Source organism: Pimephales promelas, chromosome 21, assembly GCF_988280905.1.
Source record: "Pimephales promelas chromosome 21, fPimPro1.hap1.1, whole genome shotgun sequence".
Lineage (NCBI taxonomy): Eukaryota > Metazoa > Chordata > Actinopteri > Cypriniformes > Leuciscidae > Pimephales > Pimephales promelas.
In genome coordinates this window covers 11,323,772-11,394,350 of record NC_142789.1, presented here as the reverse complement: position 1 = coordinate 11,394,350, position 70,579 = coordinate 11,323,772, and the positions used below count along the sequence as shown (strand labels likewise).

The 70,579-nt window shown below is 36.9% G+C and overlaps 6 protein-coding genes across 9 annotated transcripts in view; all 6 read left to right on the top strand.

The window, feature by feature from the left end:
• Positions 1-8,089, top strand: part of misp (mitotic spindle positioning) — a 13,655-nt gene extending 5,566 nt beyond the window's left edge. For both annotated transcript variants that reach the window (XM_039655694.2, XM_039655693.2), the window contains exons 4-5: positions 6,250-6,288; positions 6,366-8,089. In XM_039655694.2, coding sequence (XP_039511628.2) covers positions 6,250-6,288; positions 6,366-6,452 — 126 coding nt within the window. In that variant the 3' untranslated portion in view covers positions 6,453-8,089. The remainder of the gene's footprint in view (positions 1-6,249; positions 6,289-6,365) is intronic.
• A 3,702-nt stretch (positions 8,090-11,791) lies between these two features.
• LOC120467205 (solute carrier family 46 member 2) lies at positions 11,792-13,006 on the top strand. The gene has a single exon (XM_039656015.2). It carries the CDS (start codon positions 11,879-11,881, stop codon positions 13,004-13,006), a length of 1,128 nt encoding a protein of 375 aa, XP_039511949.2. The 5' UTR covers positions 11,792-11,878.
• A 2,604-nt stretch (positions 13,007-15,610) lies between these two features.
• On the top strand, positions 15,611-17,052 carry LOC120466718 (solute carrier family 46 member 2-like). The gene is made up of 3 exons (XM_039655302.2): positions 15,611-15,694; positions 15,867-16,023; positions 16,130-17,052. Exons 1-3 carry the CDS (start codon positions 15,622-15,624, stop codon positions 16,158-16,160), a joined length of 261 nt encoding a protein of 86 aa, XP_039511236.2. The 5' UTR covers positions 15,611-15,621; the 3' UTR covers positions 16,161-17,052.
• A 7,216-nt stretch (positions 17,053-24,268) lies between these two features.
• Positions 24,269-28,086, top strand: LOC120466716 (uncharacterized). The gene is made up of 3 exons (XM_039655300.2): positions 24,269-25,003; positions 26,437-26,545; positions 26,669-28,086. Exons 1-3 carry the CDS (start codon positions 24,450-24,452, stop codon positions 27,410-27,412), a joined length of 1,407 nt encoding a protein of 468 aa, XP_039511234.2. The 5' UTR covers positions 24,269-24,449; the 3' UTR covers positions 27,413-28,086.
• A 1,737-nt stretch (positions 28,087-29,823) lies between these two features.
• ptbp1b (polypyrimidine tract binding protein 1b) lies at positions 29,824-46,362 on the top strand. 2 transcript variants are annotated; one of them, XM_039655579.2, is made up of 16 exons: positions 29,968-30,084; positions 30,602-30,652; positions 31,910-31,940; positions 36,355-36,415; positions 36,504-36,676; positions 37,266-37,412; positions 37,889-38,044; positions 38,219-38,329; positions 38,478-38,652; positions 38,738-38,818; positions 38,921-39,066; positions 43,455-43,488; positions 44,269-44,361; positions 45,215-45,431; positions 45,509-45,586; positions 46,089-46,362. In XM_039655579.2, exons 1-16 carry the CDS (start codon positions 30,077-30,079, stop codon positions 46,219-46,221), a joined length of 1,695 nt encoding a protein of 564 aa, XP_039511513.1. In that variant the 5' UTR covers positions 29,968-30,076; the 3' UTR covers positions 46,222-46,362. The 2 variants fall into 2 exon arrangements, with proteins under 2 accessions (XP_039511512.1, XP_039511513.1); XM_039655578.2 differs by lacking the exon at positions 30,602-30,652 and having other exon boundaries at positions 29,824-30,084.
• Positions 46,363-48,785: 2,423 nt separating this feature from the next.
• Positions 48,786-54,140, top strand: fam174c (family with sequence similarity 174 member C). 2 transcript variants are annotated; one of them, XM_039655959.2, is made up of 3 exons: positions 48,788-49,188; positions 53,646-53,774; positions 53,944-54,140. In XM_039655959.2, exons 1-3 carry the CDS (start codon positions 48,911-48,913, stop codon positions 53,945-53,947), a joined length of 411 nt encoding a protein of 136 aa, XP_039511893.1. In that variant the 5' UTR covers positions 48,788-48,910; the 3' UTR covers positions 53,948-54,140. The 2 variants fall into 2 exon arrangements, with proteins under 2 accessions (XP_088981198.1, XP_039511893.1); XM_089125072.1 differs by lacking the exon at positions 53,944-54,140 and having other exon boundaries at positions 48,786-49,188; positions 53,646-53,778.
• The last annotated feature ends 16,439 nt before the right edge of the window (positions 54,141-70,579 follow it).

Below are 70,579 nucleotides of genomic sequence, written 5' to 3'. Positions count from 1 at the left end.
ATTTCTCATTTACCATGTTTCTTTCAGGAAACAGTTTGATGTCACAAAGCAAATTAAATAGCCCTTAAAGGGATAGTTCATCCAAAAAAAAAAAAAGTGCCATCATTTAATCATCTAATGTGGATAGTTCACCCAAAAATGAAATTCATGAAAATTATGTCATTAATGACTTACCCTCATGTCGTTCCAAGCCCGCAGACCTCCGTTCATCTTCGGAACACAGTTTAAGATATTTTGGATTTAGCTATTTTAGATATTTTGGCGAGCTTTCTGTTCCTCCATTGAAAATGTATGTACCTTATACTGTCTTTGTCCATAAAGGCAATACAGACATCATCAAAGTAGTCCGTGTGACATGAGTAGGTTAGTTCGAATTTTTTGAAGCATCGGAAATACTTTTTGGTCCAAACATAGCAAAAACAACGACTTTATTTAGCATTGTATTCTCTTCCGGTTCTGTTGTCATTGCTCATTCACGATTCCAATGACGCTTCTGACATGTTATCTTGTGCGCCCGAGCTTCGTTTACAGTCTCATACAGTCTCACGCGCGCTGTATTCAAGCTTTTCTACATTGTTTGTATTTTGGTATTGCAATATTTTTTAAAAATGGTTCGTAAGTGTGCATGTCGCGGATGTCCTAATCGTCCTAATTGGGCGCGCAAGATAATACGTCAGCAGCGTCATTGGAATCATGAACGAGCAATGATAACAGAACCGGAAGAGAATACAATGCTGAATAAAGTCGTTGTTTTTGCGATGTTTGGACCAAACATTATTTTCGATGCTTTAAAAAATTCGAACTAACCCACTCATGTCACATGGACTACTTTGATGATGTCTGTATTGCCTTTATGGACAAGGACAGTATAAGGTACATACATTTTCAATGGAGGAACAGAAAGCTCTCCGACTAAATCTAAAATACCTTAAAGAGCCCCTATCATGGATTTTTGAAAATGACTGTTCATATGATGTGGAATATAGCTCTAAGGGAATGAAAACATCCTGCAAAGATTTATATCTGAAAGTGCACCGTATATAAAGTTATTGTCTTTCAAAAGTGAGAGTCGACTCTGAGTCTATGAAATGAATTGTTTTTGAAACGAGTCATTAGCTGTTACATCGTGACGTAGAGAGGTCATTGGCCGCGCCCAGTTACTGCGCGCGCAGACGGAAGTGTAAACTTAAAGTCTACACATTCAAATACTTCATCATAGCATCATGTCGAGAAGACGCTGTGTTCTACAATGCAAAGATAGTTCAGCCACTTTGTTTTCATTTACCAGGGACGAGCATGTGAAGAATCTGTGGTTAGAGTTCATATTTGCAATGATACCACAACAGTATAGCCTGATTGTGTTCTCATTGTAATGACGAATCGTTCAAAAACATAAATGAATTCAAATGTGGATTCGCAAGCGGTTATTCCTGAAGGAGGGCTAATTTACTTACCCAGTGTATATGGATCAGCTTCCTCCTCCGAATCAAAACCTGTAAGTATTATTAATAATTGTTGCTTTTAGGGGTTTTGAACGGTTTTGTAGCGTCGGGTGCGAGGAGGGAAGGCGCAATAAGTATGTGTGTTTGTGTGCGCAAGTTACACTCAGCGCAGCTTCTAGGTCTCCAATGTGAAATGTTTGTCGCTGTTATTGGAGTTGTCATAATGAATAGAGCGTCTTGTAGTACTGCAGTGCTTTATCAATATGTTTATGCATTATGCTAACAAACAATAACTGACAGGGTCTGTCATCTGACCAATCACCGCCGATTAGCGTCACGCAAAGGAGTGGTTTGGAAAAATGAGTCGTTGTACGAATCATTTGGGAGTCGGTGAGCAAATTAGTTAAAAATAAATGCATATTATAAGACAAATAAAGTGTTTTTTTATCCTTGCCCGCATGTTAAACTGTTTTTGGGAACTCCTAAAACAAAAATAGGAACATTTCAAATGCTATGATAGGGGGTCTTTAAACTGTGTTCCGAAAATGAACTGAGGTCTCACAGGCTTGGAACGACATGAGGGTGAGTCATTAATGACATCATTTTCATTTTTGGGTGAACTAACCCAAGGTTTTTGATGAAAACATTCCAGGACATTTCTCCATAAAATGGACTTCACTGGGCACCAAACTGTTCAAGGTACAAATGAGAGTTTCAGTGCAGCTTCAAATGGCTTTGAACAATATCAGACGATGAATAAGGGTTTTATCTAGCGACACGATCGGTCATTTAAAAAAACAATAAAAAGCTTTAAATTTTATAAGCACAAATGCTCGCCTTGCTCTGTTCTGTGATGTGCATTCATGACTCTCCTGTTCAAAGTCCTCTTCAAACTCATTCAAAGTTCATCGAAATGAAAGAATCTTTTTTCAAGTCATTTCGTTCATTTCGTACGTTGAATGAACCAAATGATTTGAAAAAAGATTCGTTCATTTTGATGAACAAGTTCGAACAGGAGAGCCACAGACATCACAGAACAGAGCAAGGCAAGCATTTGTGTTTATAAAACAATGTTTTTTATTTATTTTTTTAAATGACCGATTGTTTCGCTAGATAAGACCCTTATTCATTGTCTGGTGTTGTTTAAAGCCCTTTGAAGCTGCACTGAAACTCTCATTTGGACTTTAAAGGAGTAGTTCACTTAAAAAAAAACTTTTGCTGATAATTTACTCACCCCCATGTCATCCAATTGTCATTCTTTCTTCAGTCGAAAAGAAATGAAGGTTTTTGATGAAAACATTCCAAGATTTTTCTCCATATAATGGACTTCAATGGGAACCAAACGGTTCAAAGTACAAAAGACAGTTTCAGTGCAACCTGTTCAAAGGTTCAAAATGAACCTTCGGTCTAATTACACATTGTTACCTACTCAACCGTTATCTGAGATTTGTTTTCATGATTGCCGAATGTAAATAGTTTTATCTCTAAAAACAGTTTAGCCTATAATGCTAGTATAACGCTAGTAGATAGGGCATAGAGTAATGACAAATAAAAATTGCTTGTAATTACCACTAACAAGGCTCAAAATAGCCCCACAGTAACACGGTAGCATAATAAGGGTCCCTACATTCAAACCGAAGCATTGAGAACTTTGTCAGTGTCCATACAGTTTAATAAGAAGATATTTTATACATACAGGGCCGGATTAACCATTGGGCCAACTGGGCACTTGCCCAGGGGCCCACGACATCTAAGGGGCCCTGGGCACCAGTGGCGGAGTGGAAATCGGGAGAGTCGGGAGTTTCCCCGGTGGGCCGGTAGTGTTTCGAGGCTGCGAGGAACGGTTTGATAAAACGGAGCGTATGTTTTTATGAAAAAAGACGACGATCACGTCACAGCTAAAGTGGCGTAGGTCGTAACGCGCTGAGCGCATGAATGAGCTTTTGATCCGCAGCGCTCGGACCCGAATTCAAATCCGCCTTTTGCCGAAGTCTCTTCTCCCTTTTCCCAACACATATGAGATGTAAAATGTTTAACCTAACATATGTCTCTAGCGTGTTATTTTCCCAACTAACTAAAATCGGAACCATGGCATGGCTTTTTGCGTTTATAAAACAGCACATGACTTTAAGAATAGGCATCAGTGCTGGGTGATTTAAAGAAAAGTATGCACTTTGCTCACACGATCAGGATGGTCTTTTCTCCTAAATACAAGCTCAAGGGTTTATTTCTTGCAAGTGAAGAAATAAGGACAAAAGTATTTAAATTTTCCTATATTATAGTGTAATGTAGACTAAAATATACTTTTGAAATATTTTATATATTTTAAATTTTTATTTATATAGTACATTTATAGGCTATATGGATTTTACGACATTATAATAATTATATAAATCATTATTACATTATTATACTAATTGTTTGGGATCCTAAAACTCCATTGATAATGTAATTTAGACTGAGACTCAACTAAAAAGATGTTTGAGCCCTGTTTATTGTCCTGGTACAAATCAATGCATTTTCTTTGTTCAACGAGCAGTTCATGGGTTGAAGCTCTTCATTTTGATCTCTCAAAGAGCACAAGATTGATGCATTTAACCTTAAAATTGACAACATTTTCTTGCGGGGGACCATGCCCCCAAACCCCCCTAGAGGAACAGTAAATCAGTAAAACTATAAATGCTAGCCTATATTAAGGGTCCACCCAACGTAGTTTTACAAATTCCAATAGGAAAGAACAAACATTTATGAACTTTACTCCAGCATAGTTCAACAAAGTTAAAGGATTAGTTCACTTTTGAAAAAACTTTTGCTGATAATTTACTCACCCCCATGTCATCCAAGATGTCCATGTCTTTCTTTCCTCAGTCGAAAAGAAATTTAGGTTTTTGATGAAAACATTCCAGGATTTTTCTCCATATAATGGACTTCAATGGGAACCGGATGGTTCAAGGTCCAAAAGACAGTTAATAACAGTTTCAGATGCAGCTTCAAATGTCTTTAAACGACACCAGACAATGAATAAGGGTCTTATCATGCGAAACGATCGGTTATTTCAAAGCTTATTCCAAAAATGTAACTTTTCTAAGGACAAATGCTAGCCTTACTCTATTCTGTGAGGCGCGTTTGCAACGTCACGTAATACGTAATTACGTTCAAAAGGTCACGGGCGACGTAGCCGGAAGTACAGAGTCAGAGTGTTTACAAGTTGAACGCATAGGTTGAACGTGCAAACTAACTCAAACGCCGTTTACAAAAAAGGAAAGGTAAACAACGATGTCGGACGATTTTGATTCTGTACTTCCGGCTACGTCGCCCGTGACCTTTTGAACGTAATTACGTATTACGTGACGTTGCAAACGCGCCTCACAGAATAGAGTAAGGCTAGCATTTGTCCTTAGAAAAGTTACATTTTTGGAATAAGCTTTGAAATAACCGATCGTTTCGCATGATAAGACCCTTATTCATCGTCTGGTGTCGTTTAAAGACATTTGAAGCTGCATCTGAAACAGTTATTAACTGTCTTTTGGACCTTGAACCATCCGGTTCCCATTGAAGTCCATTATATGGAGAAAAATCCTGGAATGTTTTCATCAAAAACCTAAATTTCTTTTCGACTGAGGAAAGAAAGACATGGACATCTTGGATGACATGGGGGTGAGTAAATTATCAGCAAAAGTTTTTTCAAAAGTGAACTAATCCTTTAATTAGTAAAACTGTAAATGCCATATTAAAATGTCCTTGGACAAAATATACATTTGGCCTGCTTAAGAGGGGGCCTACAAGACATTGTGCCCAGGGGCCTCTGAACTCTTAATCCGGCCCTGTATACAGTCAACTTCGCAAAAACAGGAAAATGCCATCTTTGCAAAATGTGATGTGAATGTGAGATGTGAATAAGGTGATAAGGTGAGCGCGAACAGTAGTCTACATGTACATATTGAAGAGAAGAAAATGGTTCGTGTTTGTGTTTCTTCCGGAAACAACGGACCATATGAGATTCTGCACAGTTCAGCGCACTTGGATCGGCGTTCGCAGATCGACTGGTAGAGACTATTTTTCAAAGATGTCTTCTTCCTGTATTCGCGAAGTTGACTGTATGTATAAAATATCTTCTTATTAAACTGTATGGACACTGACAAAGTTCTCAATGCTTCGGTTTGAATGTAGGGACCCTTATTATGCTACCGTGTTACTGTGGGGCTATTTTGAGCCTTGTTAGTGGTAATAACAAGCGATTTTTATTTGTCATTACTCTATGCCCTATCTACTAGCGTTTTACTACTAGCATTATAGGCTAAACTGTTTTTAGAGATAAAACTATTTACATTCGGCAATCATGAAAACAAATCTCAGATAACGGTTGACTAGGTAACAATGTGTAATTAGACCAAAGGTTCATTTTGCACCGGAGTTCTCCTTTAAACGATTTCAGATGATGAATAAGGGTCTTATCAAGCAAAACTATTGCTCGTTTTTTTAAAATGAACTACTCCTTTAAGGCCTTCAGAAGTGAAGCGATGTGTTTGTGTCAGAAAAATACCCATATTTAAACCTTCATCGACTAAAATAACTAGCTTTTGTCATGTACCCCTAGGATGGCTTGAGAGTAAATAATGGGGTAATTTTCATTTTTGGGTGAACTATCCCTTTAATGTCATTTCAAATCCCAAATAATGTAAAAGTAATGAATCATTGAATAATATAATACATTTATTAAAAATACATATATACAATAGATACAGTTTTAACAATGAGACATTTAATGTTTCTCTTTATAAATGTTTCTCTCCTCGTTCTTTCTCAGTACGCTGGGATCCAACCTGTTGATGCCGTAAACAACGAGGTGAGATGAGCTTTTCTATGTCAAGTGCCCTCTGATAAAGAGTTTGATCATGTTGTGTAACAGTGGTTTCTCCGCAGGTTGTAGAGGCCACCCGTGTAACAAGACATAAAAACCAACGAGCCCTGCAGTGGGAGGCGGGCATGTACGCCAACCAGGAGAGCTAATGAATCATCATCGACACACCTGAAATCATCTTCAGACAAAGATGACTTAATAATGGACTAGTATGCACTTCCAGACACACTACTTGCGCCACCTCACAATATAAAGTCAGTGAACGTGAAACACGGATGGGCACCTCATTCACAGTTTTGCTGGCTGTTTAGAATCAACTGGCATGGTGGAAATAGAGTTGGTGTGGAGAGCATCTTGCCTGCTTGGGGTGAATTGTATGCATTCACTTCTACAGAGAAGCTCACGCAAATTCAACAATGAAAACTGTCTTTATCTCTTTCTCCGCCCAGTAGATTAACAGTAACATTTAACTATCATCCTTTATTCTTATAAAAATACACATTTATAAAAATGAAAATAAAACATCAAACTAGTGCAGATTATTCAATGACCTTCATCAGTGCTTAAATTGACAGGTCAGCTTGCTTTTTATATGAGGAATAAAACAAATGCAGAAAAGTATAATTACAGAGCCAGGTTCTTAAGTAATGAAGTGGTCTCCGTTTTGAAATAATGTTGAATCTTGCTTTTTACTGAAAAATGTAAATTATTAATAGAATATTCATTTTGTATTGAATTTTGAGGATTCAAAAAGTTGCTCTGGAGTTTATTGCAGTATTGTATATGTGATATTGAGAATTGTCTATCTACTTAAAGATTATACATTGTAAGTTATGTCGTCATCACTAGTATTGAAACAAAGAGTTTTGTTTCAATAATAGTCTGGATTATCAAAATTAACTTAATAGGTGTATTCTGTAATCTAATAATAAAAATAATGATAATACACTAATATTCAAAATATTTAATACAATGCTTGATTTTAGTAGAGATGTTTCATATAGTCAAAAATATGTATTACATTTTTGTAGAATATAAGATTTGCTACAAGATTCAAGAGCCTGGAGAGTGATTCCCAAACAATGGTGCTGAAAAAAATAAAAATAAAAAACAAAAAAAAATCTAATTGATATTAATTTCATGATTTTTTTATCACCTCTCACTTTTAAGAAAATCAAACATTATGGAAAAGGATAGGAAATAGCGCTTTGTACATCTGCTGAGTCAGTTTTACAATCACAGTATTATTTTTTTATTATTTCCTTTTTTTTCAACATAAATAATGACTGACTTTATAAGTATATGCTGAATGTTTGGTGTTTATGAAGGTGTACTTGAGCCTTATTAATTTGTTGGGACACTTAAGACAAAAAAAGGTTGGAAAACACTAGTCTAGTAATTGTGGGGGAAAAAAGTTAGATTAAAAAAAAAAACAATCAAATTATACATCTATAATCAGCCAAGAGTAAGAGCAAAACAACTGATTGCCTCGACTTGTTTGCCAACTACTCCTATGTAAACAAGTTCCACCAACATTCTCCGACTAATTTTGCAGTCAAAATCTGAAAAAAAAAAAAATGTTATATATATTTTCTTCACATGGTTTTAGGCTCCAGTCCATCTAATGAATACATGTGCAATATTTCTGTTAAATTCATTCAAGTTAAATGTGGTGGTTCTGTTGTTGTTGTTGTTTTTGCTTCTTTGAATGCCAGCACATGTATGACTATGGCACTACAGCGCCCCCTAGTGAATAAACTCTATTAACATGATTTTTCTAAATGCTTGCAACGCAATTTGCTTAATTGTTTGGTAATTCAATGGCAATGCCATAAATATGTCTACACAACAGCAGAACAGATTAAATAAAGCCACAGACGCTAGACAAGACTCAAAACCACCTCTGAACGAACCCTGATATCACACTTTGTGTTTTTATGCTCTCTGAGGTGAAATTGAGGGAATCTCGTGGTAACAGTAGATGCATTTACAAGCAGCAACAAGTTTCCTTTTAAAATCACTTTCACTTTAATTACACAGCTTCTATCCTGATTTAAACTAAGTTCAATGCCAAGCGGGGCTTTCCACGCTTTCACATCTATTAAAATCCATTTCCAGTGGATAAAATCCTGTGAGTACATTGTGAGATTGTTTTTATGTATATTAACATCAATTTTCATATTAGCCTGTGCTAGCTAGTATTGTGTAATCAGTGAGATGACATATTTTATTTAGCATTTATCATTTTGATTTAGAAGATGATCAATCTTAATCTTTGGGTCTTGTAAAGACAACATAGGCCAACTTCATCTTGTGCTGTTGTTCTCTTTCACTATATATTTCCATAGAACATTAATGTCAATAATATGGAAAGACTGGGGCTAGTTGTCACAATTTTTTATTACAGTGAATATTTTTCAAGGTGGCTTTATTTTTGGAAGTTTATCTTTTACTTTATGCCATATGGAATATTAGAATATATTCCAATATTTGGAATATGCCAAAATACTTTGGCTTTATTCTGTAGACACCTTAAAGTTGCTTCCTAAAAATATAAAAGTTATTATGTTTATAATAATAATATAAAAAATCGTGAAAGATTGTACAGCAAAAAGACACATGCACTACAACCTGAAGTTGGACATTTTACAATACAAAAGGGGCCTTTTTACTTGTGCCCATTTTTGATGAGCATCCTCATAAGTCAGATCCATAGACGTCAAATCTGTGTCATGTCATGTTGCATTAGGTCTTAAAGTGACAGCATCTTAATATACCGGCTGCAGTAAGTGTCATTAATGTTAATCAATATTAGTGAAAGTTCTATTAAATTGAGACGCTTACAAGGATGTCATATTTTTTACTTCAAAAAAAAAAAAAAAAAAAATTACCAGCGTACATGACAAGGCCCATAACAAAAATATAAGCGCTTGCACTTAGCATCGCTGTCAGATGGCACGTGCCATTTTTCTGAGTGGAGGCATTTAGCAACCATCCAGAACACCCTAGCAACCACATAACAATCATTCAGAATACCCTAGCAACTTGAAAACGGCGTCAAGCAACGTCAAAGTTTGTTCACAAACTATACTCCACTAATTTGTGCTATTGCTTGTAATTTGTTATTGCATTCATATTTTATTACTGACTATTTTTTTGTCTTAAAAAAAATGAGAAATTTCACTGGTGTAAAATGTTGATGTCATAACATATTTATTAAGTTTAATTAAGGTTACATGGATCAAAAACAACAAAAGCAATACAAATGTGACATTTATTATAATGGTTTTATGTGACGATTGTTTTAATTTAATTTAAATTGAAAGTTGTTATATTCTTAAAGCCTATTTTAATGTTAAAAACGATGGCTTTCAATCATACTGTAATGCTGAATTGCTATGATTGCTCATTTCATTTGCAGAATTTTGAGACCCAAAAAGAAACACTGAACAAATGTGTGATTAATTAGTTAAATGAGCTGTATGTAAGATTGTGGCCAAAACTGGTACTTCAATCAGTTTCAAATTACTGTAGAGCGGTGTATCCCCTCCCCCTCCCCCTTGACTCGAGGTTGCCAGATAGGCTGCAGGATCCAACTTTTTTTACCCCACACGTTTGTAGCTGCAGCTGTGGTAACTAGAGCAGAGCTGGCAACCGCAACACTACTAACTTCGTGATTGGTAGATCGGTGGAGGGTGGAGCATCAGACCAAAACACAACATGACAGTTGAGGGCTGCAACAACACTTTTTAAATGACAATGGGCTCTATGCACGGCGTTATTTCCGGTGAAGCATTAGGGATGCTCGATAACTTCCGCCGATCATAGAGTCCAATGCAATACCGAGAATTTATATTGAATTTTATACTCCATGGTTATACTAATGAAACGTTAGTCACAAAAACAGATAAAACAGACACCCCTCGTTGTGTTTATCCTTCTTTTTAAAATTATATTAAATAAACATAACTATATATAAAATTACATCTAAACGTATGTACGTTTCGTTTCAAAGACGGGAGGACAGTAAATATTGAAGACTCTGCCATAATCCCGTTTTCTCCGGTTTTCCTCCGCTTTAATCTACACAACCGGAAATGGACGAGCATCCTTACGTCAAATGCGGAACTAATGCGTGCATATAGCCCATACCCTGGCCGGACTGCTGTTGTCAGTGATATAGACGAATCCGGCGAAACTACCGGAAGTAAGCGGGGCGCCATTACTGAGCTGTTGCTGGGTAGCGTTGCGCCATTGCCTCCTATTGTTTTAGTTGCAACTTGCGTCCACTGGAATAAACAGCCCGCGATTTACGACTGTCACTAACGTTACAACGTTACCCCTTGTATAATGTCGAGTGGGTAAACAGTTTCCGTTATAAATTGTTTCAATGGTGGCAGTAAAATTTCAATTTTGAAGAGAAAACACTGTGAATACCCCGGGTCGAGTGCCCCTGTCTGGTGCTGTACGGTTTACAGATTTCCTGGGCGAGTACAAGACGTGGACATTCGCGTATAATAACAATTATTTAATGACATGAGTAAAAAAAATATAATAAATGTGATAGTGATCAGCAAAATCTCCTCTCTTGCTGTTTTTTCTATTCAATTAACATGCTATGGTCATTAAATGGCTTTCCTGAGCTAAATGTAACGTTATGTGACATAATTGTTTTCCTGCTGTTATATTGACCTCTTTCCATGGTTTAAAAACACTAATTGGTCGATATTATGTGAAGAGTTCAGATGCAAAAGCCTCTAAATGCCATTTGAAATTTTCTTCTTTAATGATGATTTTTATCAAGCTTGTATATTTAAGTTCAGTTATTTCACTTAAATGGCAATGATAATTACCTATTAATTGTTATTTAGGTGAAATTACTGAACTTAAATATACAAGTTTGATCAAAATCATCATTAAAGAAGAAAATTTCAAATGGCATTTAGAGGCTTTTGCATCTGAACTCTTCATGTATACTTTCTAGCTGTAACGTTACCTTACCCTTGCCTGTTGCAATGTGAAAATGAGATAAATAATGGACACAAATGAAAAACATGAATTTGTTTATTTGATTTCATTCATTTATTTATTTATTGTTGCCAAATGGACAGATCTTTTTATAGTTTCCTCGTTAGCAAACGTTAGCCTAGCTAGCTTGCCAAGCTATTTTCATAAATAACGTTTCTGTAAGATCGTTTGTACCTTCATCTGTGACTGGAGGCCACTGCAGTCACAGATCAAACCAACAAGTCATTCTGCCTGGCTGTAGCTGTCATCGAGGGTGAGTTCGCGTTATCACCGAGGTTTGTTTACATACCGGTGCATATGTCTATATGCCTTTGTAACAGCTCAGTAATGGCGTCGCCACAAGATGGCAGCCTACACAGAACGCTCGTCGGATTCGTCTATAAGTATTTGAAATGAACATGATTTCTTACTGTCTAGTGACACATCAGGGCCATTTTATGATTATTTGAAATAAATTTATTACATACAGCTCCCTTAATTTTTATAATCGATTGACAGCACTATTATATATAATGCTTATCTTTTGTCTTCAAGGTCTGCCAATCAAATGGGGGTCATTCTAACTTTAGTGGAGCCAGTGGTTGTCATCAATAAACTGGGGACGTCCTTCTTTGAGATGGCCCTCACACAGACTGTTTACAACCAGTCGCTGAGGGCAACACGAGGAGACAGTGATCAAGCACAGGCGTTATCCTCGCGCTTTCTTCTAATTCAGAGTGTGTTATCCTCAGTGGCGGCCATGTTGTCCATTATACCACTGAGCCGCATGGCAGACCGTCATGGACCTAAAGTCTTCCTGGTGACCTCTCAAATGGGTTCAGTTTTGGGCATGTTTATGCTTGTAATCTTCATGTACTGTGATGTTCCTCTGGAGTTTCTGTACTTGGGCTCTTTGCTGCATGGTTTGAGTGGAGGCGGGCCAATGTTCTGGGCCGGGGTGGCTGCCCTGGCGTCTCTGAGTTCGGAGCAGTGCAAACGCACTCTTAAACTCAACATCGTGGACTTCTGTTTTGGGGTCGCAGGGGTTGTGGGAGGTCTCCTGTCTGGATATCTGTACCAGATGGGACCATCAATTCTCCTCTTGACAGCAATTCTTGTCAGCGTTGTAGCACTACTGTACACTGTGTTTGCCTTCTCTGACTTGAGATGTTCTCAATCCGAGGGAGAGCCGTTGCTGAGGGAATCCGTAAGTGGGAACACGATGGATCGAGTCTCCGTGGGGATGCTGATGACAGCCATGGTGCTGTTCATGTTAGGCGTGATCGGGGCAGAAAATGTGCTCCAGCTGTATGTACTGAAGCCCCCTCTGAGCTGGGACTCGGTGTGGGCAGGATATGGCAGGGCCGCCACCAGTGCCATGTACCTCAGTAGCTTCTTAGGGGTTGTGATTCTGTTCAATGTGTTGGGAGACACAGCCCTCACTCTTTTGGGTATTGTGTCTAACTGCACAGGGATGGCAATCATGACATTTGCATTAGAAAGCTGGGTCTACTTCCTGGGTAAGTTGGTATTAAAAGGGGTAGTTCACCCAAAAATTGAAATTTCAAATGAAAATAATTTACTCACCCTTAACGGAGTAGTTTACTTAAAAAAAACAACTTTTGCTGATAATTTACTCACCCCCATGTCATCCAAGATATCCATGTCATTCTTTCTTCAGTTGAAAAGAAATTAAGGTTTTTGATGAAAAGATTACAGGATTTTTCTCCATATAATGGACTTCAATGGGAACCAAATGGTTCAAGGTCCAAAACACAGTTTCAGTGCAAACTGCCAACTGTTCAAAGGGCTTTAAATGATTCAAGACGATGAATAAGGGTCTTATCAAGCGAAACGATCGCTCATTTAAAAAACAAAAAACAAAGTTTAAGTTTTATAAGCTCAAATGGTCACCGTGATCTGTTCTGTGATGCACATTCGTGACTGTCCTGTTCAAACTTGTTCATCAAAATGAACAAATCTTTTTTCGTGTCATTTGGTTGATTCAACGAACGAAATGAACGAATTGACTTGGAAAAAGATTCATTCATTTTGATGAACGAGTTCGAACAGGAGAGTCACGAATGCGCATCACAGAACAGAGCAAGGTGACCATTTGAGCTTATAAAACCCCTTACCTGTCACCCCCCTTTTTGAGAATGGGGGTTAAAATGCACTATTCACACGTAAATGGTTGTAATTCAAGAATGGTTTGGAATATATACCCAAGTTTGGTCTTGTTTTAACGAAAAACACTCAGCACTTCAAAAAATAAAGTATGAAAAAGTTATGGAAGTTTAAATTCACAGTAAATCAAATATACTGTACTATATATATTTTTTTATTTTATATAAAATGTATATGTTACAAAATATTTTTTACTCTAAAATCACTATAAAATCAAAACCATAAATCTAACCAAGTTATGTTCCAAATTTGAAGTTGATATCACAAAAATTGAAGTTCCCATGAGATTTTGTTTAGGCGTAGTACCAAAAATAGCCACTGGGTGCCATTGAATTCCGTTGAATATAGTTGTATACAATGCCTTAACAAATTAATACATTTCTGTCCAAATATCAATTTTGTCACAAAATTTGGAACCTTGAGACTCAGACCTTTCTGACAATATGTGTTTTGTCAAGATAGAAAAGGTTTTGATCATAAATTATTAAATATAATGATGGGGAGGAGCCTGATAAAATAAGTACCATTTCTATGGTAACGCAACATTCAATTATAAAATGGTTTTCACAGGATGAATTCTGAGTTTATACGCTTTCAAATGATACCTAATTTATGATAACTACTAAAATATGTGATATAATGAAAAAGGCGATAAAAAATTATATTATATTTTAGATGATAATATGTGTGTGTGTATATATATATATATATATATATAAAACGGATATTTTATTATATATATTTCTTTTTAATATTATGAACTTTTAGCATAAAAACAGAAGTTTCAATGATTAAAAGTGGGTGCATCGACTTTTTGTGACAAAGGTCAGAACTCCTGTTATGATGCAGATTTTTTGAGGCGCACTCTTGTCATAAATTCATCAATTACTCTTCCTACATAATTTGTAACACAAAACAGGGGTAGAATATTTATTTAGAAGTCTTGCACCTTTCCAACAATATATAATTTGTCATAATTAGATTTAATAGAAATATAGTGAAGTAAATTTAGGTGTCCCGGTACCGGGACGGTGACAGTTAAGGGATTAAACTTAGTTTTTTTTTTTTTTTTTTTTTTTAAATGATCGATCGTTTCGCTTGATAAGACCTTATTCATCGTCCGGAATCGTTTAAAGCCCTTTTAACAGTTTGCAGTTTGCACTGAAACTGTCTTTTGGACCTTGAACCATTTGGTTCCCATTGAATTCCTGTTATGAAGATAGCAGATGAACCCAAACGCAGACAGTATGCTAACACACAAGGTTTATTATAACAGAATACAGGAGAAAACAAAACCCACGAGGGGCTAAAACAGAGACAATACAAACGAGGGATAACTAAACTAGATACCACTTGACAAAAACTACTAGTCTATTAACAAACAGCAAATACAAGACATACAAGACAAGGATAACAAGGGGGCGGGGTAACATAACGAGACAACACAAGCACATGGCCCAAACAGGCCATGCACTTGTACACAAAACATGATTCTGACATGATCCTGCCTCACGACTAGAGAAAATCAAGGACAAGAGGGCAGAATCATGACAATTCCATTGTATGGAAAAAAAATCCTGGAAGGTTTTCGTCAAAAACCTTAATTTCTTTTCGACTGAAGAAAGAATGACATGGACATCTTGGATGACATGGGGGTGAGTAAATTATCAGCAAACGTTTTTTTTAAAGTGAACTACTCCTTTAAGTGGTTCCAAACCTTCATTTATTTATTTCACAAAAGAAGATATTTAGAAGAATCTCAGTAACCAAACAGTTGATTGGCCCCATTTACTCCCATACTATGAAGGGGGGAAAATATTATGGAAGTCAATGGTGTTCTTCTACATTTTCATGTTGTCATGTAAATTATCGAAATCTTATAACTCCACGAGCATTTTTATACTGAATATACATTTTTAGTTATGCCAAGCTCTAAAATATTTTATCCAGTTAACAAAAATAATACAGTTAACTAGGAGTTTAAAGATCTGTTTATACTAATAGGGGTCATAAGTCCAACATGACTGATATACTGTGCAATTTAAAAAATCATCATTGTTAAGCTGTTTTGGTTTTTGTGAGTTTCTGCATTGAGCTATGTTGTATTATACAGCTAGAGGAATCATGATGTTCGCCTGTGTTCCCATGCCAACTCTGCGAGCAATGCTGTCCAAGAGTCTGCCTCCTCAGCAATATGGTAAATTCCCAACTGCACAGAAACAAAAACTAGACAGAGAAGAAACTATTATAGCAGGCCATATATGGAAGTCTCTTAGAATGTGCTTCATCTAAGTACAAGTCATATATTTGAGGTCATGATGCATGCTATTTGATACTTCATAAGAGTCCTCTGCTGTTTCTCTTGGCAGGGCGAGTATTTGGGCTGCTCCAGCTGGTTCTGGCTGTGACTGACCTCTTGTCTAATGTCTTTTTCACCTCCATTTATCCACTAACTCTCGGCTGGTTCAGTGGCTTCTGCTTCCTCCTCTCCTGTGCCATTAGTTACATTAGTGTCGTCCCGATCATGTAAGTAAATCAACCGTAAAAACAAAAACAACAACAACAACAGTAAACGTTTTTTTGGTTTCTTCTCAGATCATGCGTAGTAACAGCTACTTATTTTGTTTTTCAGTTATCTAAGTGGCAGAGAACATGGAACCTGAGAACATGAAAATGTGTCTGTTGCAATTCTTTTTGAGCTGCTAATGAGATATGGTGATTGAAAATATATGATCAAATTATATTTCAATGCGTTTGCATTTCATGAGACACTTTGCATTCATTCACAAAATTTTGTGTTCTCTTTCAAAAGTATTACATTCCCCAAGAAACGTTGTTTTTTTCACAGACCCTTTGCGTTCTCTCACCAAAGTTTTGCATCCCCATTAAACTTAGGGTTCACTTGCAAAAGCACTGAAATATTCACAAACGTTTTGGAAGTGAGGGCAAGAGCATTGAAAATACAATTTCTCTTCATATGTCATTTTTCCCCATCACCATGTGCCTTAAAGGGATTGTGCCTAAAACGAAAATTAAAGGAATATTTCACTTGACAATAAAAATGATCATTTACTCACCCTCAAGTTGGTTCAATCCTATATGAATTTCTTTCTTCTGCTGAAGAACGGAAGGAATATAGGAAAATAATTTGAAGAATGTCGTTAACCAGACAATTGATGGGGCTCATTAACTTCCATCGGAAAAAAATAAATACTATGGAAGTCAATGGGCTTCGTTAACTGTCACACAAACTGTTCACTTTTAAGAGAACAATTCCTTTAAGTCATAATTTACTCAACCTGGTGTTGTTCTTATTCTGTATGCTGTTCATACTTTTTAAGACCACAAAATGAGATATTTAAAAAATGAAAATGTCCCACTCGTGCTCTTCCATATGTGAGGGATCAGCATCAACCTTTAATAAAATATGCAAAAGAATGATACCATGCAACATGTTGTAAATCTAACACGGTTTTGGGGGTATACAATATGGTTTGGTAAAAAAAATAATAATAATAAAATAAATAAAGGTATTATTTAACAAAAATCCTGACCTTGGCCTTTGCTCTTCTGTGCAAAGCTACAGTATAATGTGACGTGTGCGTTCATGAGACACTATTAGTGCCACAGTTCAATCTGACTCGCCCAGAAAAAGCACAAAGGTTAAATTAAAACCACGACTGAAATACAATGCCTAGAAATCCCAACAAATTATCTGTGTGCTTTCTTAACTGTGAGTTGAATATCTCCAGACCGGAACTCCAGTTGTCAGATGTGAATGACAGTTGCCAGATGTGAACGCAATAACTTCTTTTCCTGGTCACTATTCACTGTCATTATATGCCACGAGCACAAGCCTTTTGCGGTCCGGCAAAGAAATAAGGGTATTCGGTATTAGAACGTAACTAGGATCAAAAAATGATGACTTAATTTTCATTTTAGGGTGAACCAACACTTTATATTATAACCCTCCATATATTTCTATTGAATATCTATATTGTTAATTAAATTATTTTATTGATAGAGAACAACATTACAGATGGAGTATATTGTAAATATACCATAAATAGTCTGTGCTTCCTGTATAGGTTATTCTCAATAAACCTCATTTAAAGAGCTTGATGCTCGTTGGTTGGCTGCTCAGTCATGCTGTTTCCAAGTTGGCTATTTTGTAACAGCATGATTATGGTGTTCTGCAGTTCACAAATAAAGGTTCTCTTTCATAGGTTCACTCAACGCTGCGTAGCTTATGACGCAGTGGGAACGCCCTCTGGGTGTGCCCCTAGGAAGACTGCGCTTGGATTCGGTTCTGATGCAGGCCCGGTTGGCTCCTGCCCGAATTTCCAGCCTTCTGACATGTTTGGCCCGTTTTTCACTCGGTCATCATGTTTCTGTGGGCCCCATGGCCGCAGCATCCCTGGTGCTTCCCCTTGGGTTACTCCACATGAGGCTGTTCCTCTGGTGGATGAAACTCTCAGGTGCCCGGTCCACAGGACCGGCTTTTCGCCTATTGAAGGTGTCGCGCAGCTGCCTCCGCGCTCTCAATTTGGCGGGACCCTCTTTTCCTTCAGAAAGGGGTCAGCATAGGTGCAGTTTTCCGTCGCCAAATTATCACGACGGATGCTTCTCTAACCGGATGGGGTGCGGTTTTCGAGGGCAGACCAGCAAGCGGTGTTTGGACTGGAGAGACTCTCGATTGGCACATAAACAGCTTGGAGCTGAGAGCTGTTTCCCTGGCCCTTCTTCACTTTATCCCCTTTCTCAGAGGGCATCACGTCATTGTCAGAACAGACAATATGGCGGTGGTGTCTCATATAAATCGGCAAAGGGGCTCGCGGTCGCACACCCTGGACAGGCATGCACACTGCCTTCTCCTTTGGTCTCAGGATAGATTCCTGTCACTGAGGGGAGTCCATGTTCCGGGAGCCCTGAACCTCGCAGCAGATTTTCTGTCGAGGCAGAATCTCAGGTCGGGGGAATGGGCGTTTAACCGTCAGACAGTAGCTTTAATTTGGAAGGTGTTCGGAGAGGCGGAGGTGGACCTCTTTGCATCCCAGGAGTCGACCCAGTGTCCTCTTTGGTTCTCCTTGATCCCCCCAGCATCTCTGGGGATAGATGCATTCGCCCACCCTTGGCCGAGTCGGAGACTTTATGCTTTCCCGCCGGTCAAGCTTATCCAGGCAGTTCTTTCTAGGGTGAGAGAGAGCGGAATTCGTCTCCTCCTGATAGCCCCATTCTGGCCCTCCCAGCCGTGGTTTTCAGAGCTGATTGCCCTCTTGGAACTCCCCCCTTGGGAGATTCCGGTCAGGGAGGATCTGTTGTTCCAACTTTAGGGCAGGATATGGCCTCTTCGTCCCGAGATTTGGAAGCTGTACATGTGGCCCATCAGAGGCCGTTAGCTTTGGACTTTGGTCTTCCCGCTGATGTCCAGGAGACCATTGCAAATGCTAGGGCCCCCTGCACGAGAAAGTTGTACTCCTCTAAGTGGGGGGGGGGTTGTTTCTTGGTGCTCAGTACACTCTTTGGACCCAGTCAACTGCCCAGTTGGTTCAGTGCTGGAATTCTTACGGAAAAAGTTTGCCTCGGGGGCGGTGGCTACTACCTTGAGAGTTTATGTTGCTGCTATTGCTGCTCACAGAGAATCGGATGAGATTCCTATGGGCAAAGTAAGATTAGTTTCTGCTTTTATGCGTGGGGTTAGACGCCTGAAACTAGTACGTTCCCTGGGTATTCCCTCCTGGGACCTCTCTATTGTTCTGGAGGGCTTAACAGAGGCCCCCTTTGAGCCCTTGGAGTCAAGGTTGTTCTCTTGTTAGCTTTAGCTTCCTTGAAGCAAGTTGGAGATCTGCAGGCCTTTTCCATTAGCGAATCATGCACATTCCACCAGGGGCGTGGCTTCCTCTCAAGCCCTTTTTATAGGTGCTCTCCTGGAGGACATTTGTATGGTGGCAGGATGGTCCTCTCTGCACACTTTGTCAAATTCTACAATTTGGATCTCAATACGGCTCCAGGTTCCCAGGTTTTGTCTGCTTGAACCAGTCATACGTGTTTTCTATTATTGTTTTTAGTTTCGGCAGCATTGTAGCTTGGTGAGTTTGGTATATCGTTCCCACTGCGTCATAAGCTATACGCAGCGAGTTTTTTTTCATTTTATTTATTTATTTATTACAAGGACAGTGCATATTAACATGACAAGTCAAAATATGCCAGAGTTAGCCAAAATGCTAGTTTTCATCTGCAGTCCTGGGCCAGATGTACAATAGGCAACCTAAAAATACAATGTAAATACAACAAATATAATTAAAACATAACAAACCAAAACAAAAAAAACAAAATAAAAAAATCAATGTTGACATATTTGCATGCTAAGAAGCCACGTTTTAAAAGAAGAACGAAATTCATTATAACTATTTAATTCTCTAACAGACGTTGGGATGTCATTCCATTCTTTTGAGGCTTTAAAGGGTTCGTTCACCCAAAAATGAAAATTAAGTCATTAATTACTCACCCCCATGCTGTACCAACCCCGTAAGACCTTTGTTCATCTTCGGAACACAAATGAAGATATTTTTGATTAAATTTGAGAGCTGGATCACTCCTCCATAGACTTCCTAAGGGACTAGTACTTGACGGCCCATAAAGTCATTAAAGAAAATGTTTAAATATTCCATGTGCCTACAGCGGCTCAATTATAAGTTTATCAAGCGACGAGAAAACTTTTTGTGCGAAAAAAACATAAATAACGACTTTATTCGACTATTCCATTACTTCCTTATGGGCCTTGAGACGAGAATTGAAGAGATTTCCAGAACGCATGCGCGAGAACTGAGCTGAGGACGTTCTTCTTCGACTACTTCTTGTTACCGGCTGCTCACCGCTTAGGAGTATTACCGCCACCTACCGTATAAGATGATGCTCAAATTTAATCAAAAATATCTTCATTTGTGTTCCGAAGATGAACGAAGGTCTTACGGGGTTGGTACAGCATGGGGGTGAGTAATTAATGACTTAATTTTCTTTTTTGGGTGAACTAACCCTTTAATTGAGAAGGCAGATTGACTAAAAGCAGTTTTCCTAAAATTAATAACACAGTCCCTTCTAAGTGAACCTCTAGTGAGACGACTGTTATCCGACCTTAAACTCACAAACTCACTAAGAGGTGGTGGGGCCAAGCCATTAAGAATTTTATAAACTAAACAGCCATTTGAAAACTTAACAAAGTTTTCCCAACTCAACAAATTATATTTTGATAGAATTTTACAATGATGAAAATGACGTGGTTTCTTATCAAAACATTTTAGCGTTTGTTTATACAGAGATTGTATTGGTAGCAAGGCGGAGTGGTTGGCCTGAGACCTGAGCTTGGGTAGACATTGAATTCCTGATATAATGAAAATTAGATAAATTGTATTTTATTTTCTTAATGTTAAGAATATAATATACTGTTCAGTATTTGAAATCTGGGAATTAAACTTAAGATTGGACTCAATGATAATACCAAGATATTTAAATTCTGAAACAATTTGAATTTTCTCATCGTTAATAAAAATGTCCGGATCAACTGCAGAGTTGGTGGTTTTACTAAAAAACATACCCACTGTTTTGGAGAGATTTAACTGAAGGCTACAATGGTTTAACCATTCACTAATTTTAAACATAGCCTTTGTAAGTTTGGCAGCCACTGCTGCTTTTGAAGTTCCATGTATATATAAAGTGAACCTATGAAAGAGAACATCTCTGGTTACTGGTGTAACCTATGTTCTCTGAATAGGGAACGAGACGTTGCGTTCGCTGCCAAGCTCCTTGCGCTGCCGACAGGTTCCTTTTCAGCAGAGAAATCTGAGGAGCAGATGGCGCGCGCTATTATAATATGATGACGCATAGGCGTCAAAGGGCGCGGCTGCGCCATCAGCCAATAGGATTGGCGTGATTCTATAAGGGCTTCAGACAATCGGCACACCCAGAGGGCGTTCCCACTGCGTCATAAGCTAACCAGCGTCTCGTTCCCTATTCAGAGAACATAGGTTACACCAGTAACCAGAGACGTTTTTCACCAAATCAATTTAATGTTTTGGTTCAAGTCTGTTTTATTTGTAATGTCCAACAGCTGCCACATGGTGTCACAAATCATCTGTGCATCAGGCCCGTGCAGAGACCTCTGTAGGGGCAGGTGCTCAAAGTATAAAATGGGGCACATGGAAACAAGGCTTTATAGGGCTGTGCTCAAAATATCAATACAGTAATATTTCAATACAGATGATTCTGCATCGATACAGCAGCAAATGCATTGATGGAGTTTTGAAAAAGAACCAGAACAGAAAAGACAAATTTAAAGTTTAAAATTAAAAAAAATAATAATTGATGTGCTCTATATATAACTCTGGGATTAGAAACTGAAGCATCTTAAGTTGTCCCAACCTGATGGCTTTTTCTTCTCTGTTATACAGAATAATAAAGAACAGCTGTTATAGTGAACTGTATAGGACAAAATCAACCTGGCCCATGTTTCGTGCAGTACAGTATAGTTTTATTTAATGGCATATCAGCATCTGTGGCTATTTTCATGGCAAAAAGTGATTTACAAAAATACAAGAGTTACATTTTATACAATGAAAATAAAAACAAAGCAAACAGAAACAGCAATTAATACTTTACAAGATTTTTAACATTAATGTGATGCCTGTTCTGGTAAATTCTTAATTTAAGTCCTTAAGTGAGTTTGCTGCCTTTGCTGTTGATGTTGTTACTGCTGCTGCTGCTGCTGATACTGCTGGAGTTGATCTGAGACTGTAGACATTAAAATAAACAGAGATATAGGTTATTAGCTGATTAAACCATTTTTATGTGACCATGACAAGATGTAAAGATTGCTGACAGTGTTTGGAACTGGCTCACTAGTCCACTGACCTGCTAAAGCTACAGATTCTACCCAGGCTGCTATAGTATAATAATACAATAATAGTATATAATAGTATATAATAGTAACGTTACTAGGGCAGATGTTCACAGAGCCTTCTGCACACAAATCATAAGATACTAACTGGTAAGCCTATGTGATAACTTACCAGAGTTGTGATAATATTTTTTTATGTGAAAATAATTTTTTTAATAAATACTGTAATAATATTAATAGTTTAAAGTACAAATAATAGTTTTTAGTCAAATAACACCCCTCCACGCCCGTGAAAGTTTTCTCCCTCAAACAGCAAGCTAACGTTACTTCTACAGCCTACACACAGCAATACAAACAAGATCTCTCTGCATGCTCTCTTCACGTCGTTCTAGTAAAATAATAATAATAAGTAAACAAACATCAAAATCACTTCGCTGAGAATAGAACACAACATACCAGCAGCCGTAAGAGTTGAAGCTATCCTCTGGGAATGCGCGATTGCGCGTAGCCGCGCGAAATTAAAAAATGCGCGTGCAGCGTGAGGAATCAGGTGAAAGGTCATCATGTGGGTTATTTTATTTACAGCTAAATTATTATTCATTCATTTTACTACTAGTTAGATGGGGCAGGCATCCACAAAAGTGCCTTTAAATACAAAAAAAAAGGAGAGGAAATTTTGTCTTGACAAAAGGGCACTTTGGGCACCAAGGGGCAAAAGGGCAGGTGCTCGAGCACCCAACGCCCCCCCCCCCCCTCTGCACGTGCCTGCTGTGCATGACCTACTAAGCAGAATTAGTATAGAAAACTTTGGTTTGATTTTATTCATGGCTATATTTTAGTTTAAATTTTGTTTTGATGAGTAATATTTATAATTTGACGTCAGAATGATATATATATATCTGTAATCCTACTGTGAGATGATTCAAATAAAAAAATATATCAATATTTTTATAGCTGTCAGTGTTTATTGTAATTTATCCGTGCACATAATTCTTTTTTTATTCATGTGCCCTTGTAATCTTTAATCAAATACACTTCCCAACCCCATCAAAAGAAAGAATAATGCACCTAATCACAGTCTGCTGGGTTATAGTCACCCACTGTTGGTTCACCAAGATGGATTAAACCGGATGGACTGTAATGACAGACAGATGAGTCGTATTTTTTTCTTTAACAAAGAAAACGAGGATATCGTTGAAACAGAATAGAAAGTAACTTTTCTGATTGAACTTCTTGTGAGTCTGCTCATATTGCTTCTGTCACTCCTACTGTGAGTGTAAACAAACATGCCATATGGCAATTTACCAGTAAGGAAAGTTGAATGTGTGAATGCAGAATGAATATTACCAGAAAGCGCATACTGAGTCAGATGGCGCTGATGTAAAAGTCTGCTTTGGGCCAATCACAAAGTTCTTAAAATGACTGACACATCACAGAATTTACCCGGTATTTTGGTGCTAAAGTAAGTCTTACCTGTAAAAAGCCAGAATGTCCTTTCTTGTGTGAACAGCATTGTGTAAACCATTTTGCAAGATGTAAACAACACTGGTCCAGAAGCACTTCCTGTTTCAGTTTTTAACACTACATAACAGCTGGAATAAAATACAACCAACAGAACATATAAAACTGAATCAAAAAGTTAAACAAACATCTTTAAGATGTTTTACATGTGAAATAAAGAAAACAGTTACAAACTGAAACAGGAACATTTTACATCTTGCAAAATGGTCTACTTTTCAGTTATTATTAGGCTATTTTTACATAATTTACACTGATTGTTTCATTTACATTATCATAAAAATTCATATAGCCTATCTGGGAAAATGGGATTAAATGGGTTAAATGCTAAATCGGCTTGCCATATGCCTACGTATTTCCGCTAAACTTTCAGTGTCTACTCGAGCTTCCGGTATTCACTCATAACACACGGTGGTAGTAAACTCTTTCTGACATATTTCAGTTAATATCGATCACAAACAAATGCATATATCATTACATACATAAATTCTTAACATGCACTTTAAATATAGCCTATTATGTAAAATCTAAGGTTTTATTAATGAGCTCCAAAAGCTTTAAATACCTTCGGCGTGAAGGTGGTGCTTCGTCTCGATATTGTTGTGTCCCGTTCTGTAAAATGTCCTCAAGGTTTAATTCTGTGATAAGTTTCCATAGTTTCCCTTTGGATGACGGAATGCGGGAAAAGTGGCTTTTCAATGTCGGGCGTGAGGATTTAAACGTTACTCCTAATACAAGAGTCTGCAGTCGTCACTTCACGAGTGATGATTTGATTGAGCCATCGACTCCTACAGCGCGCCGGCTACTGAAGAAGGGTGCTGTGCCCACGGTGTTCCCGAGGGACGAATCCACTCCAGCACCTAAGCGCAAAAGGAAAGTTTTCACTCAAGTTTTCAAAGAAGATCGCGTGCCTACGGACTTCCCACATCAGGATCATGATTATTGCTCATCTCCAGTCCAGGTTAATCTGGCTGTGAAGCAGACCGAAGATCTCCGAAAGCAAGTGATGAAACAGGTGGCAGAGTTGACACTCCTTCAGCGATTTTGTTTGGGGCGATTTGCTGCATCTGATGATGACATACGGTTTTACACAAGGTAAGCTCTAAAACGTAAACAGTATAACATACACATTGGTCGTCTGAAACTAAAACTTGTAATAATACATTTGTTAAAAGAAGTTATTTTAATTGTATTGAATTTGCACTTGCACTACAAAAAAAATAAATAAAAACTACTTGCATAATGTTACAAAAATATGCCACTTAACTTTTCTTAAAGAGTAGCCTACTCTTTCATGACATAGGTGTTGAGTGTAATGCATCAATTAATCACTGTAATTTAATTACTTATCCCTTGATACAAGTAAAGTAAGGGATTGCCCTTCATTTTTTTCTGTAATTGACAGTTTTGATGCATTAAATACTGTGAAGACTATATTTTTCCTCTATATAACACAATAGTGGATTAACATGAAAATATAAATCCTAATGTTAAAATGTTTGTTTTTAATGTAACCTTCTCACTTTATATACTTTGGTCAGTTCAAGAATAATTTATTTGCAATTTTATATTATTTATTTGAAAACATTAAAAGAGCAGTTTCATGTCTACTCCTGTATTTTTCAATTGTACCCTTGTATTGGTCTCACTGTTGAAGATAAAGTAGCTGAAATTAATTACTTTTTTTTTTGGAGTAATTTACCCAAAACTGATGACATGTTTCTGAAACCACTTTACGTACACAGCACAAAAAGTGCGCTTTGTAATATCAACCTTTTTTTTTTTTTTACTTTAAAGATTTATTTTGATGTGTTGACAAACATAGTTGAGCACATTTAAAGCACTATACATTAAAACATAATTTATAAATGAATTAACTGTAGTGTGGTTATTTGATATTACATTTAAAGTTAATATACATATTAAATTGCAACATTACAAATGTGCAATTTCAAATATATTTAAATACATGACAGGTTATATTAAATACATTTTCATTTAATTGTAAATGATGTGCAGTCAGTTATTTGAAAACATTACATTCAATCAGTTTGTGTGCAAGTATATGAAGAGTTCAGATGCAAAAGCCTCTAAATGCCATTTGAAATTTTCTTCTTTAATGATGATTTTTTTTTTCAAACTTGTATATTCAAGTTCAGTAATTTCACTTAAATAACAATTAATAGGTAATTACCATTGCCATTTAAGTGAAATCACTGAACTTAAATATACAAGCTTGTCATAAATCATCATTAAAGAAGAAAATTTCAAATGGCATTTAGAGGCTTTTGCATCTGAACTCTTCATATTCTATTAAAGTAGGTATAGTCTATTATTTCAGTTTGTGTGCAAGTATATTCTTTTAAAGTATAGTCTATTATTTCTGAATACTTAGTTTTCACAAGGATTTATAGTTCATATAGCCTTATATTTTTCTCTTAACAAAAAGTATAGGCTACAACTCTAGGTTGTGCATTACATTTGTTGGTGTAGGCTATATTATCTCAAACATGTCCCACATCTTGTAGGTTTGCGACTTACAACCACTTGATGGCGTTCTGGAGACTGATAGAGCCTGCATCTCTCAACATGCTTCGTTTGACCAGAGCAACAACAAAGAGTGAAGACGGAGCATCTGTAAATCTACAATTCTAATTTATAATCTATCATTTATGTGAGAATAGAAAGTTGAAATAGAAAGAAATTAGACTTACTTTCTCTATATTAACATACACTTCTCCAATTTTGTTCTTTTTACAGTTTCAGTCCCTGCAGCCCATAGATGAGTTTTTTCTCTTCATGGTCCATCTCTCGATTGGGCTAGTAAAGAGGGATCTGGGCCACAGATTCAACATCCATCAGTCCACTGCAAGTCAAATAATTAGAAAATGGGCCCATTTTCTGTACACCATTCTTGGATCTGTGCGCGTCTGGATGCCTGAGGAGGCGGTCAAGGCTCAAATGCCAAAGGAATTCAAAGACTACCCAGACACACAAGTAGTGATTGACTGCACAGAGCTGCGTTGCCGAACACCATCCTCTCTCCGGCTTCAAGGCGAAGAGTCCCATTGCTCTTTCAAGGGTTTAATTGGCATAGCACCGCATGGTGCAGTCACTTTTGTGTCATCCTTGTGTGCAGGATCTGTCAGTGACAAGGAACTTCTGCTGCAGTCTGGGATTGTGTCGCTCCTGAAACCTGGAATGGCCATTATGGTCGACAAAGGTTTTTTAGTAGATGACTGTGTACCATGCAAAGTTTACAGACCTGCTTACCTGTTCAAGCAGGAAGTGTTTCCAGCTAATGAGGTGAAGGAGACTCACTCCATTGCTCGGCTGAGGGCCCACATTGAGCTCCTCATCTGCAAAGTGAGGCAACACCAGCTGTTTGATCGTACAGTCATCCCTCTCTCCAACATCAGGACCATCAACCAGCTACACACTGTTGCTTGCCTCCTTACAAACTACCAGAATGGCCCTTTGTTACAAGCATGGGCAAAGGATTAAAGACTAAAGACTAGATTAAAATACAAAGATTAAAGACTAGACACTTGGTGTTGGGGTTTAGATCAACGGATTAATGGAACTGTGTAGATAAATGTAAAGTTTAAACATGTAAATATATATATAAATCTGATACAGTGTTTCTGTAAGCATGTAAATAAATAATTTTCATAATGTTAAACCTAAACGACTAAACAGTGGCAAGTAAAAAAAATTATAATGTAACGTGTTAATATTAATAAATTTACAGTGTTTCTGTAACCGTATGAATAGCCTTGTAAAGCCTTTCCTGTACCGGCACATCACTATAATGTAAACATGTACAAATAACGTAAATATAGAAACACAGTGTCATGGTTATTTACACCTTTACAGTGGTGTACGGAAAAGCTGTATAAAATTGTTAAACTGGATAAAAAGCATTTTTACAGAAACAATGTAAATGCAACATATATAACTTTTATGCAATGTTTCTTAAAACCTATAAATAACATTATAATGAATTTCCTTTACACCACTGAAATGGAAACATGTTAATATAAATAAATTAAATACAAAGACATGGTATCAAAGGTATTTGTATATGTACATGTTTACAGGAAAAGCTATAAAGTTATTTATGTTTACAGAAACACTTCATCGATGTAAATAACTTTAATGTGTGTCCTGTACACCACTGTAATGTAAATATGTTAATATAAATAAATACATTTTGAAGAAAATGGGTTACCAAAATGTTTATGGGACCACATTGACTTCCAAAGTATGGACAAAAAAAAATTTAAATAATATGGAAGTAAATGTGGCCCACCAACTGACTTTTCAACTCTGGGTCAACTATCACTTTAAAGGAGTAGTTCACTTTAAAAAAAAATAATAAGTGAATAAGGATAAAAATGAATAAGGGTTTTATCAAGCGGAATGATTACTCATTTAAAAAAAAAAAAATTAACAAAGTTTAATTTTTATAAGCTCAAATGGTTGCGCGCATCACACCCTAACCCTAACAGAGCAAGGCGACCATTTGTGCTTATAAAACTTAAACTTTGTTAGAAATGAGTTTAACTTTGTTAGAAATCAGATTAGAAACTTGTTGAGTGATTGTTCGCTTGATAAGACCCTTATTCATCGTCTGAAATCGTTTAAAGCCCTTTGTTTGCACTGAAAATGTCTTTTGGACCTTGAACCATTTGGTTCCCATTGAAGTCCATTATATGGAGGAAAATCCTGGAATGTTTTCATCAAAAACCTTAATTTCTTTTCGACTGAAGAAAGAATGACATGGATATCTTGGATGACATGGGGGTGAGTAAATTATCAGCAAAAGTTTTTTTTTTTTTCAAAAGTGAACTACTCCTTTAACTTTTCTGTAAACATGTAAATATAAATACATGTTTCTATAAATATAAAGCTTCTCTTGTACACCACTGTAATGTAAAGGCCTTACCAAATGTTAGGCCTCTGCTCTGGCCTATTTTTTACCTGTCCAGATCATATGATGATTCATTTAGCTACCATGGAGACAATGAGTCTCAGTTTCTGTTGCAGACCCCCATCTATTATTTACCTTTAAGCAGGTGCGTCTCCTTCGGCACAGGGGGAAAAGTAATTTCCTGAGTGTGACAAACAGGTAATTATTGATGATGATACTTGATGCCAGCCACAGCTCTTTTTGTCCCATAGTCCTTCTGGACACGACATTTAAAGCTTGTAAACCATTTTGCAGGTCAAATTTAAACTTTTATTTTAGATCAGAAGTGAAATCACCAAGATTTTTTTTAATGTAGGGCTTTTACATTTCCTTGAATACAAGATGGTTCCATCAAACCAAAACTGTTTTTATCAGCTTGTTTTATGTTCATGTTGGTCTGTGAAAAGAGGGAAATAACAAAGACCCCTCAGCCAGGTGGTCGCAAAAGATTCACTGCAGAGGCTCTGAGACATCAATGAGATCATGGAGCATTTGATATCTGAGGCGCTTAAATCTAACTGACAGCAATCCAACTAAATAAGATTCTGTTCATAAGACGGTGTGACTGATCAAAGGCCAGTTACAGTGTTTTATCTAAAAGAGACTAGACCCTTCTTCATAGTCCTACTTTGGCCAGTAAATGTGATGCTGGAACCTAGCATAAGACTGCAGTTGAAAACTTAAATATTCATGTAACCGTTTATATTAGCTTTCAGTCTACTGTTGTGTCCAGTCTACCATTGGCTGTTTAGAATTATTAAAAACTGTGTACAAGAGTGATCACGTGTATTCTATTATGTTAAAATAATTGATATCACTAAAGACATAATCAATTGTATCTAGTAAGGTTACTATTACGCTGGCAAAATAACAGGTTGGCCCGTTTATTGAATAAAATAAAACTTATTCCATTAGTGAATAGGCTACTTCATTATTCAAACACGCAGTCAGAACAATACTAGGATGCACGACACGCAATTTCTCCTTCCTCAACTGTAACCGCCCTTTGCTTTCAACTCGTCTTATCCAATCACAATCCTCCTCGTGTCTTATACTCCCACTATTTACTAGAGTTGGCCAATCACCAAGCTCATCGCTGAGGCTTCACTCAACGCACTCCGCCATTTTGTAGCGCTTTAAGAAAACTCAGCCAAGCAACAAAGTTGCGGATCAGAGCTGCTGTTCTTCTGTATGCAATGGACGGGTAAGTGATGCTACGTTGTTATGAATGGAAAATAAGTTGGACCTGCCTGATGTTAAACATTGCACTGGTATAGCCTTACGTGTATCAACTGTAATGTAGACTATATATCTTTTTTGGACACCGCGAGCGCTCTTATCATCACCAGTTTCGATTAAACAAACCCGTAGGTTTCCGTACGCCAGGCGTCTGCATGATGCTCGCTATTTTGTTTGGCACATTTAGCTTTTTCCCCCTGGTTTGCCTGTTTTATTTTTTTTATAAACTATCATTGTTTGCAGCCTAATTGAGTTTGTTTTCTGCAAAAACAATTCTATTTCCACCGAGAGGACTTGTTGCATCGTATGCAGTTATAAAAGTTTAAGTTAAAAGTAAACCATAACATTCTTTAAAACGCTTTAATGGGGAAAGCAGGCATTAAAAGTTATTCTTTCTAACCAGAAAATGATTAGTAACGTGAGTAAATGTAACTTGATTAGTTAGATTGTGTGATGGCATTGACATCTTTTTCCCTGTGCAGCCGCCTAGAGACTGAATTGTATCCTATGGGATCAAGTTACGCAGAATTAGAGTAAGTCAACCTGAAATATTATAGCTCAGAATTGGTGTTTATTTTATTTATTTATTTTTGCCTCCCAGAGATTGCATTTTTATTAAGTAGTTTTATTAGAGGAATATCAGTGTGCCCACAGGGTTTCTTTTACAAAATGCTCCATAGTTGCCAGATTCCACAAAACAAAGTTACTTTGCCATTTTAAATTCCCAGTTGACTATTGATTTTTATTTGCTTTTTGTTTATTTTTTGAACAGTGCAAAAAAAAAATAGTTTTAAACTGGGTTAAAAAGCAACCACAATATAGTGTATAGAAAATTTAGTTCAACTTCTTGAGGTTTGTAATCAACATTTTCTGAGACTCATTTCACAATCTTTGTTGGAACAAGAAACTCCATTTGTTGAATAGTAACCTAGTGGTGGTTAATGCCACATAGCAGGAACAATTACTGTTGTAACTACTGTAATGTGGAAGAAATTGTGGTTTCTATAGTAAATGAGTCTGATAGACCTGGATGAACCAGACAGACACACTGCACATGTACCATGTAAGATGATACACAGAAACTAAAACCACACCCCAGGTAGGCTATTGTGAAAAAAATGACCCCAGTCATCAGGACCCTCTTGTTTGAGCTCTCATTTGCATAAATGTTTTTCCCTCTTGGGAAAGAGGTATCCGTATTTGTTTGGCACAGTCTATTTCTTTTTCGATTCATTGTTTCAAACATAAAAGCCTTAAAGCTGTGCTTTGTAGATATGAGGACTTTTTGAAGTCCTGATCCAAAGGGGAGATTCTGGTATTGCGTTTACTATGAGTTCATGTGAAACAGGATGTGGGGGTTAATCTTCAACCATAGACTGACCCAAAATACCACTCATTTTTCTTGCTCTAAGGGAGATCTGTGGGAAGGAACTAGATTACACAGTCTATTCACAATCTGCTTATTCCTTTAATGGGAAAAACATCTGACCAGCATGAACCAAATGAAATATTAGACTCATTAGACCCACTTAAATATGAATCACATTTCTTATTTTGGTTGAGGATTTTAATTTCACCTTATGGCTTGCAGAAATGGGATACATTCTGAAAATTACACATTAGACATACTGTCCTGTGCATAAAACATTTTTTTTTTTTCTGTACCTTTTGTTTCATTGGGACTTAATACAAATGCATGGGGTCAGAATGGTTCCTCTGTTCTTTTCTAATGTTGCTTCTGTTTTCCTGATCTGATTTTTTTTCCCTTTCGTTTCTCTTTTCTTTTACAGCCTTGTTCACGATATTGCAGTTGGCACAAAGGTAAGAATTTTATATTTGGTCCTTCGGCCCGGGTCACAATGGTAGATGACACTTGCTATACAGCTTGAATTGGTTCAATAAGAACAGATTTTTTTTACTTCATCATCCTTTAATTGTCTGTGTGCCATGACTCCCACATGGCCTTTGTGACTTCCACACCTTGTGCTATCACTCTGTCAAGAAGGTGAATCATTTCGAAGCAAAAAAGATTTGTTAGAACAAGCACTGTGGCATTGGGCCATTCCACTTTGTGCTTTCTCAACTTTCTATGAAAGCGGATTTATCATTTAACTTTAAAAAAATGAATGCTGGATCATTTGTCATAATATTTGATTATTGTGAAATGCGTTGTTAAAAAAAATCCCAAACTTGCTGCCTGGATCAGCCTTTACGAGGCAACAACATGAACACTCCCCCGCTCATTTTCTCATTAAAGATTATTTCCTGTGGTATGTGGCTAGTGAGGAGGGGCCTACAGGATGTGAAACAAAGGCTGATTCATGAGGTTCATTTAGGTTAGTTACTTACACGCTTCAGGTCATGCAGTAACTTATGTCGCATTAAAATGTACCGGGACTGTATTTATCTGAGGATTACTATGGTAAAGGGGTAGGCACTGTTTTAAGAGTGTTTTGATAATTGCAAAAGTTGGTTCTGAAATTATATGAGATGTTTCCTAGTTTTTGAGTTAAAATAATTGTAAGGGCATTATGTCTCATCATGTTCCGATCAATTACCCTAAATGTTAAATCCCCCTGTAGTCAATTTTATTCCTCAAAACTCATCTTTGAAATTACATATTTCAACTTTTATTCCTTAAAAAAAAGAAAGTCTGAGAGTCTTTGGTTGACTGCAGTTTTGAAGAGAATATACTAGCTATGGTATTGACTTGTAAATTTGCTCATGGTTTGTCTTAAATCATAATAAAAACTTATAAATAATAATAATTTTTTTTTACAACATGTAAAGCAACACTAAGTAAGATTTCTTTACCTTAAAATAATGTTTCCAAAATCGTTTCAGTGGTTCATTAAGTCGTAACCGCTTTGGGGTCCTATATCTGCTATAACCACACTATGTAAGATTGCCAGATCATGTCGCATTTCTGTAGTTCCAATGATATGTAAGAAAACTACAAATTTGACTTGCTTTACGTCAAGCGTTACAGTAGTCATTATTTATTTAGTTCTTCGTTTCTGATGTTGCAATACATCATACTTTCATGAAATCATGCAACATACTCTACCTTGCTACCATGCATTCCAAAACCGGTGCTAGCTAAGCAACGAGCGTGAATGCGACAGTATGCTGCTGTAGGCTAAATTATTTTATTTTTTTTATTATTAAATTAAAGTTAATGGACAATTCTGCTTACAACCTGTAGGGTGACCGCAGAGGAAAAGTTACTTGGTCTTGGTCAATGTGAAACCTCATTCGGAAGCCGTTTTACTTCTGTAATGTGACATTTCTGGGTGAAACAGGATATTGGGAAAAAAGTGTAAAATAGGGCTCGATTTTATTAATTGTAAACTAATTTGATTGACAATTAGATAACAAGAATTGAGCTAGGTTGAATGCAAGTGGCTATTCTAAATGACTATTTGGCTATTGGTTAGCATTAATGTGGTCTAAGTGATGTCATCAGACTAGGAAAGTATTTAAATGGTGGAATAGCATACACCAATCATTCACTAAAAAATAAGACCATAGAATCTGTAAAACTGTCAATATTAACTGGGAACAAGCTATGGGCTAAAGTAAACTGCAGAAACCAATTGTACAGTAGGAAATTATGTAGGGAGAAACTGGATGTTTATCATGAACACCGGCCCCTATTATTGTTTGACTTAATTTTTCTATACCCACAAAACCTTTGGTATCAGCACACATTAAATTTATGCACAATAAGGTCAAAGACATTCATTAAGAAAAGTATATGATCAATTGTAATTTAATGTTTTTAAATTGATCGTTGAATGTTCTGGTTGTTTAGATGGTCTTCAGATGACTGTATTTGTCTTCGCGAACACAGGTGGCAAGCATTTTATTGAGGTTTTTACCTCGGCCTAATGATTGAACCCATTTCAGAGACATTCCTCGGAGATTGGTTTTGGCTGTTGATATGATGAGATGAATGCAGTCTATTCATCAAATGCAAATATGTTTGCCTCATCACTCAGCACACACATGTAGCTCTTGTGTTTGTTCAGCAGGGCTGATCAGAGGGAAGATGGCTGGGGGAGGTGCTAATGGGTCACATGGGGGTTCGCTTGATGCTATCAGTCTCTCTTGTTCTCGGTATCTCATAAAGAATGCAAGTTGAAAGCTTGTGGGTCACAGGTACTGATTACAGCGAGCTAGCAATCCACAATACTCTCAGCATGTTTTAACTCGCTAAAATCGTGATGTTGTTTTTATGGTCTCTGTGTGCACAACCAGGTATTTATCTGTCAAAAAAAGTGCAGTGCCATGTGTATCGACTCTCCACAGGGACAATTTCTGATCGGCCGTTGCTACAATTGCACTTTCCAATGTAAAAAGGTCTGGAACTGTGCTTATAACCTGTATGGTTAGTGTAGGAAATGGCTCAAGTTAGAAGGCACACCTGGGCGAATGGAGATAATGGGTCTTGTGTATTCAGTTCTGGGTTGGGTTTCAGTTACCTGCAGCACTAGGTTTCCATGGTGAGCGCATTACAATCGGAGCCGTGGTAACGGCCCGTTTTTTGTTCTTGTGAATTGTTGCTGTCTTCTTCGCCCCTCCCCCCGTCATTCACACCCCCTAATCTAAAGCAAGTATCCCATCATGGCACACCCAACAAAAAGTTAACACATCGAATGTTTGTTTGTCATGCTTAATTAACTTCATTGAATGCACAGAGATAGTACTATATGACAGCATCTAGAAGCTTTGAAGAATGTTCTGGATTCAGCTCAAGTTAACGGTGTAGCTATGTAATAGAAACCACTGAAAGTGGTTCATTTTAGTACAATATGGACTTAATATGGATTTAATTAAAATGAGGGAAGTTGTGGGAACATCCAATTTTATGTTTTTGTAATTTTTATAAAGATCACGGTCAACTGTGTTACTACTGTTTTTAAGAGCAATTTTAAGTAAGTGTTCGATGACAACAAGGGGAAGTAAAATAAAAACAGGCTAAATAATATACATTTAAAATGAGACAATTCACAACGTACCGGCTACGTGGAGCAAAGCAAACTCCATAAAACGCTGTCCTTAACCCAAAACTAGAAGTGAATTTGAATGAATAGTAGTTCTACTTCTAAAAGGACAATTTAGAAATCCCTTTCAGAAATAATTAACGCAAACACGCAGTGCTTTATTGTTAAGTGTTGCAAGCATGTTGTAAGTTCATTGTTCGTTTTGCTAGAAACCGGCATGGTTTAGGCCAGGGTAACAAGCAACTGAATATAGCTATAAAGAAGGTTTCTGTAAAAGTGTAAAGATTAGCGTGTTTTTCAGTAACTATTTAACCTTTTGTTTTTTTTAGCTTAGTGTGTCATAGCAGATGTATTTTGTGTAGCCACCCCCCTCTGTGTTACATGTGGTTCTCATTGAGTCGTTTGACTGTGGAATTTTAATATGTGGTGGGCAGGCCTGTGCGGTTACATGGGCTTAGTAGTTTCTGCTGAATACACATATATCACTCTCTTTCTTTAGTCATGCGCTGTGATTGGACAATCAGACTATAGTATATTTCATCCAAAATACTGTTACTTTCTTTGTCTCAAATGTCTGCACTCGGATAATGGACAACCAGAACAAACATTTGCTTTCAATTGTCCGAATTAAACGGGACAAAGACAGTTATTTGCAGAACTGTGATTTATTGCTAATGTTAATCGCATGTATTAAATCTTGGCTTAGAATGTGTTGGAAATGGGCTGTTTGATACCAAGCGCAGAGGTTAAGAGGTCTTAGACTTGTTCTGTCCTTCTTTAACAAAGAAAATTGTGATGGAGCAAATGCAAAATTCAGTCTGGGCTGGACAGGCGTTCCTCTTGGTCGACGACCTGGAAATGTAAAACCACCCCCTCTCCCCATAGTCTACAGAGATCTTCTTCATAGGTTTGTAGTGGGGGATGTCTTGTGGTTGATCTCTGACCCCGCCCGCCCTTAAGGCTCTGCTTTTTGTACGGGAAGGCTGAATGTAGCATTGCCCATTTCCTGCGTTCAGAGTTTCTGATGTAAACTTGTCCTTTTTTGGACATCCCACTATCATTGTTTCCTTTACTACTTCTTGTTACCATTCAGGCTAAGGCTGGGTTCATCTATCATTATGTTCTTCCTCTTTCCTTCAAGTGTCCTGTTTATAAGTTTGTAAACCTCAGAACTGACCTAAACTGTCTAAACCTCATACAAATGATACGTTTTTTTCTTTTTCTTTCAGAGAGGATCTGACGAGCTGTTCTCCTGTGTTTCCAGTGGGCCTTATATCATGAGCTCAGCAGGTAGTATTTTTATGCTCTATACTTTTTTTGTTTCTTTCTCAGATGTGTTGTCCCAGCATTCCATGCTGATCATCTGCTCTCAATGTAGCCAACGGCAACGACAGCAAGAAGTTCAAAGGTGAAATCAGAAGTCCTGCCGCCCCGTCCAGAGTTATACATGTCCGGAAGCTTCCCAATGACATCAACGAAGCAGAGGTCATCTCCCTCGGCCTTCCGTTTGGCAAAGTCACCAATCTGCTCATGCTAAAGGGAAAGAACCAGGTACTATTGCCTCTCCTGTTATGACATTCTTAGCATTAGCTCAGAGTAGCATAAAAGGTTGACTCGACCAAAGCTTGTCTCCTAAAAAAATGTGGATTTTTCATTTATGCAGTAAATAATCTCTTCTTAGATTAGTATTAGTGCCGTCACCAATACTAGTGTTTTCTAGATTTGTTTGTTTCGCATATTAAGCATTAGCAATGTTAACATCAGACTTAATTACTAGGAATTGTTTGTGAGTGTATTGTTGAGAATCTTGACAAATTAATTAAATATAATAGAATTCAGCAAGGATGTGGCCAAGGCATATAGATTACCAACGATTTCTATTTCAAGTAATTGTTGTTCTAGTGAACTTTCTATTTATCAAAGAATCCTAAAAAAAGTATCTTGTTTCTCCAAAAATATTGAATTTCACAATATTACTGTTTTACTATATATTTAATCAAAAGAACCTTGCCGCCCTCAAACTTTTGAAAAGTAGTGTATGTGACATTTAGCTTGTTTTGCTAGAAGTTTTTGCATTCATGTGCTTGCATAGAGCATTTTTCGGACTTAAAGGAAAATGCATGATTGCATTATTGTGCAGGCTTTCTTGGAAATGAATACTGAAGAAGCAGCACAGACAATGGTTACTTACTACTCCTCCGTAACACCCGTCATCAGAAATCATCCCATCTTCATGCAATACTCCAACCACAAAGAGCTGAAAACAGACAACTCACCAAACCAAGTGGTATGTGCTTCAAAATCTTTTTATTTATTTATTTATTTTACGTCTGCAGGCTTTGGGAAGCTTCATTCCACTTTTCTACATAGTCGATCATTTGAAAATGTATACATTTATAATTAAAATGTATTTGCAGCTGATGTTTGCTTGATGATTGATACAAGCAAAGGGCCTGGTTTGCTGTCTTCTACGCTTCTTGTTTTTTCCCCCGCATTTTCCACACTGCCCGTTTCCCTTTTCTAAACACAGTTTATATGCCGCTAAAGGCTTTAGCAGTGAATTCCACAGCTGCAGCCCATCAGCGCTCATTTGGACGATAGCTTAATTTGTTTTGCTTTTTCTGTTTGACCTACTAACAGTGTTTACTCCATACTCGATTTGTTCAGAATAAGCCATCTATAAATTGACTTCTTTTCGATTTTCTTTTCTTTTAAACCTTATTGAAATTTCATTTAATCTTTGCCATTGTTTGGTGTCTACAGAGGGCACAGGCAGCACTGCAGGCAGTAAATGCTGTCCAGACAGGTAGCATGACTCTAGGTGCTGTTGACCCATCCGGTATGACTGGCCCCAGCCCCGTCCTGAGAGTCATCGTTGAAAACCTATTCTACCCTGTGACCTTAGATGTCCTTCACCAGGTATACACTTCCTCTAGTCTATTCTACACCGTGACCTTAGATGTCCTGCACCAGGTATACACTTCCTGTAGTCTAGTACTCTGAAATTGACTTTCTGACTTAATCCTTTCTGAATGAACTGTTGGCAGTTGTGATTGTTTGATAGATACTAAAATATCTTCGGGTCCTAAACAGATCTTCTCCAAGTTTGGCACAGTGCTGAAAGTGATCACATTCACCAAAAACAATCAGTTTCAAGCTCTACTCCAGTTTGCTGATGGCCTGACAGCACAACATGCCAAGCTGGTGAGTGGTGCCATCTATCAGCCATCTTATGTAATGACAAATATTAAAACTTGGTTTTATGCCAGCTCACATACTGTGAAAGAATTTGAAAGTCTAGATTTTGGCAGGATGTTTGTGGCATAGTTTTGACTTAAATCTCTTTCCTCAGGCTCTAGATGGCCAGAACATCTACAATGGCTGCTGTACCCTGCGCATTAGCTTTTCCAAACTTACCAGCTTAAATGTCAAATACAATAACGACAAGAGCCGTGACTACACTCGCCCCGACCTGCCCACTGGGGACAGCCAGCCTACTCTTGAACATCACCATATGGCTGCTTTCGGTACAAATGCCCAGCACACGCTCTTCTTAAACACAGTTCCTTTCTGCCTCTTTTCGAAATTTCTAAAAGTTCTCGTATTTTGCAGCTACTCCCGGGATCATCTCTGCCTCACCATATGCGGGAGCACACGCCTTCCCTCCGCATTTTGCTATACAGCAGGCTGCAGGTATGACGGCACACAGCTTGAGTCTAAAGCCTTCTCCATTTTATATTTTCCAAATTATTATGTGTTGTGATTTGTCACGTAAATTGAGACTGTCTTGATCAGGGTTGACAATACCTGGGGTTCATGGAGCCCTGGCCTCACTGGCCATGCCTGGGGCAGCAGCGGCCGCTGCGGCTGCAAGCAGAATGGGCTTCCCCTCCCTCCCTGGAACCCACTGCGTCATGCTGGTCAGCAACCTGAACCCAGAGGTTAGTAGTTCATAGTATCTCATGGATCTGGACGTGCTCAAAATGTCTATTTAAATGTCAGGTCTTCAAGCAAGCTCAGGGACTTTTATTAAGGTTCCTAATGAGCCTTAAATTTGATTTTCTCTCATATTTAATTTTATAATGAATGAGAAATGCATTATTTGTAAAGCTGTCACAATGCTAAAATATCTCTCCAAAAACAGCGGAACACTTTCATTGTTATTATTATTTTTTTACATTTAATTTTATATTTCAAATATTGTAATGCATAAATATTAATCAATTAAATTAAAACAATCATAATGGCATTACAGCAAAAGCTTAGTGGAACATTCATTTTAAACGAAATGTAATATATAATAGAATAAATAGTCATAATTTAAATGGTACGTCAGCAAAAACCTGGTCCTGTTATACATCACTGGTCTGTATAATTGTCTGGATTGCTCATTGTGTTCTAAACTGCCGTCAGGTGGTGAAGGATTCGTTTTTAGGATATATCTGTGTAAATTAATTGGTACCTTAGATGTTATCTGTAATGTTTATGGTCTTTTCGGCAGGATAAGCGATACATAGAAATCTTTAAGATGGGTGTACTGCACACTGCCGACACAGGGAACTCACCTAACACAAAATAGATTTCATTACATACGTAATTATGCAGGAAATATTAAAGCTACACTGTGTGATTTTTACCCCCATCTTGCGGTGAAAAGGTATATGACCATCCAATGAAAACTAGTTTCTTTTCCTCTCAATTCCGATTTCGTTTTAACTCCTACGGTGGCCAATGTAGTCCAAGATTAACATGGCTTCCAGTTCGACCTCGTCCATGAGTGTTAACTCAAACGTAAACGCGAAAGGCGAAGCTTGAATTAACGGGTATGTGTCTCTTTGGCTAATGTACTTTCAAGATGGAGGGGCAACATGCCGACCGACATTAGAACCCCTTACCCGTATGTATTTTCAATGGCATATTATACACTCACGAGAATACTTTATTAATTGAACAAAGTAAATATACATTAATGAGCACATTATATTTTATACACATTATAAGCGATTTAAAAGCTCCCGAGTCCCAGCGGAGTCACACGTTGATTAACCGGTGGGAATATACACAATAGGCCTACCTGATATTGAACACAAGAGGGCAGTATAGCACTACGTATGACTCGGTTCTGACCCGTGTGCAAAGTTTCAAGAGTTTTCGAGCATGTTAAGGGCCCCAAAAGTGCCCGAATATTCTTAAGAAAAAAAAAATAATAATAGAAAAAAATAATCCTAACAAAAACAATAGGGCCTTCGCCCTTTCAGGGCTTCCCCTAAAAATAGTTACACACAGTGTAGCTTTAAGCATAAGCATGAACATTTATCTGGGAATATTAGCAGAAATTGATTTGGAATGTACAATAAATGTTACAATACAACACATTACCCTAATTCAAGATTGCACTATAATTGTATTAAAATCCCAGCTTCACCAGTGTGCTTCAAGTTTTATTTGTATATAATGTTGAGCTAAATATTAATGTAAAAAAAAAAATTTTTAGATTTTTTTTTAATGAAAACACTGTTGAAAATGTTAGTTGTATGAATAAAATTACATAACCACATTAAAGTTGTCTGTGTACATGCCAAATTAAAGGAGTAGTTCACTTTAAAAAAATCTTTTGCTAAAAATTTACTCACCCCCATGTCATCCAAGATATCCATGTCATTCTTTCTTCAGTCGAAAAGAAATTAAGGTTTTTGATGAAAACATTCCTGCATTTTTCTCCATATAATGCACTTCACTGGGAACCAAACAGTTCAATGTCCAAAAGACACTTTCAGTGCAAACTGTTCAAAGGGCTTTAAATGTTTCCAGATGATGAATAAGAGTCTTATCAAGTGAATATCAATCGCTCATTTAATAAATAAATAACAAAGTTTAAGTTTTATAAGCTCAAATGCTCGCCTTGCTCTTTTCCGTGACGCACGTTTGTGACTCTCCTGTTCGAACTCGTTCATCAAAATGAACAAATCTTTTTCCGAGTCAGTTGGTTGATTCAACGAATGAATAAAGAAAGCCCTTTGAACAGTTTGCAGTTTGGAGTGAAAGTGTCTTTTGGACCTTGAACCGTTTGGTTCCCAGTGAAGTGCATTATATGGAGAAAAATCCTGGAATGTTTTCATCAAAAACCTTAAGATCTGTTCGACTGAAGAAAGAAAGACATGGACATCTTGGATGACATGGGGGTGAGTAAATTATCAGCAAAAGTTTATTTAAAAGTGAACTACTCCTTTAAGTTGTATGTGCATGTCAAGCATAAAGCTGTATTCAGATTAGAGTTGCATGATTGATCGTTATAAGATTGTGGAATATTCAGATATAAACACTGTCTACAGAAGCGATCGAAATAGAGCAAATCACTTTTTGACGCTTTAAATAATGATTGCATCGATTGCATTATGCCACCAAGAGGCAAAAAGTGACTGTTAAAAATGTGTTTGTCATTGAATCATTCAAACGATTCGTTCAAAAATTTACTTAGACTGCAGCGTTTGAAATTTTGCCGGAATCGCAGCGTGCAGCTCTAATTCAGATTTCTGAAGAATTATTTTGACATTTGTAATACAAATGTTGAGGTGTCTTGTCTGTCAGCTGATCTGATTTTCGATACTAAAATGAAGATCAGTATAACTTTTAATAAGTAGAAGAAATGAAATAACCATTTAAATGTTTTGTACGTTTGCATTGTAAGAATGTACAGGAAGACTTCAGATATAAAAACTGACTTGTTAGGTAATGCTTTCCATTAAAAGCAGATGATTTTCTATTCATTCTAAACAATGTGTGGTGGCTTCACATTTTATGATGTCATGAGCAATCCTGTCATTCATATAGTTCAGTGATGGTACATTTTTATTTTAAAACAAAATGTGATTTTTGTTTTTGTATGTTATAATGTGAAAATAATGGTAAAACAATGGTCACATAGTTACTACATGGCCACCTTTTAAAAAATATATATTATGTCTTGTAAGGGTGTGACGAGATCTCGCAGTATTAAACCGAGACACTATTTCTCGTTGATGTGAAAAGCTGTCTTGTGAAATCAGCATGACGGAGTTGAGTTTGTCATTGTTCAGCCATCATATGATGATTAATGGATGTACACCATTCATTACAACATAAGTAAAGACATTTCAAAATGCACCTAGTATTTGTATTTTGGTGAATGAAACACTATTTTTAATAGTCATAATTTCATCATTGAAATTTTCTTAAAAACAGCGTGATAATATAGTCTTGTCTCGTTCTTGTGAAAACAATATCATATATCGTCTCATCAAGTGAATGGTCACACCCCAAATATTTTTTAATACAAATATTGGTATATTTCAATTAAAACAATGGCATGTAACCTTTTCACTGTATTAACTGAATTAAATTAACGGTACAGTGGATGTTGTTACTACTGCTGAATGTTTCTTTAATTTTAGTGCGTTTATGATCTATTGTCGCTCAGTTAGTGTAGTGTACAGGCCAGGGCATAAAGCCTGTTGTTTAGTGTTTCCATTAACCGAAGCTCTGCCCTTTATTCGCTCAAGTGTCCTCACCCCTTCTATAATGCATTGTCATTTCTTCCTCTAACATCCTCAGGTTTTGTGTTAAAAAAATCCATTCTTCTTGTTGCTTCCATTTGAATATGTTGCTGCTTTATTTCATATTCCACTCATCTCCTCCAAATATTATACAACGGTAAAATTGTGAAATTGTATTTTCTGTTGGTCTGTTCTCTGAAATTCATTTGTACTGTTTTGTTAAACAGACCATTGGAAAGTGCATTTACACATGTATCAAAGAAGCACATTGTTTACTACAGTAACTAATTTCTAAAGATTAGCATGTTTTGCTGGTAAAGTTTCTTTGTTAAATTTAGCACTATATTTTGTATTTCTTTATGTATACTGACCTTGTTTTTTTACCTCCTTTTTTTTCTCCTATTTCTCTCCCTCCCCGTTCCCCTCATCCCATTGCTCTTTTTTTGTTTTTGAAACATCGTTCTCCTTTGCCATCTGGCTGCACGCACCATATGTCTCTCTACTCATCTGATCTGTACGAACAATTCCACATCATCCCACAATCACACACACACACACACGCACACACCAACATGACTTCAAACACACAAACATTTCTTTCTCTTCTATCCCCCACCCCCCCACTCCCACCCCTCTCTCTGTTCCCAAACCATTAACCATCTTCATGATCCAACCATCGTTTTTCGCCATTTCCCGTGGAACTGCCTCGCTGCCTCGGATATGTTGAACCTCCACTCTGCCTCCGATCTTTACCTGTCTCTTCCTCCTCCGCTGCCCCCCTCTGCTGTCCTTTAAAGAGAGTTACGCCCCACTGCCTCTTTATTCTCTTCGGTATGTCATCCTTTAGCATCTTTTTTTGTCACTCATTTATTCTGTTCTTTTTAATTTGGTTTTATTTCCTCACAAGGAATATGTGAGGCCCAATTCTTTGAGTGCCTCGCTTGTTTTCTGCAGTATTTGGTGTGGTGAGATGAGACGCGTCATGAAAAGCTGCAGCTTTCCCGAAACGACAGCACTTCCTTTGAATGCTGACGGGAGGCTGCCGCTTTTTATGACGGAACAAAGCAAATTGGCTTCTTGTAAAAATGTTGCATGCTTTTGAAAACTGTTCGTTTCACCTTTTTTATTGCATGTCTTTTGGAGAAAAGCTGTTTAAAATACTTGGTTTAATAGTCAAGACTCCTGCTGTTTTATATGTTCATTCTTTTTTGGGTTAGAAAGCATTTTCATCCCCCTCAAAACTTTTTTATCTTTCAAGTCTTGAACGATTCTTATCTCAATCGGTCAGTTTAAATCTGTTCCTCATGAGATCGAAGATTTGCAGATCCACTACTCTACTCTTAAATATTTTTTTTTTCTTAACTAAGAATAATAAGTTACTTTGTCCTTTTTCACTTAAAGCCCTGATAAAATTGCTATTATACGCTAGTCATTTTATATATATATATACATTTTTTTTTTGTACCCTGAAAAGCATGTGATGGTGTGATATATTGGAGTATCTTGATTGTGAACTAAAGTTGTTTTATAGCTCAGACTGGTTTTGATAAAGGTGTGTCTGATCATAACTAATTGCATATTTGTATGTGACATGATCCTGTCTTTTTGTAGGTGTATATGGGGATGTAATGAGAGTAAAAATCATGTTCAACAAAAAGGAGAACGCTCTCATACAGATGTCTGATGGGACACAGGCCCAACTCGGTAAACTCTCTTAATATTATGGGTTTTTTGCGTAGAGAAGGAGCAGACTATTTTTATAATACATGCATACATATAATATTCACATGGTTTAAAATGAATGCCCACCAAATGCAGGTAATGAGTAACGCATAAAACATGAGCCAATTTGGCGTGTTACAAATAAATGTCATATCGCTTTGCATGGCATTACTATCAGAGCCCTTGCCCTAAAAGGAGCTGTGCAGTGCCACATCTTTAAAATTCAAACACATTGTTTTCTATGACCGTATACACACCGTCTATCCACAGTGCCCAGATATAACTTTAAATATCACTTGCCTTAATACAGTTAAGGAGCCTTGCCCTATAGAGAAACACATCCTGGCCAAGAAGAGCAAGTAATCACATGAAAGAGAAATTGATCTTACTCCAAAAACACCTGTTAACCTCATAATTGCAAGCAATTACATTAATTTATATATTAAATATCTGTAAATAAAACAAAACATTATAAGCACTATTGTCCCCTCACTCCATAAAAAAATCCTTTAAATTTAATGGTATTCAGAACTAACAATGACAAATAAGTAGGCTAGCTATAAATTATATATAACAGAACACAAATTAGGCTATAGTGGCATTCTTTAACATACAAATGTCAAGCCAAAATTAATTTATTGAAAGTGAAAGTGAAACTGAAACGGCAGCTCCATTCTCATTCGTCAAGAATCCAAAAATGTTATGGTAGTGCTAAAATTGTTTTTTGCAGTATACTGGTTCACATCATGGCTAACTAGGGTCAGAATGATACACCCTCTGTATATTTTGTTAGTTTTCAATTTTAGTGTATACATTGTACACTTTTATATTTCAGCAATGAGCCATCTAAGTGGACAGAAGTTATACGGCAGACCCCTGCGCATAACACTGTCCAAACACACGACTGTCCAGATGCCACGGGAGGGTCATGAAGACCAGGGTCTCACCAAAGACTACAGCAACTCTCCTCTCCATCGCTTCAAGAAGCCAGGCTCCAAAAACTACTCCAACATCTTCCCTCCCTCATCTACCCTGCACCTGTCTAACATCCCGTGAGTTGATCAGCTTCTTGTTTTTTATATGAATTTAAAAACCAGATCTCATCTGTAACCTTGTTTCTGTGTTTTAGACCCGCCGTTGTTGAAGATGACCTGAAGATGCTCTTTGGTAGCAGTGGTGGTCTCGTCAAGAACTTCAAGTTCTTTCAGTAAGTCTTTGCAGCTGTTGCATGCAGTAGCCTATCAATTAAAATTACTTTAATATTCAATTATTTTATTACTTCTGTATTAAATATAAGCTTGTTATTAGCCCTAATTTTTACAAATATTTTATCAGGCAGACATTCTATATTTAAATTGTGTTTCTTTATTGAATAATACAATTTCTAGACACATTGGCTTGTCGTTTCTCATTATAATTCCTGCCTTTTTATGATTATTATTACTATTATTTAAAATTAAAACACTTCAGCAAGTTAAATGGTAAGAACACACTGATCACCTATATGCAATACAAAATGTATTATTTAGTTAGTTTAGTTTGTATTAGTTTAAGTACATAGTGAATGGTTTTAATTATTTGCTACCTGGTTATTTTCAGTTAAAATGCAGTTTTTGGCAGCAACAATCCAATTATTATTATTATCTTCAGCACATAAATTCTCTGTCAGTTTATCCATAAGAAATGCTTACAAATTCTTCAACTTTCAGGAAGGATCGCAAGATGGCTCTGATTCAGATGGGTTCCGTGGAGGAAGCAATCGAGTGCCTTATCCAGTTCCACAACCATGATCTTGGAGAAAATCACCATCTTAGGGTTTCCTTCTCCAAGTCCACCATTTGAGAGAAATATTCTCTAGAATGGGTGGGAGTGGCCAGTCATTGTAAACCTTAATGGGTCTTAATCACAAAGCTCACTTCCATCATTCCATTATTTTATTTAAGAGGCATTTTAGTGGACCTTTACAGATGTACTTTTTATTTTAGTCAATTTTTTTAGAACAGATGTATTATTAGTTTCCCCTGAAAAGTTAATTAACTGTATGTATCACTCCATCTATTAGTTTCAGGCTAGTTAAGGCTGGTAAAATGATTTCTATAGAAACAGAGACAAACCACTTCAGGCCTTTGATTCCATTTGTGCCTTCAGATTTCTAGAACCTCAGTCAAACTTCTGCAATGTTTGCAAATCTATGGGTAACAGTCCATTTCATGGCCTCAGGGCCAAGCATTGATGCTCCTATGAGACATGGGTAGTTTCATCAGGCTGATGGTACAGGCCTTAAACTCTGCGCCTCTGTGTTCTGTATTTCCCAATAGGTTTGTTGACATCATATCCTCTCGCTTCAGCATTTATACTGTATTTTAGACATAGAATGTTTACAGTCATTTTTTTTTTCCTTCAAGTTAATGCAATCATTTTTTTGAATATAGTATTTTCAAGATTTGTATTGTTTTTATACTGTGGGCCATTGCATGTTGGCTGTGGTCAGCGGATCATTAACCGCTGTACGTTTACTGTTTGTCCTGTATTTTGCGTAGATGTTCAGTGTCTGGCTTCATGTTATTGTGTGATGTAGATTATTTATGATATTCTACTTCAATGCCCCATTTATTTTATGTATTCATGTACCTGTGTGTACACTACAGCTTGATACCAAAGCCTTTCCTCCATGTACCTTCCAAGGGCACCCTGTAGCCTCATGGTAAACGGCATGTGGCCTCTCTGAGGGGCTTAATGCTTCCCCATTCTTTGTAAAGAACAGTACTGTGGGATCTGTGATGGAAACAGTTAAAGTGAACTGGATAAAAGCTGCATCACATAACTCTCAGATCAGACACAATGGCCTTCCGTGACCTCAGTTTGAGTTTTGGTCTTTGAAATGACAAGTGCCTTTTTAAAATGTCTTGGTTGATTCATAGCAGTCTATCCTGGGGACATCCAGCTGCATTAACTTTCAGAAGATGTTTAACAAAAGGCTTGATTGTGGTGGCCCAAATTTGACACTCGGACCAGAAAATGTAATCTTCTCTGTTTATATTATATTCTTGGCAATGTTTCATAATTGATCAAGTTATTTTGCTTTACTATTTTGAAATTTTGCATTAGTTTCTGTCTGTTTTTTTTTTTTCCATTTGTTGTATGTTATACAAATTGTGTGGGACCAATCTAAGAAAAATAAGGCGATGCTTAAAAAAATGCAAATGCTCCTTGGATGTAGAAAAAAAGAATTGCTTTAGCATTTTTGAAAACATTTATTTTTCAGTGGCTGGATAAAACCTGATTATGCATCCTTGCACAACTTTAAAACCCTCATTTTACAACATCTGCCTTAGATAAAGTGCTTTTCTTATAATGGACAGATGAGGTGTAAATACTATTTTTGTATCTCAATGTTAAAAGTTATGGGTTTTTATATTACCTAAAAACGTGTATATTTTGATTACAGTTATGGACCATCATCATGGAAAAATATAGTTCAATATAAAACGGTAAAAATCAGGATTACACTGTTTTCAGTCTTTATCTTGTTCTTCATGGCATTCCTAGTTGTACTTTTTGCCTTCAATAAATTTCTTACTCCAGTCTGTGTAGCCACGATCATTCATGGGCCAACAAATAGACAGCTACTTTGTCTTTTACGAGGTACTACATTACAGAAGATCACATAAACTCATGCAAGAGCTTGGAAAAGTTAAAGGAGTAGTTCACTTAAAAAAAAAAAAAAAAACTTTTGCTGATAATTTACTCACCCCCATGTCATCCAAGATATCCATGTTGTTCTTTCTTCAGTCAAAAAGAAATTAAGTTTTTTTGATGAAAACATTCTAGGATTTTTCTCCATATAATGGATTTCAATGGGAACCAAACGGTTCAAGGTCGAAAAGACAGTTTCAGTGCAAACTTTTCAAAGGGCTTTAAATGATCCCAGACGATGAATAAGGGTCTTATCAAGTGAAACAATCGCTCATTTAAAAATAAATAAATAAATAACAATGGGTAAGTTTGTAAGCTCAAATGGTCGCCTTTCTCTGTTCTGTGATGTGCGTGAGAAAAATCCTGGAAAGTTTTCATCAAAAACCTTCATTTATTTTCGACTGAAGAAAGAATGACATGGATATCTTGGATGACATGGGGGTGAGTAAATTATCAGCAAAAGTTTTTTTTTTTCTCAAACCTCTTGCGTAAACGCCGTAGAAATACTCGGACTTGACGTATTTGCGTAGAATATGATTCAGGCAACAACAATTCTCACAATTAACCACAGTCCATCAAAATACTACATTATTAATTATTTGAACACTGTAAATAATGAAAAGGTCTATGAATAGAACGTGTTAATGGTCTCTCAAAAGAACCTGGCGGTCTCCTTGTTGATTCCCCTCAGGACACAATTTACCGTAACACTCACGTTACGTGTGTGCTGTGTCGTCACGTCTTAAATCAGGAAGAGGAACTGGACTCAGTCGTAAAAGAGAACTTCATATTTGTGTGTGTATCTTCTGTTGCCTTTAAAATACACTAACTTACTATGAAACATTTATTTCTTCTGCCTCTGCTGCTGTGGGCTGTTTCTCATGCCGACGACGCGAATAATGGGCAGAAGCCCATTACCACTGCAAAACAATTACCCGTACTCAAGAGCACTTCAAACATCAGCATCAGTACCGATGGGTCTGATAAAAACACCACAAGCAGCGTCAAGAAAATGGGCTTCGATCTGGACGGCGCGATGATTAACCGGGCACTGTATGTTCTTATCGGGATCACGGCCATCGGAGTTCTGTATTTCTTAGTCAGAGCTGTCCGGTAAGTGATCTTGAAAATTAGGTTTTGTATTAAAATGCCCTCATCCAAACAGTGTTAAGTGTACATACTATAATACTAGACAGTATACACAGCGATTATTGCAAACGTGCTTTTATGGTAAGAAAATTTGCAGTTGTGTGATGGGCTTCTCTTATTGAGCTGGAGAGAGAGAGATGCACAAAAACATATTAACTTTTTTTTTAACATGATATTGCTATTCTAAAAACTTTTATACAAATAAAAAGTATTTTTGAGAAATTTTAAGAATAAAATGGTTACAAGAAGATTCCACCCAAACGCATCTTGTAGAAAAGGCTGTTGAAATTAATCTACATGGATCGAGTCGCCCCCTCATGGCCCCTTTACTTTACAGACCGAATTATTCCCTAAGTCCACTAAAACTGATAAACGAAGTACAACAGCTATGTGGGCTGCTTTTATTGTGCTTTTTTACACTATGTGTGTTCATAATGAATGAATCCTTCACAACAAATAATGCTTTACAATGAACCCTGTTATATCCACAAGTTTCCTACGCCCCATGAGGCCTTGCGTCAAAAGTGGGCGCGACTTCCGGTTGGAAGTAAACAAAGCGCGATTTGACATGCTTGACACTCGTTCATTTAACAGTTGACAGTCATTCAAGTTATAGCGATCCAAACTAGCTAACGATGTGGGAACACAACCTCAACGAAATTCAAAAAGGTGAAATAACAGTACCTTTACCCTCCGCAGTAGTTGATTGGGAGTATTATAATAACATTATTAATAATCAATACTCATCAAGGCATGGTGACAGACAGTTGTGTGAGCTGACAAACAATTAAAATAAAAAAATACACACTTAGTCATTGTGCTTTGGAGTTTATTCAAAATTATAAATGAATGTGCTGCTTGAATACATTAACTGGCACATTTGGTATTCTGTCAACACAGGCTTTGATCCTGAGTTTAGGTGTAACATCAGTAGAGAACAGCCAATCACATGCTGATAGAGTTTATAGAACATTAAGAATTTAAACAAATGTACACAGGAAGATTCGTCGTCTTTTGGGAGGTGATGGAAACTACAGTCGTTGGCAGGATCAGAGACGGGCTCTGGCAGAATCACTCTGATTTCGTTTTCAGCTTATGTTCAAAACAATCCCGTTTAAGCCACTAAATTAGTTTAGTCCGGTTATACATACAACCGCGAACAGCACATGTTGTCCCTGAGCTCCGTAACGACATCTCTCATAAAGATTTGCGTCTTTAAATAGTAAAATAATTCTCCGAAAAACAGCTAGCCTCTTCGCTAACTAACACACAAAATACCATTGGAATGCTACTTCCGCCGCCTCACCGGAAGTTTCACCCACTTTATTTTTTACAGGAGCGCCCCTCGGAAACTTGTGGATAGAGCTACATACAGCATTTTTTTTCTGTTCAATAAAATACATTCGCCTGTTGAGTAACAAAAGCAGCTTATCTATTACAACATTTCAAATCCGTGTTTTCATCATCTCTGAAAAGTCAAGCTAATGTTGATTCTTGTTTCGCATTCTCTTTTTGCCAGCAGACTTTCTTCTGTTCAGATTTTTTTTATTATTATTATTTTTTAAACGCGTGATTAGAGGTTTGAGATTTAGCTGCTAAATGTCAACCTTTCTCGCTCGTTTTGACATCGAAGTTATGGCACTCTTATATCCTACAGTCATCCAAAGTAGCCTGAGCAACTTTTCTCTATTTACGAAGGCATGGATGGGCAAGTGACATGTGTACACAATTTCCTGTGAAAACCATTCCACCTGGTCTAAAATATAAACACTTATAATAGTGAATCAGGCAAAAACACGTTTTGGAAGATGGATTGATGATGTATTTGGTCATTACCATTTATATAACCAAACTGAACCAAACTGTGAATCATTTTTCATTGCTTTTACGCAAAATGTATTCAATGACCATATTTTCCAAAACCCGTAAACACTTTTGTCATTGAAACTTATCTGCAAAACACTATATATTTGCAGCACATTTTTCGAATGCTAACAACACACTGCTTTCAAAACTGACAAAAGCACATTCAAATCAGAATGATGACAAACTCCGTGCATTTCTGCAGGAATTATATTTAAATCTAAAGTCTTCGCAGAATATTTACAATGAAATTAAATAATAATTATTACAAATACAACTAATGGCCAGTTTTACAACCAGATGTCATGTTTTAGTCTCTATTACAGTACTATTTTTTTTTTACGGTTCTCTTTGGGAATTGGGATGGCTTTAGAGTAATTTTGAAACATGGATCAAGGAAGACACATAGACGAGGAAAGAAAATTGGTAGAGTGAGGGAGGAAGATTGGCAGAGAGGAGGAGGACTAGAAACCTCACAGTACTGTAAATCCATCCATCCATCCACCCATGTATTCCATACAAGCTTCCAAAGCGCTTGGACTGTTAGGGCTGTGTCGTGGGGAGACTGGAATCTTCCCAGCGTCTCGGGTCGTAGGCAGGAAAACACCCTGGACAGTCTGGGAATGCCCATCACAGGGATGACACACTCGCACACATTCATATTCACACGCTCACCTGTACTGTATGTCTTTGGCAGTGTTGTGCAAGTTACTTCCAAACTGTAATACATTAGGTATTACTTGTTACTGTTATTTAAAAGTAATTCATTACCTTACAATATTACTGTCTCAGAATTGTAATGCGTTACATTAGTCATGTATTACTTTTGAGTTACTTTCACCAAAATAACTAAGTAGAACTTTACTTTGGGGCTGTAACGATATGCAATATGAAACCGAAATCGCGATTCGCCACACGACTCAGATCCACGAACCTACAGAATCGCGACACACCTCTTCCAACTCCCAGCGTTATTCTCCTTACCGTCCAGATCCAATGCTGCCTTATCTTTAAATTAGGCTATTAGTATTATTTGAAGTTATCATTATAAAATACGTAGACCTACACCACAAAACTAGTTAAGGATAAATTATTTAAAATTGGGTCCAGCATTATGGACATGACATTTGCAGTCAAAACTTGAAATAAAAATTCTCAGAAAATGTATTGAAACGTATATAGGCTACTTCCTTAAAGGACTCCAGACATTAGACAAATATCAGTCTGTTTTATTTTTAATATTAGGGAAAAGACACACATTCATGCGTGACAAAAAAATAGGAGGCAAAATATATTTTTTGTAATTCTGTTAATTACACTGCGCAAATCGGATGAGGAGGGGTTGGCTCTCCAGTCTCCATAGAACTTAAAATATTCATTTTATTTTAGTTTTCGTGTTCGCATTTATGAGGAAAAAACAGACGCGACCGCTCTGAACTGGCACTAAAAGACTGCTTTAAAACTTTCACATAGTCTGTTGCCTGTAATACAAGCCTCACTGAACATGTAACGAGTAAAATATTACTGAAAATTGATTAGTAATGCCTTACACTACTGCGTTACAGCAAAAAGTAATATGTTACTGTAATGTATTACTTTTGTAATGCGTTACTCCCAACACTGGTCTTTGGATTGTGTGGTAAACCCAGAGGAAACCAATGTTCACACACAGAACATCGTTGTGTCTCCAATACTGCATATATCCCATTATACTAGACACAGTGTTGGTGGTTTTATTTATTTATTCATTTATTTTGGCTGTTGTTGTTGTTTGAACTTTTATTTTATTATTTTTTTGCATCTAAATTACTCTATGTAAAGTTTTAGAAAAAAAGATATTGCAGCATTTCTCATTCATTCTTTAGGCTGTAATGCAGTCAGTAAACTGCAAATATCCATATTATGCAGTCAGTATAATACGAAAATGTATTTTTATAATAATATTTTTATCAAGTAATTAATATTTATGTGAAAAATAATCATTCAAACTTTAAAAATTAGAGTTCACCATTTATGTAAATCTCCCTGTTAGTGTTTTTTTTTTTTTTCAGGTCGGTGTGTTATGAATGAAGTGCATGTTTTCTGAATGAGAATTGTTGCCAGGAACAAGCTTATCTTGAGACATATATGCAGTGTTTTGTTGGTCTGTGTGAGTTTTGAAGGTGAGATTTACTGTTTGGTAATGCAGACTGAGTGAAGAGTTTTGAAAAAAAAAAAAATATATATATATATATATGAAGAGTTCAGATGCAAAAGCCTCTAAGTGCCATTTGAAATTTTCTTCTAGAATGATCATTTTTATCAAGCTTGTATATTTAAGTTCAGTGATTTCACTTAAATGGCAATGATAATTACATATTAATTGTTATTTAAGTGAAATTACTGAACTTAAATATACAAGTTTGATAAAAATCATCATTAAAGAAGAAAATTTCAAATGGCATTTAGAGGCTTTTGCATCTGAACTCTTCATATATGTATTTATGTATGTATGTGTGTGTATGTTTGTTTGAACTGTTCCTTCAAGTGTTAAATGATTCTTTGTGCTCTCGTTCAAGTCTGAAAAAAAAAGGTGTTCAGAGGAAGAAATACGGGCTCCTTTCAAACCATGACGACACAATGGAGATGGCCCACCTGGAAAGCGATGAGGACGATAACACTGTTTATGAAGCCAAATCGTTGAGAAGGTAGTCAAACACTAGATTACTCTGCCAGATCCCTCAAATATTGACACAAGTATCACTCAGTCTCTGCTCAACTGTAGACTGTGGACTGTGATGTCGGAAATCTATACCTCAGATATGATCTCGTTTGACCTGCTTTTTAACAGCTTTTCTGCCCTGCTTCTTTTAACAGATGAATCTCGGGGGGATGTGTGAACACTGCCAGAAAAAGAATGTAATGAAGACAATCCCATTCTCTCCACCAAAATGGTTGTTGAATGATTTTGTTGTCGTTTTCAACAACCATGAGAGGATCTAGTCACGACGCTTGGATGCTTTTGTTCCAAGAATTATGTGGATATTAAAGTGTGGCTTTAAACTAGATAGCTACATTTTGGACTGACATGACCAAATTGATCTTTTTGGAAATTTCTTGGAAGGTCGTACTTTTTTCTTTTCTTTTTTTTTTTTTTTTTTTTTTTTGTGTGGAAAGTTAGTTATCAGATTTCTTTCTGCATCAAAACTGTTTTGTGCCAAAGTTACTTATGTATCATTTGTTGTGGGGGTATAAATCTGAGTATGAGTCAATGTGTGTTAATTAATATAAAACACACACTAACAGTCCTGAAAGTTGTTTGCTAATTTATTAGATCATTACATTGTTTGGACTATGTGAATTTTTCGTTTTAGATGTACCATCATAATATGATAGATATTTTGCTTTTTTTAAATTCATTCTTTCGTTCTTTCTTTCATACTTCCTTTCTTTCATACCTCCTTTCTATACTGGGGCTATTTCTATATTCTGACTATTCATTTCAGATTTAAAAAAATGTGTATGAATATGCCAAATACCAGCATATGTAAGAGATGCACTTTAATTTTTAGGGTTTAGAAAGTAAAGCAGCCAGTCATGATATTTTATGCCATGACAGCACCCTGACCGTCTTTGTACCATTGCAAGGTTGGTTTGATAAATAAAATGAGTTGTATTTTTAAAGACTAAACATTTTGGGTCCAAACGTAGATGTGCTTTGTGCTCAGTTCTGCTTTCAAAGTCATTGGGTGTGTTAAGGTTGACTTGTGAAAGTCATATATATATATATATATATATATATATATTTTTTTTTTAATGGATGTGGTTTTGCAATTAAATAGCTTTACGTATTTGCAAAACCACACCCATTGAAAAAAAGAATGTAACTTTCACAGGTCAACTTTAATTAACACACCCAATGACAAATGATTGTGCTGTCAAAACAGCAAGCCATCTTCAGGTATATGGATCAAACCACAGAAGTGTAAATGATGGCAATCACATGGTTATAAATATACTTACTTGTCAATTCTGTCCAATACTGTCAAATTTAAATGCATAAAGTATTGCTCTATCAATATTTAATGTACATAATTCTAATGATTCCTGAAGCGTGCCTTGAATTCATCACCTTTTTGAAAGTGCATTTGATTGGATGTGTTTTTGGGCTTTTTTGTAATTAAATTCTATTCTATATTTTCTCCTATTTCTCTTTGCTCTATTTTTATCATTCTGAAAGTTATTGGTCTACTTTGGCTTTAAACAAAAACATTGACGTTTTAAATTTTCATTAAAACATTATGTAGAAACTGAAGCAGTTTATAGAGGTCATCACATGAGAAATCATTTGACACACAAGAGATCTTTAAAAACATCCTGTGTGTTAAATTGCTTAAAAACATCTTCAGGCCACCTTTATTTATATAGCGCTTTATACAATACAGATTGTTTTAAAGCAGCTTTTAAGAAATAACAGGATAATTATTCAATGAACAGCAGAAGAAAAGTGTCATTCAAGTCAGTTCAGTTGTGGAGATCATCTACTATTAAATTAGTTTATTTAATCTATAAGGCAGTTCTGCAGAAAACAGTGATGTCATGATCCAGTTCAGTTCTTGTCCAATAGTGTCAATGCAGTCAAATCATTAATATTGTTGAGTTTTGATATGTAGGTTCATTGTTGATGGCTGCTCTGTTAAGTCTTTGTCGTCTTTCTTTTGAAAGTCACGTGTCTAGTATCTGTACAACCGCATTTTTCCATCTTAAAAATATTTCTAAACTACGTCAAATGCTCTCATTGACATATGTGGAACAATTATTATTAGAATTTATTAGGATTAACCCCTTGAGATGTATCATCTCGTTTTCGAGGGGGTCCTTACAGTGAAACAATTAGAACTAACAAAAACATAACAAAATTACAATTTACAATACATCAAACAAGACACCAACAATACAAAAAAAAGAAGAAAACAATGTATACATATACATACATATATGCACACACATATACATATAAGCAACAATACACAACAACAATACACAAAGCTACAACACCAGTTTCAATAATAACATGAGCAGTCTACTTTTAAATAAAGTAATAAAGATTGTTTAAACAACCGAAGTGAAGTAATGGATCTAATACCTGTAGGTAAATTATTCCAGTCTAATGCATGGAGCTTTAAACATAAATGCTCTCTTACCAATTGTTCTTTTAACACGAGGAACAAAAAAGTAAGTCTGGACGGAATGCCTAATTTGATAGTTTGAGGAAAAGAGTACAAAATATTGTTGTAAATAACAAGGGTAATCAAAGTAAATATGAAGAGTTCAGATGCAAAAGCCTCTAAGTGCCATTTGAAATTTTCTTCTAGAATGATCATTTTTATCAAGCTTGTATATGTAAGTTCAGTGATTTCACTTAAATGGCAATGATACCTATTAATTGTCATTTAAGTGAAATTACTGAACTTGAATATACAAGTTTGATAAAAATCATCATTCAAGAAGAAAATTTCAAATGGCATTTTGCATCTGAACTCTTCATACATTTAAATATAAATTGAAGCCAATGCATCTGCCTTCTACAGTGGTGAGTGGAAAAAGAACATCCTAAAACAAATCTACAAATTCTATCATATGCTAAATTAAGTAAAACAAGATCAGATTTTAATGCCGTCTGATAAACTATATCACAGTAATCAAAAAACGGAAATATTAATTGAGCAACTAGTTTCTTACGAACATTGTAAGTAAAGCAATTTCGAGATCGATACAAAATACTCATCCCAACATTGACTTTTCGCAAGACATGATTAATGTGAGGTTTAAAGGAGAGTTCAGAATCAAGTCATACACCAAGGTACTTAATAGTATAAACTCTATGCAGAGGAGTGCTGTCTTTACATGATATAGCACAAGAACAGGTTTTTTGAGTTAAGTTTATGTCTAGAACCAAAGATCATAATGTATGACTTGGTTTTATTCAGTACTAATTTATTAGCTAAAAGCCAGTCTTGTAGACTATTAAAATCAGATTGAAGAAATAATTGAATTTGTATAGGATCTGACTTAGAAGTATATATGACAGTGTCATCCGCATAAAGTTGCACTTGACAATTATTGAGAAGCAATGGTATATTATTCACATAAATGGAAAAAAGAAGTGGTCCCAAAACAGAACCTTGAGGCACACCACTTTGTTGGACCAAAAAATCTGATTTGTTTCCATTTAAGACAACACATTGTTTCCTATTGTGCAGATATGAATTAAACCACAAAATAGTATTTTTTGAAAAACCAATAGCATAAAGTTTATCTAAAAGCAAATAATGATCAACCAAATCAAAAGCTTTAGTCAAATCAAGAAAAATAGCACCTGTGAGCTTGCCGTTATCTGAAGCTGAAAACACATCATTTGTAAACTTTAGTAGTGCATTAGAATGGTTACTCCTAAAACCAGATTGAGATGGTGATAGAATATTATTAATACATACATAATTTGAGAGTTGTTTATGAATTATGAATTCGAAAACTTTGGATATAGAACATATAATAGATATTGGCCTGTAATTATTGATATCAAGTACATCACCTCCCTTATAAAGTGGAGTAATACGTGCACATTTCCAGATCGCCGGCAATTCACATGTAAACAAAGAAAGATTAAATAAATCAGCTAGTGGATACATAAGAATATGTGAAGTTAATTTAAGATACCTATTTTCAATTAGTTCATGAGTTCATGACATCAAGGCTAGATTATTGTAATGCTCTACTGGGTGGTTGCCCTGCATGCTTAATAAACAAACTTCAGCTCCAAAACACAGCAGCTCAAGTTCTTACCAGAACCCAAGGGAATATGACAATATTAGCCCGGTTCTGTTAACCCTGCATTGGCTACCTATTAAACATGGTATACATTTAAAAATATTGTTGATTACTTACAAAGCACTAAATGGTTTAGCTCCGCAGTATCTGAGCGAGCTCTTAACGCATTATAGTCCTTCACGTTTATTTCGATCTCAAAATTCTGGCCAGTTGATAATACCTAGAATATCAAAACCAACTGCAGGCGGTAGATCTTTTTCCTATTCAGCACCAGAACTGTGGAATAGTCTTCCTACCATTGTCTCGAAAGCAGACACACTCTGTCAGTTCAAATCTCGATTAAAGACGCATCTCGTTGCCCTAGCATATAATACATTATAGATTTCTATAATTCAATGTTAGGCTGCATAGATTATCATCCGGAACTGGGAACACTTCCCTTAAATCCCGATGCTCATCATAAGAAGAATGGCTTCTATGCTAATTTGAGTGTCTTTGTTTATCCCGAGGTTTTCCCGCAGCCTGCCAGATCCTGGCCGTATCCGGATCTGACGAGGAGCTTAGTCTGGACCTGATGATAATGCAGTGCTCAAGTGCCAACTAGCCTCTCCCTATGGAGGATCCCTTTCCCACTCACCTACCCCAAAGTGATAAAATAAAGCAAAATTCAGTATTAAATTTATAGACAAGACAATGTTCAGGCATGGTTTTGTAGGGAATTATATTCAAACGCACATAACTATAGAATCAATTTTGCGCATGTGAACGCCATCAGCATTTATCACAGGTTCGCGTAAGTCTGTTTAGAGACATTCATACTCATTTTTACCTTACAGTTACTGTAAATCCGGCCTCTAGTTCATAAACGCCAGAGGAAAACTGGCCCCGACAGAGCCTGGGTTCTCCCAAGGTTTTTTTTTTTTTTTTTTTTCTCCATTGGGTCACCTGATGGAGTTTTAGGACACCATTAGTTCACTTGATGGAGTTTTTCAGTTCCTTGCCTCAGTTGGGGATATTCAAATTAATTAACCAATCAATAATACCCTTGATCAGCTCTACCAAAGCGAAATGAAACAATTTGATAATGCTTCATATTAATGTTTTCAAAGCACTTTCTCTGTGATTTCGAGGGGGGCATGCTTGGATACTTTTCCCCCCTGTCAGGCAGTGACTTAGCAGGCAGCGTTTACACGTTAAGACACCTCACAAAACTGATTTCGGACGGACTTCTGACAGCGTAACGATTTAATGATCGATAACAAAACAGAGAGAGCTTTGGTGACAACTAATTGAAAATTTAATTAGCCTACTACAATACTAGAAACTTTCACTAGAAATATCATCCAAAGTGGGAAAAGTTGGTCAAAATGTACATTTTACACAAACTGACCACCAACCTCAAATTTCAGATGCCATCTTTATTTTTTAGCTCAACACTCTGGGAATGGAACGCACAGGATTGTGGGATATAAAAGGCAGCGAAGGATCCATATTCGCTGCCTTCAAGATTCGCTCAGGTGAAGGTATCTCAGGAGACAAAATGTGGCTCGAACATTGGATTCAGACGTGCCTTGTTACCTTCCTCCCTCCTTATCCTGGTTTTCGGACACGGTCTGAGTCAGAATGAGGGTTGAATAACCCTTTTTCCACGTGTGTGTGTGTGTGTGTGTGTGTGTGTGTGTGTGTGTGTGTGTGCGTGCGTGCGTGCGTGCGTGTGCAAAATAGGAACATTAAAATAATAATTCTATATTCATGTCATTACACCTTTAAAATCTGTAACTTAAATCTTATGTAGTTGTCACATCTTTAGCAAAAATTAAATTAATACAAATCAATGTTTGGTGTCCAACTAATATAGGCTCTGGTGCTATATATATATATATATATATATATATATATAACAAAATTAATAAATCATAACATTTTCCTTCCTTTTCATAACTTATAGTCGTTTCTTTAACCTGATATTTTCAGTCACTAGATGTTTTCAGTCACTAGATGGCGCCATCTAACAGCAGTGCACACTTAACACACACAACACACACATACACTCATACACGTTGGGTTTCCATATTTTATGGGGGCTTTCCATGGACATAATGATTTTATTACTGTTCAAACTGTCTATACCCTATCGCTAAACAACCATCACAGAAAACATTCTGCATTTTTACTTTTAAAAAAACTACAACAAAAAAAACAATATTTTCTATGATTTATAAGCTGTTTTCCTAATGTGGACCAAAACAAAAATAAAAATTCTCCACAATGTTATAAATTATTGATATTACTATCCTTGTAGGGACATTTGCTCATAACAGACCTCTCTCTCTCTCTCTCTCACACACACACACACACACACACACACACACACACACACACACACACACACACACACACACACACACACACACACACACACACACACACACACACACACACACACACACACACACACACACACACACACACACACACACACACACACACACACACACACGCACACACACACACACACACATATACACATGCACTTTCAGCTGTTGAGTTGAGTTTGGCTTCGTTCCTGCCTTACAAACCATTAAACCTGCTTAATAACATAGAGAATTAAGATTATAATTATGCTGAAACAACAGAAAAGGGTTTATATTCTCCTAATTCAGCCCCATATGACCATGAACAATCAGCACAGAAATAGAGCTATTCAGGGTCAAAACACACACATATATTACATTAACATGATGAGTTATGTAATTTTCTGCTTACATCTACACGGCTTATAATGAGCAACATTCTTGCACATTTCAGAATCTCAATGAAGTATTGAGTTTGAATAGAAACTCAAAATCTTTTCAGCATGTCTAAAAGCTACAAAACATCTTATTTGATTATCAGAATGATTCAATGTCCATCATCAAACTCTGAATACAACAAAAAGCTTTAATTTTATAGAATATCACATGCATAATTTCATCGTCATTCACCTTTTCAATTCTATGCTTTTTTTTTTGCGTAAACATCCAACGCACATGGCACCCTTTAGTGTCAAATGAGACGCAGATATGGGGTAGAAGGCGCCTCCTAGTGGTCTAACCCTAACCCTACCCCATCCCTAAACCTACAATAACGAAGCATCTCATTTGACGCTAAAGGGTGCCATATTGCAAAAGTGTTGTATATGACGCCTTGGGATGAGAATGCGTTGACCATTTATAGTACATGAATATGGTACCATGGTATACTACCGATACCATCATTGTTCTGTTACTGCACAATACTTTTTTATAATGTGTAATAACATTTCTTTTAAAACAATATTGAAAGAATACAGCCTAAAAGTAGTAATGTTTAAAAAAAAATTTAAATGCAAAAAAAAAGTTTTGCAGCCATTTGCTACTCTAGTAATACAGGTTGACAAAGCTCACTTTTAGCAGATATGCATTTAAAATTTACTGTCTGTATATTGTGGGAAAACAGAGCAAAAATATTGACGACTCATCCTGCACTACAGGGATTGTCCAACAAAATTGTTTCAAGAATGAGAATGTCCCGCCCCCTAATGAAATAGACAAGTTTCAAATCAAGTTTGTTGCTGCATCTAAAGCCTACTAAAGTGGTTGATTATGATTTCACTTTTTTAACTTTAGTTAGTGTGCAATGTCGCTGTTTGAGCATAAACAACATCTGCATAGTTACAACACTCAAAGTTCAAATGGATATGTTTTCTTTTAAAGAAATCACTTTTTAAAGGAGTAGTTCACTTTAAAAAAAAAAAAAACAACTTTTGCTGATTGTTTACTCACCCCCATTTCTCCCAAGATATCCATGTCTTTCTTTCTTCAGTCGAAAAGAAATTAAGGTTTTTGATGAAAACATTCCAGATTTTTTTTTCCATATAATGGACTTCAATGGGAACCAACCGGTTCAAAGTCCAAAAGACAGTTTCAGTGCAAACTGCGAACTGTTCAAAGGGCTTTAAACGATTCTAGATGATGAATAAGGGTCTTATCAAGCGAAAAGTTGAGGGGGGCGCATGCGCACGCAGCGACCGGCAGCAGTAGTGTGGCGTTAGTTCACTTGTTTTGTTTGTTTTTTTTTTTTTTTTTTTTCTGCTTTGTTTTAAATAGACGTCATATTTAATTTAACAAATTCTGGTGGTGTTAAACAGACCATCCGTAGCCTTGTGCCATATTTGATGAACTGATCTTTACAAGCCACGAGAAATCATGTTACTTACCATTGGCATGGAGTGGCTGGCACTCGCGTTGCTACTATCAGCGTTCTACCTAGTCCAAGGTTTGGACGGCGATCCTCTAACAAGCAAGATTCAGTACACCAGAGACTTTCTGCTTGGATTCAACAATCCTACTAACACCAGGCCACCCTCTGACTTGGTCTTCCCTAACCTGGAGGAGCTTGCTCAGGGTTCGAGGAAAGGAGTACACACCGGCGCACCTCTCAGGAAAGTGAGGAAGCGGGGCCGGAGAGGAGGAATCCGGGTTCGATCGAGACGGCAACCCCTGGCTCGCATCGCCCTGCCTTCTATCATCCTGACCAATGCCCGTTCCCTCCGCAACAAGATCGATGATCTCCAGGCCCATGTCCGTTATCAGCACAAATTCAAAGAAGCTTGCATCCTGGCGCTGACAGAAACTTGGCTTGGGGAGAAAGACCGGGACAACGAGATGGAAATAGACGGGTTTGGTGCACCGCTGCGTACGGACCGAGAGGCTGCAATCACCGGCAAGTCGCGAGGTGGGGGTGTGTGTTTGTACATCAATGAACGCTGGTGCAAAAACTTTATTGTGAGAGCGTCAGTATGCACCAAGGACATCGAACTGCTCTCTGTATCCATGCGTCCACCATATTTACCGCGGGAATTCCCACAGATTTTTGTAACTGTGGTGTATATTCACCCAAAGGCGAATGAGAGATCTGCCTCAGATATGATTTTGCATACGGTACTGGTACAGAAATTACAGTCACTCTCTCCTGACGCCCCCAATATAATCTTGGGAGATTTTAATCATTGCTCACTAAACAAAAATTTAAAAGGCTTTTATAAATATATATCTTGCCCTACGAGACAAGGCAAGATACTTGATCAATGTTATGGTTCAATTAAAGGGGCTTATAAATCCATACCGCTCCCTCCACTTGGTACAGCAGATCATAATTGTGTACATCTTATTCCTGTTTATCGTACATGTTTACAGAGGGGAAAAGTGCTCACCAAAAGGGTGAAACTCTGGTCTGAAGATGCTGTGCAAGAATTGCAAGGTTGTCTGGACTGTACATTATGGGAGGAGTTTATAACATCATCAAGGGACCTGGATGAGCTCACAGATGTTGTCTGTTCTTGGATCTCATACTGTGAAGATACCGTAATTCCGGATAGGGAGGTAAAGATTTACCCCAATAGTAAACCCTGGGTAAGCAAACATCTAAAAATCCTGTTAAATAAGAAGAAACATGCCTTTAAAGAAGGCAGTGTTACGGAATTAAACTCTATACAAAAGGAGATCAAACGGGAAATAAAAAGGTGTAAATTGGGTTACAAAGATAAAGTAGAAAGACAATTAAGAAATAATAATTTGGGCTCAGCCTGGGACAGTGTTAAAAATATTGTTGGACTTAATGACAAATCAAGGAAAAAGACATTTTTAGAAGGTTTTGCGACAGATTCTGCTCTGGCACAGGAGTTTAATAAGTTTTATTCTAGGTTCGATGTCCATGATTACAGTAAAGAAACGGGGGCATTAAGGGACAGCTTAACTAATTCTGGTTCTTTTACTACTCCATTCTTTTCTGAACGCAATGTTGTGAACATTTTTAAACATAGTAAGTCACGCACAAGCCCTGGCCCCGACAACATTAGCAGCCGTATGCTGACCCTCTGTGCGGATCAGTTAGGCTACATTTTTTATTATATTTTTAATTTGTCTTTGTGCCAATATAGAGTCCCAAGTTTGTGGAAACAATCGATAATTATTCCCATCGCGAAAAGTAACCATCCAAAGATTTTGAACGACTACAGACCTGTGGCTCTAACTTCATTAGTGATGAAGTCTTTTGAAAAATTGATAAAAACGGAATTGCTGGGTAGAGTTGAACAGCTTCTTGACCCCTTGCAGTTTGCATATAGAGCCAACAGGGGGGTGCAAGATGCTATCGTAACTTTGCTTAACCTTATATACAAGCACGTAGAGGGTAACAAAAATCACGTTAGACTATTATTTGTGGATTTTTCATCTGCCTTCAACACCATCCAGCCCCATTTATTGGTGCAGAAGCTAATAGAAAATCTCGGGTGGGATTGTAACTTGGTGGGCTGGATTTTGGACTTTCTTACAAATAGGACACAGAGAGTGAGAGTAAATGGACATCTTTCAGAAATATCAGTGACTTCAACTGGCTCGCCACAAGGCTGTGTTCTCTCTCCTCTTTTATACATCATGTACACCAATGACTGCCGTAGTGAACTGAATAATTATATCATAAAGTTTGCAGACGACACAGTCATAGTAAGTCTAATGGATCCCACGGAAACATCTCACGGCACCGTATTACCGTATTTTTTAAATTGGTGCAAAGAAGCCTTTTTAGACTTAAATGTCTCAAAGACTAAGGAAATGTTAATTGATTTTAGACGTCATCAGCCGACTCCTGAAAATACCTTTATTGATGGTAAAGAGGTTGAAATTGTTGAGTCGTACAAGTATTTGGGAGTTATTATTGACAACAAGTTGACTTTTGAACAGAACACAGAAATGTTGAGTAAGAAAAGTCAGCAATGTCTTTTTTGTTTGAGAAAGCTGGCTAAGTTCCAAGTGGACAGATCCCTGATGACACTGTTTTATAAATTTTTTATCGAATCTATTTTTACTTTTTCATGTATTTGCTGGTACGCTTCTCTTAGTTTAAAGCGGAAAAACACTTTAGAAATTGTGCATAAAGTTAGCAGTAAAATCATCGGGATTCAGCAGACAAAACTATCTGAACTATACAATAGACATGTACTTAAAAAGGCTGAATCTATCATGTCTGATAGTTCTCATCCCTTGTACGTAGAATTTAAGTTGCTGCCTTCTGGTTCTCGCTTTAGCCAGCCACCAGCCAAAACTAATAGATTTAAATTCTCCTTTGTTCCCTCTGCGATCTCTCTGCTTAACTCTGTAAAGAATAGGTAATGTCTGTCTGCACATTGACAATACTTGTATTTAAATGTTAAATGTTTTTAACTTTTTAATTTTTAACTGTTGTTGATGTTGTCGTGTAATGCATGTTAATTTATTTGGCTACTGTTGCAAAACTAATCGCCCCTCGGGGACAAATAAAGATCTTGAACTTAACTTGAACTTGAACTTAAATGATCGCTCATTAAAAAAAAGAGTTTAAGATTTATAAGCTCAAATGGTCGCCTTGTACTGCGATGTTGTACGCCTTGTAAATGCTCTGTACTGCGATGCGCGTTCGTGACTCTCCTGTTGGAACTCGAAATCATGATTATCAAAATGAAGAGTTCCAACAGGAGAGTCACAAACGCGCATCGCAGTACAGAGCAAGGCGAGCATTTGAGCTTATAAAACTAAACTTTTTTTTTTAAATGAGCGAACGTTTCGCTTGATAAGACCCTTATTCATCATCTGGAATCATTTAAAGCCCTTTGAACAGTTGGCAGTTTGCACTGAAAGTGTCTTTTGGACCTTGAACCATTTGGTTCCCATTGAAGTCCATTATATGGAGAAAAATGCTGGAATGTTTTCATTAAAAACCTTAATTTCTTTTCAACTGAAGAAAGAAAGACATGTATATCTTGGATGACATGATGGGGGTGAGTAAATTATCAGCAAAAGTTTTTTTCAAAAGTGAACTACTTCTTTAAGGTCTAACAAACAGCTGGTACTAAAATGAGCCTCTTTATGGGTTTGTGACATCCCTAACCCTAACATTTACATGAACCCTGCCCCCGGGAATGTGATTTATAGATTATCATGATAGAATATGCTAATCAGTGACTAGAAGAAAAGTGACTAGTTAACTCCATATCAGCTAAATATATTCATCAATCAGAAATGTCCTGTTGCATTCTACACTTCTTCCCAAGTCTCTCCATCTCTGTCCGACTCTAGTTTGAAAATAAAAGTTTTTAAAATTTTCAGTGCGTACATGTGAGGCAATTGAAGATGCTAACAAACAAGCTCTTGAAGCTCCGCCTCCATGCAGATTATTTGCATTTAAAGGGTCACATACTCAAAACGGCACATTTTGGCTCACCCTCAAAAAGTGACAATTTCACCATGCTAGAAAAATATCTTTGGAGTGTATTGAGCTAAAACTTAACTGAGGACATCAGAGACTTATTTTAAATCTTGTGAAAAGGGCATTATAGGACCTCTTAAAAGAGATTAACCATTTTATATATCCTGTCTGATATATCCATAACTTCTTGTTTCAGGAAAATTGTCAACACATCAAAAAAAATAAAAATAAATAAAAAAGAAATTCAAATAACTTTGGTTATTTGATACAAACTGATTTTGGGGATCAACCGGCTCTGTAATTTTTACAACGTTGGTAATATATGTAAATCAATAATTATACTTATTATTATATTTAATAATTATTATATTTATGAATAATTATTATATTTATGAATTATTATACTTCCAAGTATTTTTATCCACGCCCATGGTTTGGTTGAAATTGAAACAGGGTAATTAACGTCAATTTATTAATTTATTAGGTTACTAATCAACTCACTCAAAGCATTTACTCCTTGAATTCATGCACATGGGAACAATACAAGTCGACACCATTATAACTAAAAGTTTGATAAGAAGTATTTCAAACTAAAGCAAGGAGGTCTTTGACTGCTTAAGTTTATAAATTGCAGACTGGTGGGAGTGGCCTTTGATGGCAACATGCCCAGTGCATTATGGGTGTTGTAGTTTTCAACTAATGGCCTTTTTTCTTGCTTTTCTCAGGTCAGGAAGCACTGATTTCAATTTTCATCCCACCTTTCTACTGCATAGGCAGACAAGTTTTATAGAAAGCCCAATTTGGCAGAGGTAAAGTACCCCTTTAATGGCGCTTTTCCACTGCATAGTACGGTACGGTTCGGCTCAGTACGCTTCGACTCGGCGCGGAACAGTTCGGATCGCTTTTCGTTTCCACTGCAGTAGTACCCCTTCAAAGTGTGTGGGACTGATCGTTATTTGCGCGCGCCTCTACTGCCATGACATCATCTTTGAAAGCGCCACATTTTCAAACCCACAACACAGGAACAATGGAGACTATCGATGGGATGGTGTTCCTGATTCTTGGTATGTGGTTGTTTTTAACTGCTAGACGGAAAAATGTGTTTAAAATGAGGCTGATGGCAGCAAAACAAAAATACTGCTAAAAAAGTGTCTCGTGTCGCAAATCCAATGACGCTAGTAGTGACGCTGGTAGGGATGATTCTGTCTGACCAATCAGTGATCTGCAGTGTTTTACGTCACATTTTAGTACCGGTACGGTACGCTTGGAACCTCAACAGACCAGGTACCATTTAGAGCGACCCGAAGCGAACCGTACTGTACCGTACCATGCAGTGGAAAAGCACCACAAGTGAGACGTACCGAACCGAACCAAACCGTACTATGCAGTGGAAAAGCGCCATAAGTGTTTTTTTTTTTTTTTTTTGGCTGTAATTTATACAACATAATACATTTGGGATTTTTTTTGGCCTGTCGTGAAAGGTTTTTTCAAGCTTTGAGTAACAAAAGATTTTTCCTGCTGGAACAATTCATTGTCCTGTGATGGGATCCTCTTTTGATGATTCCAGTTGACTCTAAAAAGAGACCAATTTACCGACCTCCTGAAAATGTGGAGAGACAAGCCAACAAGGAGAACAAATGACAAATGCTATTGATCGCCACAGCAGGAATTTGGAAAAATGCAACAACAGAAAAAAAAGGAAGAAATACTGGAAACATAGTGTCTAAGCTCTGTATAGAATTCCAATTTTAAGAAGCATGCTAGAAGAGAGATTAATTCAGTCAAAAAAAAAAAGAAAGAAGAGAAAATCCAACTTAGTGAAAAGCTGTGCTCGGACTGTTTGAAAGGCAGAAGAGCAGTGGTGTGTTGTTGATGATCATCCCAGCTTGATTCAGCACTCCATCTGCGCTCTCAGCCGTGAAAAGTAGCTCCCGCTAGATACCTTTTAGATGCTGCTCGGCAGATAAAAAATTACCTTTTGTGCCTCTTTGTCTGAAATCCGGTGGCTGGTGTGGAGATTTTCCTGGTTCCCCACTGAGACACTCTGGCTCTCCTCGGCCATTTGTCCATTGTCTGCACAGCAAGCATTAAATATTCCCCCTGGAAGTTTCACACAATTTTCAGCTGAAGCTGTAGCTTTGGCATTATGTTCTTCTGCTGACTGACATCAGTTAAAGAGCCCAGCGGCATCTGTCATTCTCACCTGTGGGTCAGAGAGATGCTGAGAATGTTTCTGCTGGTTGGGTTGTGGTGTGTTCATGGTGATTCTGTCTGCGGTCACTCTCCCGTTAACCAAAGAGGCCCGACCCAGGAAGTTCAAAAGTGGAATGAAAGTTCTTCTCGTGTCCTTTTTCAAGTTTGGGACAGCTTCTGCTGGTATGTATAATAAATGCCGTCAATTCCACATATGACACTTTTAATTTCAGTCTCTTTATTGGCTTGACAAAAAACTGAGGTAAAAGCCCTCAATAAGGAAAATTTGTATGACGATTGAAATAATGTTATTTTTAATTAAGGAGACTGGCAGCTAGAGAAGGGATATAATGGTTTAGTCTATGGCAAAATATGCCATCATATATAGTGATACGGTGAAAAATGTGCATACTTTTAATGAAATATTTGATATTATCAACTCAGTACATACATACAATATTGATATAAAAATACAGTGGTATGAATAAGTTTTGGCACCCATGCTAAAGTTGCCTAAAAAGAGGAATAAAAAATCATCTTTTGGATATTTATCTTAATGCCTTAATTAGAAAAATGAGGAAAACTCCAACCTTTAAGGACACAAATTTTCTTTGTGAATGAATAATGCATCATAAATAAATAAATGTTTTTCCTTAAAATACAGGGTGCATAAGTCAGGGCACCCCTATGTTAAATTCCCATAGAGTCAGGCAGATTTTAAAAGCCAGTTTTTTCATGGATCCAGGATAATATGCATCCTGATAAAGTTCCCTTGGCCTTTGGAATTAAAATATCCCCTCATCATCACACACCTTCCACCTCACCTAGAGATTGGCATGGGGTACTTTCCATAAGATCATCTTTTAATGCAAATCAAACCAGCTATTAGGCTAACTGAAGTAAAACCATGCCAATCTCTAGGTGTGGTGGAAGGTGTGTGATGATGTGGGGATATTTTAATTCCAAAGGCCAAGGGAACTTTATCAGGATGCATATTATCCTGGATCCATGAAATAACTGGCTTTTAAAAATAAAAATCTGCCTGACTCTATGGGAATTTAACATAGGGGTGCCCTGACTTATGCACCCTGTATTTTAAGGAAAAACATTTATTTATTTATGATACATTATTCATTCACAAAGAAAATTTGTGTCCTTAAAGGTTGGAGTTTTCCTAATTTTTCTAATTAAGGCATTAAGATCAATATCCAAAAGATGATTTTTTATTCCTCTTTTTAGGCAACTTTAGCATGGGTGCCAAAACTTATTCATACCACTGTATATATATTTTTTATAAAAGATTCCAAAAACCAGTCCACCCTTTAGGAAACATCTCCCCCTTTAAAGGGTTAGTTCACCCAAAAATGAAAATTCTGTCAGTATTTACTCACCCTCATTTTGTTCCAACCCCGTAAGACCTTCGTTCATCTTCGGAACACAAATGAAGATATTTAAGATGTTAAGATCGCTCCTGCATACTGCATACTGTAGGCTTCTTGAGGGACTGGCTCTTGCTGTCCTCGAAAAGTCATTAAAGACATTGTTAAAATAGTCCACGTGACTACAGTGGCTCAATCTTAAGTTTATCAAACGACGAGAACACTTTTGTGCGCAAAAAAACAACAAAAATAACGACTTTATTTCAACTATTCGTTTATTTCTCCCTCTGCGCGAGTCAGGTTACTAGTTTAATAGCGTAAGCTTCTGTTATTGTACGTCACACGCATCACACACACATGACCAGCGTCGGCCAATAGTGAGCCTACGTGTGACGTAGCTCTACGCAATCACACTACGTTAACTGACTATTGGTGCATGGAGAAGGAAGTGAATAGTTGAAATAAAGTCGTTATTTTTGTTGTTTTTGCGCACAAAAGTGTTTTTCTCGTCGTTTGATACACTTAAGATTTAGCCCCTGTAGTCACTTGGACTATTTTAACGATGTCTTTAATGACTTTTCGGGGACAGCAAGAGCCAGTCCCTCAAGAAGCCTACGGACTGTATGCAGGAGCGATCTTAATATCTTAAATATCTTAATTTGTGTTGCGAAGATGAACGAAGGTCTTACGGGGTTCGAACAACATGAGGGTGAGTAAATACTGACAGAATTTTAATTTTTGGGTGAACTAACCCTTTAATAATTGCATCTGATTGTTGGATTGCAGCTTCGCCAGTTTATTGGAAACTTTAGAAGTTAATGGAAAGGAAATCATGACACTGTTCTCTA

Bases quoted from the DNA above. Each gene is read 5' to 3' on its own strand.
- LOC120467205 (XM_039656015.2), top strand. From the start codon at position 11,879: ATGGGGGTCATTCTAACTTTAGTGGAGCCAGTGGTTGTCATCAATAAA.
- LOC120466718 (XM_039655302.2), top strand. From the start codon at position 15,622: ATGATGTTCGCCTGTGTTCCCATGCCAACTCTGCGAGCAATGCTGTCC. The intron at 15,695-15,866 runs GTAAATTCCCAA...TTCTCTTGGCAG, and splicing joins TCTGCCTCCTCAGCAATATG to GGCGAGTATTTGGGCTGCTC. The intron at 16,024-16,129 runs GTAAGTAAATCA...TTTGTTTTTCAG, and splicing joins ATTAGTGTCGTCCCGATCAT to TTATCTAAGTGGCAGAGAAC.
- LOC120466716 (XM_039655300.2), top strand. From the start codon at position 24,450: ATGAGCTCCAAAAGCTTTAAATACCTTCGGCGTGAAGGTGGTGCTTCG. The intron at 25,004-26,436 runs GTAAGCTCTAAA...CACATCTTGTAG, and splicing joins GACATACGGTTTTACACAAG to GTTTGCGACTTACAACCACT. The intron at 26,546-26,668 runs GTAAATCTACAA...TTCTTTTTACAG, and splicing joins AGAGTGAAGACGGAGCATCT to TTTCAGTCCCTGCAGCCCAT.
- ptbp1b (XM_039655579.2), top strand. The intron at 38,330-38,477 runs GTGAGTGGTGCC...CTCTTTCCTCAG, and splicing joins CAGCACAACATGCCAAGCTG to GCTCTAGATGGCCAGAACAT. The intron at 43,489-44,268 runs GTATGTCATCCT...GTCTTTTTGTAG, and splicing joins CTGCCTCTTTATTCTCTTCG to GTGTATATGGGGATGTAATG.
- fam174c (XM_039655959.2), top strand. From the start codon at position 48,911: ATGAAACATTTATTTCTTCTGCCTCTGCTGCTGTGGGCTGTTTCTCAT. The intron at 49,189-53,645 runs GTAAGTGATCTT...CTCTCGTTCAAG, and splicing joins TTCTTAGTCAGAGCTGTCCG to TCTGAAAAAAAAAGGTGTTC.